The sequence below is a fragment of the Hylaeus anthracinus genome, unplaced genomic scaffold, assembly GCF_026225885.1.
Source record: "Hylaeus anthracinus isolate JK02 unplaced genomic scaffold, UHH_iyHylAnth1.0_haploid 3, whole genome shotgun sequence".
In the NCBI taxonomy this organism is placed as follows: domain Eukaryota; kingdom Metazoa; phylum Arthropoda; class Insecta; order Hymenoptera; family Colletidae; genus Hylaeus; species Hylaeus anthracinus.
In genome coordinates, this window is record NW_026535284.1 from 4,941,556 (window position 1) to 5,013,644 (window position 72,089).

A 72,089-nucleotide genomic window follows, 5' to 3' on the forward strand; every position below is an offset into this window, starting at 1 on the left:
AAAAAAGGAATGCAATAGAAGATAATATTATTGTAAGGTAGTACACTAACCTCTGGATGAACCTGGATGTTCCACGCTGTCCTGAAGTCCCACATTGTCCTGGCATCCAATGGTGGGCACGGGTTGATCTATATTAACCAAATTATATAACATTGTATATACATTAAATGTTGGAGGTCTTCTCATTTACATGTAGTGTATAAATGTTATGTTTATATATTATTTGATCATATGTATATGTATAGAGATCAAAAACTTAGGTTCTTCTTCTTCTTCAATTTCCATCCTGTGGCTTTACAAATGCAACAGGTGCTAATTAATATTAATAGAATTTATTAAATATTTTCATTAAAAATTTGTTAAATATACTTTAAAATTATTTACCGTCTTTATCGTCCATGTCTTTAGTAAAATCGTTGAATTCCATCCAATCGTTCCAATCGTTGAATTATCGATCGCGTTCGATCGTGCGGTTAGCTTCGAAACAATTGAAAACGTTCGTATGTTTCAGTGACCAAATATGGATATATGGAGTGAGGTAGAGTTCAAATTTTGCCGGGTGCATACACCATAGAATAAACTTACACAGAATATGAACTTAATAGTACGTAAAAGAGTGACACTGGCGCCGTCAAACCCCGGGGGCCCGAATTAAATCGGGCTTCATGGTCACAAGAGTAGAGCTTGGGGGCCCTGCTCTGTAGCCTATTGAATTTGGTGTGTAGTCAGATGTAACATCTACAGATTTTATTGCTAATTCGACGTGATTCGAGCAAAACTCCGAGTTGACTTCAGTGACAGTTGCGGAAAAAGTAGGAAGCTCTGGGACAAGAACAGATAGATCCTTGTCTCTCCAATGATGCTGTGACAGAGAGGGAGATACAACAAATGGAGGAGAGACAAAGACAGAATGATGTCAAACATTTGTAATTTTCCAAACAGTTATTTACATTTTATGAAGCGAGAAAACGACCTTTCCGGCTGATTTTTTGTTTAAACTATTTTTTGTAAAATTCCACTGTGGGCGATACTGCCAGATTTTGCAATGTCGCTATTGAAACATGCTGAAAATACGTTTAAATGCAAGAAATTTCTTTTTTTTTTTTCAATTTTTTCCAAAAAACGTTTAATGAGACGATAGATTTACTTCCCCTGATTACGAAATGCATAATTATTATATGTTTTTTTCATTATTGTGCCTGTGAAACGGGAAAAACTATCTAGCAATTCACCTACTCTCCGTTGGTGGCGTCAGTTTATCTCCTGCACGCCCTTAAGGCAATTAATATTATTTTGGTCGTCCATTAATTCTGCTAAATATGACACGCATTGAGATAATTGGTACGAACCAGTAAATAAAATTTCAAGATCGGGCTCTGTAATTTCAGAAAAATCAAACACTCCGGAAGCTGATAGTTGTTTAAAAAGAATCTTTCGCATATTCTAAATACATTCAGTGTATTAAGTATTCGTTTTCGTTATTAAGGAAGTGTCCACCATTAAGCTCTATCCTAACTGGAGTGTGAACTGCGAGAGAGATGCAAGATGAGTGGTTCCGGTGGTATTATCCTATAGCAAATTTATGTGTGGAGGGAGAACAAACTCCTCTTTGTTTGAATTTCGCGGCACTCTAGAAATTATTTACAGATTAATTATGTACAGATTTGAACTTTATTTTCTTTTTATTTATATATAAAACGATAGAAACATTAATAATAATGACATAATAATGAAATAGTATACATAATTTACATACCATAATTTAGATCATACAATTTGGTACAGAGCTAAATTTTATTATTTGTCACAATTCAATTTATATTGTATTTATCCAATTTTATGCGAAAAAGAATCTGAAAGTAACTCATTCGACAATACTCAGCGATGCTCGAGTAGGTCATGTTACGGCGTACGTTTGTTCCCCCTCTACAAATAAATTTGCTATAGGATAATACCGGAACCACCTATTTTGCATTTCTCTCGGACCTCCGTCGCCTCTATTTCTTCCTGCAAGAGTTCACACTTCAGTTAGGATAGAGCTCAATGGTGTCCAGATATTTTTGAACGGAGGTGTACATAGGAGGACATTTTCTCCATAAGGTAAAATGATGGCTTATTAACAATAGCAATAAACAAAAATGTAAGGCTATCAATCTTCCCTATCTTTCTTTTGTATAACTAAATAAGCTTGAAATGTTTAAATAAAAACAAAAAGTTTCCTTAACGAAGCCTCGGACAACATTTTCGCTAAGGAAAAAGTTGTTTTAAACCACCTTCTGAACCACCCCTTTCAAGGACCTCCAACATTTTTCGGACACACTGTATTTATAATGAAAAACTTACATTTAGAATCATCGAGTCTATCATTTAGACAAATTTCTTCAGTAGACATAAAGGGTACGAATACTTATAGGACTGACTATCTAATTTAAATGTGAGCTTAACAGAGAACCTTGTCGTCATAACACGCAATATTTTATTTTTCAATAAAAATTTAGAAACTTCACAGAAGAACATACTCATATACCAAACGACACAAACATTCAACATTATAAGTCATAATCACCGGGTATAATTTTTTAATTTTCTGTAACTGTAGTTACCAAATCTATAGATTCTGTTAGAGGTAATCCTATTGTTATCAATTTCTTTATGGCCTCGGGTAACATTTGGAAATGGCTCTGAATAAATGTTAAATTTTACTGATTAACTTGGAAAATGGAGATTAACTGCGGCGTGACTCTGTCTGTTTACACATCATATCATCGACTTTGTTTTGTCTCTCACTGTATGTTAATACAGTACTTACCAAATCGAAATTAGAACACGGTGTCGATCGTACCTAATCAATCTTTTAGGCACATCTATCTTATTTATTCTAGCGGACCATTAAATAATCGGATATGCATTTATGCAAAAAATATGCACAATATGCAAAAAATATGCAACATATGCTATATGGAAAATAAAAAATATATTTTTGGAATCATCTAATCATGACATAACTTTCTGTCCAGTTCCCATTCGTCTACCTATTTTCTATAAAAATATGCATTTGTATAAAGATCCGCAGTCTAATTATAACGTTACAACATTCAATAAATCTATCAAGATCTAAAAGAAAAACTACCTCAATAATGATTAAGTCGTAGGGTGGATCCTTGGACGGGTTGCGTACAAACTTCTGTATCCCTGGATCGCCTAAATATTCGCAGGCTGAGTTTCCTAACTCAGAAACAATGGAACTTCCCTGCTGTTGCACTATCGTACTTATCAAGTCGAAAGACATGTTGTTCGTCAAGTTGCTTTGCGGCTTTATCGTGACCAAGTCCGTGTAATTCGGGAAAGGTTTCTTCAATGGCCACTGGCTTATCACGTCCACCTGATGACCCCTTTTGCCGAGATTCTTCATCAGATGTTCGAACATTATGAAGTGGCTCTTCCCATTGAATGCAAATACGCCCAATATTCGATATCCATGGCACGTTGATAATATTGTACAGAGGAAAATGATCGCTAGCAGCTTCATTCTTGATTCTTCCTTAATTTCACTTCACTTTACAGTACGAGTAGATCGATTATTCACGAGTGTACTCGATTGTTATTGTGACACTTAATCTTTGGCAATCGAAGTTCTTCTATTCGATAGAAAAATCGTACAATTTTTAAAATTTCACGATGTTCGTTTTATGCAATTTGATAAAGTCCAGGAGGAGTATAAATTGAAACGTGGCTCTCTGCAGTGAATTCGGAAAGCAGGAAGTTCTCTCTGTTTGTAAGAGCAAATGTCCCACAGTACTGTGGCACTCTATACAAGGTGTCCCAAAAATGTTGGAGGTCCTTGAAAGAGGTGGTTCCGGGGGGGGGGGGGGGGGGATTTGAAACAATTTTTTCCTTAGCGAAAATGTTGTCCGAAGCTTCGTTAAGGAGATATTAAGGGGTCTCCCGAGTTTGTCGCTTGGAAAATGAAGCAAGTTTCGGGATTTTTTTCAAAGTACTTCATCTTACGATTCCAAGTTTTAAGCGTTTATTAAATACCATTCAAACACTTTGTGTCTCCAATGCCAGGCCCGTACAGCACACGTTCCTCTTCCTCGTAGAATTTGTTTAAAGCCATGTTTGCAGTCGTCCGAGCAGTTCGAGCTTCTTTTGACGCTTCGCGATGCCTTTTCTCTCCAAGTAAGATTCTCTTATCGTCTTGAGCATCAGCAAAACTTTTGATTTCTGAGCCAATTATTATTCCCATTGTATTAAAGGTTTTCAAAATTGACTGGTAGCCATCATTAAATATTCCGCTTGCTAGATAAGTTGCTATTTTCACCGTTTTTGCTCCTGAATAGACATGCTTTGGGGCGAAGTGCCAAAGCAAACCGTTAAAACTTTCATTATTGTTCTGTGTATTTCCGCCTAAACATCGCTCTAATAACTCATTTCGTGATAAATCTGTATAAATAGGTTTTATAACCTGCTGTACAAGATCAGTAAGTGGTGGATGGTGAGTATAATTTTTCAGCGTTCCTTCTGCTTCGGCACAGCGCCACGAACACTAGCTGTCGGCTTCGATTGGACAATAATCGTGTTGGGGCGCTGTATCTGTAGAGCATATATGAAAATATGTTGCCCAAATTGCATTCTGCATTTCTTCGACAGAATTTGTATTTCGCGTAATCGCGACTTTTTCCTCCTATTCCTTTATGTTTTTTCTTTTCAGATTTCAAGCGGGATCCCATCCTTTTTTTTTAAGTGTAAGACACATTCTTTAAATGTTAAATGTTTAAATGTTTTGCTGTCACCATCGCCGATGTAACGGGTATACAGGGCTCCATAACGTTCCATCGATCGATCAAACATTTCTTTTATCCCATCTACCTCCATCTTCCCGGCAGATCCTTCATCATTCACCGTACATTGGTCTTGATGCTTCGTTTTCCATTTTTCATACTCGTCCTCGTCGTCAATTTTCTTCTTCCACGTTTCACACATCTTACAATAAGTGTTTTTTACGACTAAATCTATAATTTTATTACTGTATTTCCTAATAAGCGTTGCAACGCCGATTAGGAAAGAAAATCCTCTTTTAGTAGCTCAGAGCGTTGCCAAATTTCCGAATTCAACTATAATACTTTAGGAATATGTTCTTAAGATGTTGAACTCTTAAGAAATGCAATAAAAAAAGAAATCGATTTTTCGAACCCGACAAACTAGGGAGACCCCTTAACGGAAAACCCCGACCAATCAGAGCGCGAGTATCCCGGTGGAGCGGCCGCGGTAGCGTATGAGCGCGGCCGCCTAGCGCGTAGCCTCCACCCCAACGGCATCCTCGCGCTCTGATTAATCAGTGTTTTCCGTTAATATCTCCTCAACGAAGCCTCGGACAACATTTTCGCTACGGAAAAAGTTGTTTCAAATCACCTCCCGAACCACCCCTTTCAAGGACCTCCAATATTTTTGGGACACCCTGTATATCTGATACCTCTGTCTCTGTGCTTTTAGTAATGCATCTTTAAAATACATTAACACAAAAATGATGTAAGGATGCCTTGATAGATAGAGCAGGGTAGGGTAATTCTTTCTCTTTTTAGTTAGGTCTGATTCTCCTATTCTATCTATAATATCTCTATGTTCTTGCTTCTTTAGTCACACTTCACCTTCGTGTTCAAGTTGTTGACTATTCACTAGTCAACGAATTCACTAGTGATTTCTGATTTCATTCGGATAAAAGTTACGTTAACATTATAACCAGCGACGTAAAAAGAAGCTATCGAAGTTACGTAATAATTGAATAAATGTATCGCCGTTAAATGGTTTTATCTAGTATCGTTCAAATAATTTCCGTCATTAGAATGATGTTAATATTCCTCGTCGTTGTTTGTTAAGTATCTTCAATTTATGCAAAGCGGTTTCCTTTCATCGCCAAATGGAACTTATCGAGTTACAATAAAGATAGTGGCGGGTACGTCCATATCTGGTATAACCGTGAGCCGGCGTATCAGCGTATAATATTAATAAGCAAAGGCGTAAGAGGCAAACATAGTAAACGATACATCAAAAGATTCAGGAAAAAATGTACGTTCTTCTTTATATAAACTGCGATTACTTTTAAAATCACGTTATAAACAAATTATTTTTTACAAAATTTGGGGCCAGATTTTATATGCATATAGAAAACCATTAAACTTTTTAAGAAAAAGTTTTCTTTTATTTACGATAGTTTCGGAGATAACCTATTGCAGCTGAAACTCTAGGGGGTCGTTTCACCTCCTAAATACGGAAACGGGCCAAAATAAAAAAAATACGTGTGTCTTATTTTTCGGCCCTTTAAAACATATCCAAGAAACAAAACAATCGGAGTCGGACACCTAAAAACCATTCCTTGTGAGAGTCGAGGTGATCGTGAAAAATTTAAATGCCTACTAATCTGTGAGACAATAATGCGACAACCTAACTTTTTTATTGTTAATTTTTTTTTTTAAACCAGCCAAAATAGCATCCTTCCTAGAAGAGATCAACCAATGAAAAATGGACGACTCCCATTAACCAACACAAAACAAACACATCCTAAAATGGTAAAACATGGGGCGCGCAAGAAGAGGAGGACCCGAACACCGCATCGGCCCAAAGAGGAGCCACGGAGGACGCCTCAACAGGGTGATCTGAGGTGACAACTTGCCGAACACGGGTATTAGTATTAGACTAATACTATTAGAGTAATACTCTTTGGTTAACACCTCAAGATCAGCGGCGGGAGGGGAAAGAGGAAAGGGGGGGGGGAGTTAAGGAACAGAGTCAGGGAAGGGGGTAGGGGGTGGCAAGTGTTCTATTCTTCAGGGATGATCCCGTTTGTAAGTATCTCGTTGAAAATATCTAGTAGAGTTAATTTACATCTGAATGGAAGGTGTTTGATCATGTTATAGTCAATTCCGTCAATTTGTGTTTGGTTCCTATCGAAGTTGAGGATGTCGATGTGATGTCTGTCTAACCTACGATGTTCGTACTCCTGTGAAACTGATGTTATTTTGTGGATTCGGGCGATCTGCATCCCCTCCATGGTTGGAAATACTCGAAAGCAAACGACCGTTTACGACCACCCGCCGGCAGATACTCCAAAGGAATAATATGCGTGACTGTAGTTAATATTAGTTCCTTAATATTCATCCAAGTTTTTATGCTTTTTTCGTTGTATCTTGATAAAAATATATGCATTATATTGGCGGGATTTTTCTGATAAAAATGATATCAAACACGACGCAATTCAGACAATTTTGAATTTCGCTTATGATAAGTAATAGGTATTTTGTTTATAATATTAACACTTGTTCATACTACCCATTGATGAAGGTACAAACAAAACTATTGATGGTACAATCAAGTACAAACGAAATGCTATTATTTTCTATAAAAAAAATGAATTTTTGAAAAGTCGGGTATCAGGTTCACATAGCTACAAAAGTTACCTAGTTTTTTCATAGGTCCTAATTATCTCCTGGCAAGAATTTTACAATCTGTTTCCTATTTTCGAACAGACTTTCTAATCGATTACTGGCTCACAAAATCAAGTATTAATATTATAAAAATATTGCATATTGTAAACGAAACTTAAAGTTGTCTGAATTGCATCGCGTTTGTTGCCATTTTTATCAGGAAAATCTCGCCAATATATTGCATATACTTTCATCAATATACAACAAAAAATATACAAACTTGGATGAGTAATAAGAAAATAATGTTAACTTCGGTCACGCATATTATCCCTTTGAAGTATGTACCTTACCTGCGGGTGGTCATAAAGACTAGCCCCACAGTTGGAAAGAATAGCAATGCCCAAGCTCCGAGAGTTTGAAAAGGGATAATAACGAAGAAAAAAGCGATGTTATTCCCGAACGTGTTCGCCGGATCCACCACCTCGTGAATCGCTGAATTTGGTTCCCGAACACAGTTTTCGCTTAACCCAGCGGGGCTATTTCTCGTCCACACTACGGCGAAAACCGGTGACTAACAGGGTTAGCTACCATGTTCACGAACGATGTACGCGAACCAGCGTTCGCCGCAGTGTGGATCCGGGGTTATAATCTATTCCGTCAAGTCCTGGCGCTGATTTGTGTTTGGTTCATATCGAAGTTGAGAATGTTGATGTGATGTCTGTCTAATATGTCCAAAAGGATCTCTCCATTGTAGTCAGAGTAGTTGCAGTTCCAGGCTAGGTGGTGGGTGTTATAGTATGACGACAAGGCCGCCACCGCGATGGGCCTTAAAGAGGCTCGATCAGGACGCCCTGATGGCGGCAGCCCTAGTCGTGGCCGAACGTCCGGCCGGGCTTGTCAACGGGCAGGTGGAAGCCCAATGGCTCTGGGTCGCTATGACGTCCATTTGTGACACCGCTATGCCCCGGGCCAGGGTCCACCCGAGGAAGGCGGTGTACTGGTGGTCGCGCGACATTGCGGATTTACGCATTGAATGCATACGCGCGCGACGCCAGTACGCCCGCGCCCGTCGGCGACGACGCGTAGATTTGGAAAGGCGTGCCCAGCTGTATAGGGCCTACCGCGAGAAGGTCGTGGCCCTGCAGCTGGCCCTGCAGCTGCCTAGGCGTGGAAGAATCTTCTCGGCTCTCTGAGCAGGGATCCATGGGGGCGCCACTACAAGATGGTGATGGGACGGCTTTGCCCTTGGGCGCCCCCGCTCACGGAGAGCCTAGACTCCCATTTTCTCGGGCGTGTCATGGTCACGCTTTTTCCCCCTGGTGAGGAGGCGAAGTTGAGCGGCCGCCCGATATGGAGGTCACGGATGGGGAGATGACCGCGGTTGTCCGGTGACTCCGAGGCAAGAATACCACCCCGGGGCCGGATGAGATACCCGGTAAAGTCTGGACCTTGGCCCTGGGCGTCCTGTGCGGGAAGGTACAGAAGCTCTTTTCTTCCTGCTTGGAGTCGTGGGTGTTCCCCGGCTATGGAAGAGTGGGCGGATGGTTCTCCTGAAGAAGGAAGGGAAACCTGCGGATTCACCCTCCGCGTACCGGCCGATATGTCTCCTGGACGAGGAGGGGAAGATGCTAGAACGCATCATAGCTTTCCGCCTCTGCAGGCACAGGTCTGGCGACTGGCGCTCGCGAATTGGTGTCTGGAACTGAGCTCCCACGGCGGCGAGCGCGTCGCCATGGCTCTCCTGCCACACCTCAAAAGGTGGCGGGAGAGGCGGCACGAAAGGCTCACCTACCGGGCGACGCAGGTATTCACCGGGCATGGCTGCTTCGGTGTCTACCTGTGTCGCATAGGCAAGGAAGCGGCGGGAGCCTGCCACCACTGTGGCGAGGAGGAGGACTCGGCGCAGCACTCGCTGGAGGAATGTCTCGCTTTTTCAGCGCAGTGTCAAGTCCTACAGGCCCAAATCGGGCATGACCTCTCGCTCCCAGCAGTAGTTGGGGCTATGCTGGAGAGCGGTGGTCTCCTTCTGCAAAGAGGTTATCTCGCAGAAGGAGACCGCAGAGCGGGATCGGCCCCCGGACTAATGATGTCAGCTGGCGGCGGGGACGGTTGTAGACAACCTCTGCCACCGGCTGATCACCGAAATGAATGGTGACGGGAGAGGGGGGACGGCAACTTGAATGCCGATCCCACCTGGTGGACAGAATCTTTCCCCCTCGGGACGTGGCCGGCCATAAGCTACCAGATATCCGGCCTAGGCAAGGGGGAGTCGCGGCAGCGTTCTATAAGAGTTCACGCGGCTCCGCTTGAATCGCCAGTGTTGGTAGAGTGTCCGAAGGTCGCCGTGGAGGTTTTAGTGGGTATAACCCCACACTACCTTCCACCCGCTCCCCCGGGCGGGTGGCAGGTGTCTGTTATCAGATTTCCTTCACGTAAAAAAAAGAAAAAGTGGGTGTTGTAGTCGCCAAGCATAACAAATAGTTCCAGCTGTTTGATTTGGTCTATTTAATGTTTCGAGCTGGTTTGGTTCAAACTGTTCCCTGATGATCTGTAGCAGGGAATGAGGTATATTTTGTCGTCGTGGTTGCAGATTTAGATGCAGCATGTTTCAACATTTGCTTTTTACGATAAGTATTTGGCAATGAATACTATAATTCCACCGCCTCTCCTATTGCTTCTGTCTTTCCTTACTGGAACTGTACTGTACTGTATTGAACTGTAATAACAACTACAATTAACACCTTCCAAAGAAAAATACGTATGCATTTTTAGTATTTCGTGGCCATGCTTGTTTCTTTACTCGTAAATCATAAACGGCTACCCATGTTAAGCTCTTACCATTTTCCATTCTCGTGTAATGACCATCGGAAATAGTTTCCGCGTTTTAAGCCGGGGTAGAGCACCGGTGCACTCCCCGGTGTTCTCCCGGGCTCGTGGCACTCTGGCCGTGTCCACAGTCACACCTGGCCTAAGCAAGGAACTTTGGGCCAGGCGGGAACTCATTACCTCGGCTTCCTGTTTCGACCCCGCGTTTCGGGCGATCCTCGTTTTCTTTTGGACCCGGGCCTATCCTTTCGAGGATGCGCGATACTCTGCTGGGGGTGGTCCATCATTAAGCGGGGCCATTCTACCTATATTTCGGTAATGCCGAAGCGGAGTTAGACGTCGGCCAATCCACATTCCTCAGGACTGCAGTACCAGCCTGCATTGTTCTCCCCTTTACACCATGTATCAAAGTTGAGAGTCCTATCCATCCCCGGTCATTCTAAGCCTGAGGTCGTTATTCGATCCTCGTTCTCAGTCAAAGTATCCGTATCTCTGCCTGGATTGGTTCCCTTTTAGTGTTACCACCCCCCTCCCCCCTTCTCTTTTAGTGTCTAGCACTCTCCCCGTCCCTCTTGCCTCTACCCACTTTCTTTGGAGGTTCTAGCTAAATAGTCGTGGTTTGCAAGGTTCCCCCTCCCCCCTTTCTTGTGTAACTATATCTCTCGGGCCCTGATCCGAATGAAGGCTTGCCACCGTTCATCCGTGCCAGGGTTACCGGCTTATATACGCTTACCTATCTTGTTTTTGTCGTTTCTAGTCCTATTTCTAAATTTCTTTTGTTTAAAAGCGACAGGGAGGAGTGTTCGGGCGAGGGGTCCCCACAGCGTGTCTGATGATCAGACACGACTTCCGTGGATGGGCCCCAGCCATCAGGCTTACCAACCCGTCCTCGCTGCCACTCTTTCCTACTCGGCGAGCCTACTACTGGTGTTAGTCAGGATTATTCTTATGTTTCCCGTGACTCTTAACCCCAAAAACGTGGCGAATTTCTTGCGTTGCTCGCGGTCCCCACCCGCTCCAAGGGGACCATCTTGGATTCCCCCCTTTTCCTGGCGGAAGGTTGTTTCAACTGTTTAGAAGGTTCACCACCCTTTCCACAGGTCCTTAGATCCAACTGTGTGGTTTCGTGACCCCTTTTCCTACGATGGTGTAATTTGGTTGGACGGTCACCACCCGTCCTAGATCCGAACTCCTCCCATCTTGTGGGGAGGGGCGCGGATTCTTTTCTAAGAGATGGTTATTGTGTTTTGTAACGGTGGACGCGCTGAGGCGCAGTCAGCGCGTCCCTCTGCCTTACGTACTTTCTGTTACTTTTGCTCTTCGTTTTCTGCTCTGAGGAGTCTGATCGGGACGCCAGTGGGGGGACTCAGACGTCGTCAGCCGTAGGTGTGGTGGCCTACGGTGAGTAAAGTACTAGATATTCCCGCTCTCAGCTCTTGGTGTGGTACCTTGGCCTGTCCCGTGCTCTACTCTTTCTCTCTTACTATTTACTTCAGTTCTACACCATGCGGAGTAGGGGATCTGTGCAGTGTCGTTTGTGTACGATTTTTCTGCGAGATGCCCCTCGATCCGTCTGGTGCCCGCCTTGTTCTGTGGCAAGGGACACCACCCCTTCCATGGAGTCGGTGGATCCATCTGTGTGGTTCCGTGACCCCTTTTCCTACGATGGTGGAATCATCCTTAACTGTGCCTACGTCAGCATTTCTGCCAGCGTGCCATAAACTTTTACTGTAGCCACGTCAGCAGAAATGCTGACGTGCCATAACTCTTACTCAGCATCCCTATTCTAGTGAGTTGGCAGAGTCTGACGGGGACGCTGTTTCAGGGAGCCCATGCGATTGTTGCTGTCTAGCCCTGTGGCCTGTCCGCGGTCGCATTTTGGGCTCTCCCCTCTGTCAGATTGTCTGTCAGTGCGCGTCCCTTGCCCCTTTCGTTTGCATGCTGTCCTACTCTGTTCGGTACTATTTGTTCTGAGTTGAAACGATGGGACGGCTTCTTCGGTCCACCTGTTGGTTTTAGCGCCAATCGGTGGTCCTTCCTGGGTCCGTCCCATTGTTCCTCCTCTTACTCGACGTGGTTCGATGGTCTGCTATTGCATTTTGGTTAGTGTGTGAGGGGAGAGGGGAGCCCCAGTCTCGCCCCCCTCTGTGATCCTCTACCTCGGCGAGACTCTGTCAATTTCCCGTTTCTGGGTTTTTTCTGCAGAGTCCAGAGTTCTCTTTCGTTATTCTCGTTTAATCTTCATGGGTTTACGTCGTCTAGGTAAGCTGCTATCTTTCTTGGATCTAGTGATTTCACTGCGTTGGGGTCTATGATGAATTGTTCTAGGTATCTGCTTCTTTTCATCATTAGTCTTGGGCATTCGCATAGGATATGCGCAGTTGTCTCGGGAGCTTCTCCGCATTGATTGCATAGGTTATCTGGGCATTTGCCCATTCTGTTTAGGTGTGTGTAGCGGACTGCGCGGCATAGTTCTAGGAACTGCGACATACAATGTATAAACGAAGTCGATGGCGCGGCGGCGTCTGGCAATGATATCATGGCCAAAGTATGTAATGTTTTGGTAGTGGCATTACAGGGAGCATGAGGCTGGACGCACGCTTTCCTGGCACTGGGGCAGTTGGTCGAGGTCACCATGCCTCTTCCACAAACCTCTAGGTCGGGTCAAAAACCACGACCTAGTTGATATTCCCTTACACCAGGGTGGCGCTTCGGCGTCCTCCTGGGCGGGGAATTTCGGCGAAGTCGGCGGGCTGCGTCCGGTCAAATCCTCTACCGCACCTCCTCGTGGTGCTCCTGGGTCTCCGCTTCAGGAGTCGGCGCTCGCTTGCGAGAACCGACTTGCTGGATGCGGAGGGCGAACGCGGTGAGCTGGCGTCTGGCAGATCTTCTGTTGACGACATGGCAAGTTTGGAGGCATGGGTACGGCGCCCACCCGCAATGGGGTGCTTTGAAAATGACCATGGACAACCGAGGATTAAGCGTTTACGGTGCAGAGGACGTCGGATCCCTCAGTACCGGCGCGGTGAGGAGTAGTCGACCAGGCTTCCCCGCGTCGTTATCTTACGACTGGGAGAACCCCGGGGTGGACCACCAGACCCCCGGGTTCAGCAATGCGCCTGGTGAAGAGACGTCTGTAGCGGGGACCTCCTCCGCTGCGGCGTCTTCCGACGTCAGGGTGCGCGAGGACGTGCTTCTCGTGCAGCCCGTCGTCCGGTTGGAGAGGGTGGAGGGGCGGGATCTCCGCTCCGGCCGCCTCCTGGCGGCTGCAGACGCGTCCGGAACCGGCGCTGACTCCGACGGGTCAGTCAGCTCAGTGTGGTCGGCGCGCTCCCTGCAGTCGCCGCTAAGGAGGAAGCGAGGTCGACACCCTACTGCTGGGGATTGCGAGAATACCCCTGTTATAGAACTTGGGGTACGACTCGGAGTTGCGCGGGCTCCTCCCACCCGGTGTCTTTGTGGTCTGCTACTCAGACGACACATTGATCATCGCGGCGGGTCGGGATGGGATCAGGGTCCACAGGCTGGCGGAACTAGCGGCCGCGATCGTGGTCGCGAGGATCCAGGCTCTGGGGCTTCGGATCTCGCCGCAAAAGACGGAGGTAGTCATGTTTCATGGGCTACCTCTGACGCGGCGGGTCCCCCAGACCTGGATCCGCGTGGGTGATGCGGCTGTCCGGGTCAAAGGCCGGATGAAGTATCTGGGCCTCGACCTGGACGGCCGGTGGCGCTGGGAGGGGCATTTCGACCGCCTGGTCCCCCGAATTGAGGCGGTGACGACCCTGTTGGGTCGTCTCCTGCCTAATCTCGGGGGGCCGAAAGAGAGGGTCCGTCGCGTCTACCTGGGGGTTGTGCGATCGATGGCCCTATACGGGTCACCCGTATGGGCTCGCGACCTGGTGGCCTGCCGTCGTGGACGGCACCTGCTACGCCGCGTGCAGCGACATATGGCCATCAGGATCGCGCGCGGGTATCGCACGATCTCCCACGAGGCGACGGCCGTCCTGGCGAGGGTCGTCCCCTTTGATTTCCAGGCGGAGGCACACGCCGACGTGTATCGGCCTGTGCAAGATCTCCGCCGGAACGGGGGCGATCCGCAGGACGAGGCGGTCGAAGCCTACCGGCGCCAAAGGTGGCAGCTGGCCCGCAAAAAGTGGCGGTGCCAGCTCCTGGAGTGCGGCGCCGCCCGAAAGAGGACAGTAGCGGCGGTCCTGCCGAGCTTCGATGCTTGGCTGGACCGCCGACACGGGCGACTCAGCTACCGGCTCACGCAGGTGCTCACCGGACATGGTTGTTTCGGTGAGTACCTGCACAAGGTGGGGGCGGTGGGGTCGCCCGCGTGCCACCAGTGCGGCGCGGAGCTGGACTTCGCGCAGCACTTGCTGGAGGAGTGTCCGGCCTTCTCCGCCTAGCTATTGGAGGGGACCTCTCGCTCCCGGCCGTCGTTTCGGCCATGGTCGAGAGCGAGAGGTCCTGGAACGCGGTGTCCTCCTTCGGCGAGACTACTATCTCGCAGAAGGAGGATGACGAGCGGGATAGGGAGCGCACCGATCCCGCTCGCATAGAGAGGAGGAGGTTGAGGCGGGCCAGGCGACGGCGGCTAGCTGCCGCCCCTGCCGCAGGGGGGACTGGCCCCCCCCCCCGTAAACCCTCACCTCCTCCTGGCAGTCTGCCGCGTAGGGCGGCCTTGCACACGTAGCCGGTGAGCTCAAGCTTTGGGCTCGCCGACTGCCAGCAGGGCCGCCGGGCATGGGGGGGGGGTGGTTCGTCACCCTACGCCCCCCCCCCCCCCCCCCTTGGACATGCCCGGCGCTTGCGCAGCAGGGGGCCGTCGGCCCCATAGCGGCATATTTCCCTGTGGGTCGGGGAACAGAATACGCCCACAGTAATCCCTGCTTGTCGTAAGAGGCGACTAAAAGGGACAGGCGAGACCGCCGGCTGTGGCACCCGCGGTCAGGTGGGGAGGTATTCACTCCTGGCGCTCCTCCCTTTGGTAGCGTTCGCAAGAGATCCCGGTGCCCCTCCCCAATGCGCCGTGGCCGGCCACCGTGAGGTTTTAGTGGGTATTCCCCTTGATATCAATTCGAGGGGTGAGTGCCACACTACTCCCTCCTTATGAGGGGGCGTGCGTAAACGCATTTCCTCACCTAAAAAAACAAAAAAGAAAAAAAAAATTGGTAGCGGCATTACAAAGCCGCTGATCGCTAATGAGGAGAATCTTTTCCTCCCCTTCCTGGTTGCTCCTTGAGGAGTAACGGGTCGGGAGTTCGACACGGCAGTCTATGACCAGAGGTCGATAACGGAACATCGTGTCACTAAATAATAAAGTTTACCCTTGTTATTGTTATATACATTTCGTCCATACGATTTATTCACCCCCGTAACATCCTAAATGTGCTTTTAAGGGAGCATGTCCTGTTAGGATGCTCACTACGTTTCTTGCGTCCTCTTTTTTTAGGCTAAGGATTTGCTTGATTCTCTTCTTATTGTTAGTATCGGTGCCGAGCATCATTTTAGCTTTCTCGCACCCTTGTGTTTCTTCCTATTTTCTTTTTTTCATGGAGTTTCTTAGAGTCTCGATTTCCGTAGTGTATACCGTCTCTGGTCCTATTGGGGGTTCGTCTGACCCCCTGTTGGCCAATCTGTCTGCTTTTTCATTACCTATTACACCGTTGTGTCCCGGTACCCATTGTATTTTTATTCTATTATTTTTGGCAAGTGTATTGAGTCTTATCTTGCATTCTTTGGTTACTCTTGATTTCATTTCGGCTTTTAACCGACTTCGAAAAGAAGGAGGTTAGTCAGTTCGACATGTTTTTTTTTTTATGTCTGTTCACCGATTACGCCGAGATGGCTTGACTAATCGGAATGAATCAATCCTGTTACACCGTGTTCCCCCGGTGAATCCTGCTGTCAAGACTTTTTGCGATTTGTCATTTTTTACCCGTTTTTTTTTTTAAATAGAAAAATTTTGTCGTGCTTCTTACTCCGAGACGGATGGACCAATCAGATTGAAACTTCTTGCATCTGGAAGAGCATTTCCCATTTGGTCCCATAGCAAAACATTTGTCCTTGTCTTATTTTTTACCACTTTATATCACTTTTTATCGCAAAAAGCGTACTATTTCACGTATGTTTGGCCTGAAACCGATGAAATCGATAAAACCCCTTACATTTTGCTGCCGGAGAGGTTTTCACAATGATCACAGGACCCAATGTCCCTAACAAACCCGGCGTTCACCCAACCGCAGAAGGTGATCTTCAAGTTGGTCATGGTTTGGAAGGCCTGAGGGAAGGAAATTCCTTCTCCCAGATCTACGTCGACCACCTCCATCTCCAGGAAGTCACCCACCTCCGGTTCTCCCATCTCGTGGTCCTCGTCCGACTTCTCGTTGCTCGGCAGGACGTCGAAACACGCATGGATCCGCACCGTATGTAGTGTTGTGTGGAGTGATGTGTTCTTCATCGCTGCTGACAGCGCCTCGGACACCACGGTGGCCGAGCAGTGGCTCATCTCAAGAAATTCGAGATGAGCCTGCTTTGATATCGCCTCTGAAACATAGTTTGGTTTTAAATACGCGCAATTTACAACGGATACATTTTTTAATATATTAGTGAGCATTAACAAGGTCTTCCCTGTGATCTTGCTGTCCACAACGTCGAAATCGTTGAGTCCCTTGTTCTTCCTGAGCACCTCAGCCAGACCTGGGTCCACTGAGCCATCACACCTCCCGATCCTGAGGGTCATCAGGGTGGATATCCCTTCGGCCAATTCCCTGTGCGCTGAGGGTCTTACTGCCACCCCGGTGATATCCAGGTGCTGGAGTCGGTGGTAGGACTTGGCCGTGATGGCGATCACCGATGGCCTTAATTCAGTGGCGGCATTCTCATCCCTCAGCGTCAGGCTCTGTAGATAAGGCCCTGCCCTCAGGATCACCCACTGGAACGCCTCGCTGGTGATCTTCGGGCCCCATCTCCAGTCGCTGGTCCCAAGACGCCTTAAGTCTCGGCACAAGGCAATGCTGGCCAGGCGCCAGCGTCGCGAAACTGTCTCTAATTTTGCCCTTTCTTTGAAAGGGAGGCTGCGGAGGATCCGGGCTAGACACTCCTCCGGGAGCCGCTCCACCGGAGAACCCCAGGGCTAAAGTCCCGGAAATGGGTCTGGCTGAGGTGCCGAGGAGGCCGAGCTCGACGGAGTTGTGGCGGCTGCCTCATTCCAGGAGTCGGCTGGCAACACACACAGCTTCCGGTTCTTCAGCACGAAGGGAGCTTCCTCGGCCAGTTTTAGTGTCCGTGCAGCCGACTCCGCGCTGTCGAACGTCACGCATGCCTGGTTTCCCGTCGGCTTGCGCAGGACCACTGCATGTTCCCCGCCATATGGTCGGAACAAGGTCATCAGATGTTCTTTCTTGGCATACGGGGAGAGCCGGGTGACAAATGAGTTATTAGATTCTGTAAATAGGAATTGTATGTTTGTAATTCATCTTCAGAAGGAAGTGAGGTAGGACAACGAGCCAATCTTCTGAATACCAATCCAAACGGCGTGAAGTTTGTTGCTTCATGAACGGCTGTATTATATGAGAATATTGCAAAAGGTACTAGCTGATCCCAATCATCGAATTCATTTAATGAATTCATTAATGACTAATGTATTCGGTCAAAACTATATGACTGCGTTCTAACGAACCGTTTGTCTGTGGTCTATAACCAGAGGTAGTTATATGATCTATTTTAAGAAGTTTGGACAAATTTTTAAATTGGTTGTTTATAAAGCTAGGTCCTTTATCGGTTAATATTACTTGAGGTAATCCATATTGTAAAATCAAATTAGTTAATAAAGCATGAGCGATGGTTACGGATTTTATGTCAGGCACGGGTACAGCAATACAATACTTTGTTAAATTATCTTGCATCGTTAAAACATGTCTATTGCCGCTAGGTGTGGTAGGTAAAGGTCCAACTGTGTCAAGTGATATTTTATAAAAAGGTTCCAAAGGAGTGTCGGTGATGATCATGGGTTCGCGAGTTTTAGCACGCATTAGTTTCTGATTTTGACAACTATTACAGGTTCTGATAAAATTTTGTACGTCATTTCTCATCCCTGGCCAATAATATCTTTCACGAATTCGACGGTATGTCTTGGTCACCCCTTTATGTCCTCCGACAAGACTGTCGTGAAATTCTGAGAGGATCTCTGAACGTAGCTCTACAGGTGGTATTTGTATTTTACCGTAACAAATTGTTATTTTAATGTGGCTATTTTTAAAAATATTAGTTAATAAGTCAGATAATGTACTTTCTGATAGTGCATCTGAAAGATCTCCATATTGAGATATTCTAAAAGATTTAATTTCTAAATTTTCCGTTATTTTTAATAGGTTTTTTTAATGCTAATTCAAATTCATTTAAATGGATTTTATCAAAATGATTTCTCTTAATTACGACACTGAAAATTTTATGTTTCCCCCATTTAGTAACTAGTACCTGCCCGACTTTTGGCTTCACTTCCTTCAGATTGTCAACATTTAATACGCCTAAATCTGAAAGAAGTCTAGCGATCGGTGTTACCAATTCACAATCTGAGGAAGGGAAATGAACATAATTTGATCGATAATACGTCAGATTTTCTCAGCAGAAGTTAATGGGTTTATTATACTGGGTAATTCGTGGAAAGTTCAAAGGTGAGGTTGGCTCAATGTTCGGAAGAATGTCTTCTGTTATTTGAATAAATGACGGTTGTGAATTATGAATAGATCCTGGGATAAGTCGTCTGGGTGTGCATGATGGTTTCGGGTTAAACGTGGAAGTTTCAGTTTTTCTTTTGGTGTTTGGTGCGGATTGTACTTCTGGAAATGGTGTTGATAGTGCTAAAGGTTTCGATAACGGTAGCGGAGTAGGCAGTAGAAAACTATGTGTTGGTTTGTAAATTACTGTATTGTCGGACTCTATTGAAATATTTAATTGTGTATCTTCTGGAATATCTTTCAGTGAAAATTGTTTTGAAATTGGATCTTTATGTGCTTGTTCTTGAATTTTACTATTTTTAGATTTGACTAGCTTCGATAATTCCTCAATACGACGTTGTAATTCATCGTCACTAGATTCATCACTATAAGGATCCAAATTATCTAGTATTTGACGAGTAGAATCATCTACTTCCTCTCCCTCTGATATTGCTTCGGGTAACTCTATTGCTTCAAGTTCTTGAACATTTTGAGAAATTTCGTGCGATGATCTTTCGGAAAGTGATTTCTCGAATTGGTTGAATGATTCATGTAATTTTTGTAAATCTATCGGACTGGGATTTTTATTTCCTGATTCGAACGCGTCGTCGTCACTTGTGTGTACCTCGGGCAACTCGACAGCAACATCCTCAACATCCTCGGAATTTTCAGGTTGAAGTTGTGATTCTATGGGTGGTTCCACAGTCGCGTGTGTATCCGCCGAACATGGGACTTTAGGTTCAACCGGTATCCGTTTTCTTGGATAAAATTCCATGTCGGGAATCGCACATTTATGTCTGCGGAACACAGCAGGATCGGAATGATCCGAATCATTACCTGATGTTGTGGTGCCCGAAGTAACGGGCTGAATTTGAGACGACGGTGGCATTTGTTTAGAAGTACTCGGAACGGGTGTTGTTTTTAAATGCGTTCGAGTGGCTATTGCACTAGTATCTATTGCTATTGGTTGTTTAGATTTTGTTCTAGATCCTACTGGTTGACCGTTCATCGGGATGACCGTTAATCTTTTGACTGAGTACTGCGCCTATTGCAAAATCTGAAACATCGGTTGTTAATATGAAGGGTTTATTGAAATTTGGATATTGCAATATTGGTCTCTTACATAGTGCCTTTCTTAGTTCCATGAAGCTTTGTTTTTGTTCCTTATTCCATTTGAACTTGGTATTTTTCTTTAATAAATCGGAAAGCGGTTTGGCTTTTTCTACAAAGTTTTTGATAAAACGTCTATAACAGCCTGCTAAACCTAAAAATTGACGGATATTTTTCTGTGTTTTTGGTCGCGGAAAATTTTTAACGGCTTCTATTTTTTCCGGATCTGGTTGTACTCCATTTTTACTAATAATGTGACCTAAATACGCTACCTCTGTTTTAAAAAATTCGCATTTATCTGGTTGTATAGTTAATTTGGCATCTATTAATCTATTGAATAATCTACGGATTTTCTTGTTATGTTCGGCTAAATTTTTCGCGTAAACTACTATATCGACTTCTGTACCTTGTAATCCACGTAAAACTTGATTCATTAATCGTTGGAACGTAGCGGGTGCATTTTTAAGACCTTCCAGCATACGAATATACTCGTAATGACCATTGGGTGTAGAGAAAGCGGTTTTCCGCCTATCTTTCGGATCCATTTCAATTTGTTGGAATCCGCTAGCAAGATCAAAAATTGAGAAATACCTTGCTTCTCCCAAACGACCAAGTATGTCGGAAATATTTGGTAATGGATGGCGTCTCCGGTAGTTTTTTCGTTAAGTTTACGGAAATCTATTAACATTCGCCACCTTGGATTTCCTTTAGAATCAGGTTTCTTCGGTACTATCCAAAGCGGTGAATTGTATGGCGAATTTGATGGTGTAATTACTCTATTGTTTAATTTGTTGGAAATTTGATGCTCAATTTCAGTTTTGTGAATCGGAGGAAATCTGTATTGTCGCGTATTGATCGGTAAATCATCGGTAGTTGTAATAGTATGTTTAATATATGGAGTAGATTCTAATTTATTTCCCGGTAAATGAAATACATTTGGAAATTCTTCTATAAGATCTATTACATGAGCCCTTTTTTCGTCATTTACATGGCTTAATCGTAAATATTCGCAAATTTCAGTTTTTCGGTCTACTTTTGTATTTGGAATAAAATATTGAGAGTCTGAATCTGAATCGAAATATTCTTGCTCTTCGGGAAAGTTATGATATTCGAACGGTATGATTTCCTGTGGAGGCACGCTAATTTCAATATCTTTATCGTAAGTATTTATGGCAAGGACATGACACACGCCCCTGTCATTGACTGAAACGGCTGCTTCACCTACATATAAACCGTCCATTGTTTCGATCCTTGGCAAATATCCCTCTTTTAATTCGTTATTTATGACGTCGATGGCAATTGACTGCTTCGTTCTGGCGCTTATGCGAAATGTTCGTGATGGCAAATTCATTCTATCCTTTTGAGAATCGGAATCTAGATTTTTGTCGTCATTAATGAAATGATAGAGTTTTATCGGAGCACTTTGAGTTACTAAGGTGTTATGGAAAAAGGAAATTTCAGCCTTTTCTTTTTCTAAGAAATCACGACCTAATAATCCATCCGATTTTATTGGAAATTTATGCGACTCCAAGACGTGAAATTTAGCTGGTTGACCTGAAATTATTATTTCAGTGGTTCCTAATGTAACAACTCCTTCGGGAGTAATTCCATAAATTCTGGCTGATTCTTGTTATTCAATGATAGCTTGTTCATCTAACGTATGTAGTTTTATCAGACTGACATCGGCACCGGTATCTATGATTAATTTGGCTGATCCGTACTGAAAATCATCTCAATACATTTTTATTACAGGCGATTCTGATATCGGATTCAACGTAAGGACGGATTTTCCTGTTTTATTATAAATTTCGTGCTCAGATGACGCTTCGGAGTCCTGCCCGTCGTCGCGTCGATACGACGAGCTTCGCGGTAGTTTTCCAGAATTCTAACATCTGTTTCTTTATTATAGGTGAATGGAGAATTTACAAAATTTGCTGGTGAATAAGAGCGTCTATCAAGAGTGTTTACCGGTGGAGTTCATGATCTACTCTGGCAATTATTTTCGCGAGTGTTCTGAGTAATATCGCGTGATCGAGAATAATTTCGTGAATCAAAATTCTCCTGACGATACGGAACATTTGGATATTGATACGGTGGCATATACGGCGGAAAATTTTGGTGAGGGTATGCTATTGGTGGATAATACGGATATTGTGGAAATGGCGGATATGGTGGATGTTGGTGTGATGGATGTTCTGAATATTGAGGTGAATGATTTCCGGAATTCGGATTTTTCAAAATTCCTGTCGGTACTTCGGGAACATCTGATTTGTACGGTGTCGGACTAGGAGTACGTGATCTATCGGTTAAGGCAAAATTCCGAAAATTATCTGATTTATCATAAAAACTTGAATTTCGATTACTGGAATAACGTTGCGGAGATTCTGATCTTTGACTATGGAAACTTGAGTTAAACGATGGCGGTTCAGAAAATGAAATTCTCCGTTGTTCTCCCGTCGGTAAAATTCCAGAGTTCATTCGCGTTTCAACGCGAACGGCTGTTTTTAAAGCTTCTTCTAAATCTCTTGGATCTCGTGCATCGACTGCTTTCGCGATTTCATCAGGCAATCCGCGAAGAAAAGCTTCTAATGCACACTCTTTTACAGGATTTAACATTTGATTTGCGTTTATACCATATTTATCCTCTAATGCTTCACGCGCTCCATTAATTAAAATATTCAATCTGTCGTAGAAATCATTTACTGATTCATTCCTTTTCATACTAATGTTCTCGATTTCGTGATGATAATACGGATATGGTTTTCCCGGCGCAAATCGCGATTTTAAATGTTTTATCAAATCATTTAACGTGTTAAATGTTTTACCGTAAGTACTATCTCGCGCTGAACCTTGTAACTTGCCTAATACTGCTTTTATGTATGCGCTTTCAGAAGAAGGTGGAATATACACTGAACCGTTTTGAACATCTTGTAGAAAACTCTTTAGTGGAATATTTTTGCCATCAAAATATGGAACATTCATTGTGCCATTCTGTAACGCGAAACATTCTACCATGGAAACCATCATCGAATTTGTAATTTGCAAATCGGAGTTAGAAATATTTGCACTTGCGTTATCATTATCAGTTGCCATCTTGTATAATATTTTATATTATTTGTGAATATAAGAACAATATAATATATGCAATAAATATAGAAGAAATTTGTGCAGTAACGAATCAACGATTATCAAAAATATTTCAGAGTTCAGTAAACGTATTTTACAATTAAATTAAATAAAGAAATCTTATACTCTGTTTAATATGGGAAAATTCGGTTAACGAAACATCAGTGGCCCAATCAAACAATTAAATCAATCAATTATTTCTATACTAGAAATTGATTGATAATATATCACATTTATAAACAGACATAAAAATATTTAACATAATAGAAATAATAAATATAAGAACATAACATATATTAAACCAAATATTCAAGAAGGAAAGAGCGTACTTAATTAACTTCATTAAAAAAATTTCTTTTAATTAATTTTACCTTATTATATTTTTGAAAAGCAATTATAAAACTTAATTTCAATAAAAGCGAGAAATTCACAATGAGCTTTAGCAACAAATATCCCACTTCTGACACCAATTCAGCTGTGACGTGGAACACAGATTCCTGCGTCACAGCTTAAATAATTTTTAAATATTATTATTATTATTATTATATATATATATTTTACTTGCCTATCAGCAAGGTCAAGTCTTTGTCACAGCAGTCCCGTACGGGCCCTGGCTCGTATGTGAATTTCTCTTTCGTATTTAATAGGGTGGATTACATTAAATATTGAAAGCTATTTTACTATTGAAATATCATTGTCTGATGTGTATTTTAATAACCAATGATTAGACCTTGAAATTTACATATTTATAATAGATCACACTCTTTCATTCTTTCAGTTAATTCATATAAAATTGAACATAAACTGTATAGAAGAATACAATGAAAATATATATATTTATTCGTTTCTGGGATACTACTAAGTTCACGGTAATACAACTATGCTCAATTTAGCTCGCTCGGACTAATATCGCGCTTCGTGCGACTGTACGATGAGAAGTAAGAAGGTTCGTGCCTTGCTCGACCACGTAAACTCGGTGGAACGTTCTAGAAGCTTTGGAGACAAAGGATCTTAGAACCACGTGATCGTCGCCAGTTTATAGAAAAAGTCTTCGACATTTCGCGACTCGGTACACGCGAGAATTTGGTGTTTACGAGTTGTACCTCGTCTCGCGCTCGATTCGTCCTAGCGACAACGTGCACGCGGACGAACCACGCTCCTATTCGAGTTACGGCTTCGGTATTCAGAGCGTACATGAAGAAGAAATAGCAAAATAAAGGTTTAACCTAAATGCGCGATATTTACATGTTCTTCCAATGATATCTGTAACCGTGATATTTGAACGCGATGGTAATATTCGATGTGCTTACCTTTCCAACAATTGTACATGTATACGCCGCTGTTACATTACATGATTTAACGCCTTTCATTCGTAACAAGCAACGCATTTAACATATTTACAATACTAAACCTATTAAAATATTAATAAATTGAACATATTTACAAAACTTTATACAAGGTGCGGCGCTACCAGCAGGGTGAAAATGGCGTGACGACGTTAATTTCAAGGAAGGAATGTGTATCTTTGTTCAAAAATGAATTTAATAAACTACCGTCAAAGGCTAGGTTTGTGTTCGATTAGAACGAATTCGGGATGGTAAACCATCTCGAACACATTCCTGCCGACGAAATCAAGAAAAATAAAAATGAAAATATCGGCACGTAACACATGAAACCTATTGGTTATAAATTGCCACTAAAAAGAGTGAAATAAAATAATTTTTTGGAAAGAAAATTTAAATGACTTCAAAAAAGGTACAGTGAAAAGCATGAAATAATTTCTAGTTAATGTATATGAATACGCACTAGCTCTAGATATAATTGCTTAAAAGTATGGGAAAATGCAGTGAAAAGCATGAAATAATTTCTAGTTAACGTATATGAATACGCACTAGCTCTAGATATAATTGCTTAAAAGTATGGGAAAACGCAATGAAAAGTGTGAAATAATTTCTACTTAAACTGCATTGTTATTTACCATCGTTAGATGAATTTGATTAAATTATTAAATACATCATATTAAATGCAATGCACCTTTTCCGGAGGCGGCGCAGATGTAAAAATTTGTTAATTCCGGTTTGGGTTAGCTTTTGGTAGAGGCGGCAATATTGAATGCTGTCAATGTATACATGTTTATTGTCTATGAGGAATTAATAGTTAATGTATATAGTATGTACACGGAAATATAGTGTGAGTAGATTTGGGGCTTTTTTTGGAGGGGAGTGGCGGTCATGTTGATCACTGCTAATGTATAAACTCTCCACATGGAAATACTGTATAAATAGGTTTGGGATAGTATTTGGTGAGGGCGGCGATATTGAATAGTGTTAATGAATATGACGTCTAAAGCGGATATAGTAATAGCAATAATTAATGTCATATTTTTTGTTCCTCGAACAGAAAGTTAAACCAAGTTTAGCAATTTCTAATATACTTAATTCTAAATTTTGCGCCGCCTCCGAAAAAGGTGCATTGCATTTAATATGATGTATTTAATAATTTAACCAAATTCATCAAACGATGGTGAATAACAATGCAGTTTAAGTTGAAATAATTTCACACTTTTCACTGCATTTTCCCATAATTTTAAGCAATTATATCTAGAGCTAGTGCGTATTCATATACATTAACTAGAAATTATTTCATGCTTTTCATTGCATTTTCCCATACTTTTAAGCAATTATATCTAGAGCTAGTGCGTAGTCATATAAATTAACTAGAAATTATTTCATACTTCTCACTGTAGCTTTTTTGAAGTCGGTTAAATTTTTTTTCCAAAAAATTATTTTATATCTAATGCTTTGATTGCCGCTTGGCTGTCAGTGCATATTGTGATTCTTTTGCTGTTTATATTGAGGTTGAGCATTTCTTGCGTACATTCGGATATGGCTATGACTTCAGCTTGGTATACTGTTGCATATTTCCCTAGCTGTTTAAAGCCTTCGTTTGATAAGCCTTTTCCGCAGTACCAGTCTGCGCCGAAAAGGTTCTCTTTTCTAGATCCGTCTGTGTACCATACTATGTCGTTATCTTGGTGTAGCGTGGTGGTGTTCCATGCTTCTCTGGAATCTATTTTGGTTTCATATCTTTTTTCGAATATGTACTCGGTGATTAATCTGTCTTTTGACATTAGGTACATTTCTTTTAATGTTTCGTTGCCGTTTTGTTGGATTATCTGGCTGTGGCCTTTACTGGTATCTCCCAGTGGTCCCAACCGTGTAATCTCATGGCTGTCTTCATTGCCAGTTCTTTAATCTTGGTATCTAGGGGGAGGAGGGTTAATGCCTCTAATTCCCTTGTTGGTGTGGTTTTGAACGTGTCAAAGGTGCGTCTTAGGGCTGTGCCCTGTATGCTATCTAGTTTTGTAGTCGCCGTTATCGTGTTGGATGTTTGTCACCATACGATATTCCCGAATGTGATTCTAGGTACTATGATCGCCTCATAGATCCATTTAGTTGTCGGGGGAGTCATGCCCCATGTCGGGCCTAATATTCTGCATAGTAGATTAAGGTTCTTTTTTGCTGCTGCTACTTTTGAGAAGACATGTTCTCTCCATGTCAGTTTCTCATTTATTATCACTCCCAGATATTTCACTTTTCTTGTAGTTTTTAGTTTCTTGTTGGCGAATTCTAGTGTGGCCAAGTTGGGTGTCTTAATTTTTCTGGTGACCATCATGGTCTCCATTTTGTCAGGATTGACTGATAGTCCTAACCATCGGAAATACTTGTACCTTGGTATAGAATCGCTGCCTTAAGTTTATAATAGTGATATCCTATTTGTATTTTAGTAGTAGGTATTGCTTTGATGCAGGCATTTTCCACTTTCGTTATTCCACTATTATTATGACCGAACAAAAGTAAATTTGCAATAAGAATTTGTTTGGAAACAGTTATACTGACTTTCCTCATTATATGTTTGAATTTGAACTATCACAATTGCTGCAAGTACTTTTCAGCTTGATCCATCCTGTGAAATTGTGTTTTATTATATCTTTAAATTCAAATGATTTTGTCAACATCTTGGGCAGTGCAAGGTGTACCACACAATTCCTATAAGCTCTACCTAAATAGTCAAAACTATTATTTTTTTAATTGAATAGAGAAAAAGAAAGGGAGGTGGGGTAACAAAAGCGAATATATATGTATATTTCATATGATACCATTTATTAATAATAAACATTTAATCGTTCAATTTATGAATTAATATAAATACCAGCAAATCATTTTTTTTTTTTGTTGAAAGAAATTTAAATGATAGTGATGAAGTGAGAAAATGAACGAAGAGATCCACTATTATTTGTGCACTAAATTGAAATGCGAAAGGATATGATTCTTCATCTACAACTTTCTCCAGACAACCTCCAAGCCTGTGACTCCCGTCCGTTTCCACAAGCTCTGCATAAAAAGTCTAAATTAAAATCACTTTGTTGATATGGATCTACAGTGAGTAACTTTAATATTCGGACACTATGAGATCTTTACTTCGTTACATCATAACATCGTTTCTAGTAAAACAAAGAAAAAACATAATCAAGTATTATATTAACGTATATGTGTAGTAAACAATAGTATAAGTTTTACTTACATTACTTACAATAGTTTTTAAATAACACGATTTAAATAAAACATTGTCTGATTTTCGCGTTACTTTAATATTCGGATATTTGGTAGTGTAGCACCTTTTCTGAGTGTTTACCCAAAGTTACTTCGAGTTAGAAGGACTATTTGTTTACAAACACAGTCGACTGTTCGGATGATACTAACAAGCCTTATTTCATCAGTTATTCTTCGATAATCGTTACGTTCACGTGTATAACGCCACGTAAAAGCAATACCACGTATAATATATGACAACTTGTGATTTTTCACAATCCAAAGGGGAAATCATGTAGACAAATTGCTGGCATACTCAACATGAGAAAGAGTACAGTGGCAGATATCAAACGGTTCAAATACGAGGATCGTATAGACTTTATACCTTGAAAGGGCCAACCAAAGAAGTTGGATGGACGTGATAAGAGGAAACTAATAAGAATAATGAAGAAGGATCCTTCACTCAGTGCACCGAAATTAGCAACAGAGCTCTTAAATGAGACTAGGAAGAAGATACATCCCCAAACAATCCGCAGAGTCTTAAAAGATAGTGGTTACAATGGAAGAGTAGCTAGGAAGAAACCATATGTGAATGAACAGAATCGAAAGAAGAGATTAAATTTTGCTAAAGAATTTGTTTTGAAGGAAGAAACACGGTGGAACGATGTCACTTTTTCCCGCGAAAGTAAATTTAACATTTTTTTATCAGATGGATAAAAAATGGTGTGGCGTAAGAAAAATGAAGAATTTAAATTTAAAAATTTAAGGCTGTCTGTAAAGCATGGAGGAGGCAGTGTGCTTGTCTGGGGCTGTATATCCATATTTGTGCTGGGCAAATTAGTTCTAATTGACAATATTATGGACAAAAATGTGTATTTGAATATATTAAAAAATAATTTACGCAAAAGTGCTACACAAATGAGAATTTTAAACACATTTAAGTTTTACCAGAACAATGACCCGAAACATAAAGCATGCATCGTGCAAGAATATTTACTGTACAATTGTCCAAAAGTTTTATAACCACTGCCTCAATCAGCTGACCTCAATCCTATCGAAAATGTGTGGAATGAACTAGAGCGACGTATCAGGACAACAACAATATCTTCAAAAGAAATATTGAAACATTGGTTAAAAGAAGAATGGCATAGAATAACTATTGAATATTTAAAAAAAATCATTAGGAATATGCCACAACGTTTAAAAGAAGTGATACAACAGAATGACTACCCAACAATATATTAAAACACATTATTATAAAAAATTAGCCTCAAAATAAATAGTTTCTAAAAGTGTCCAAATATTAAAGTAACGCGAAAATCAGACAATGTTTTATTTAAATCGTGTTGTTTAACAACTATTGTAAGTTATATAAGTAAAACTTATACTATTGTTTACTACACATATACGTTAATATAATACTTGATTATGTTTTTTCTTTGTTTTATTAGATACGATGTTATGAAGTAAAAATCTCATAGTGTCCGAATATTAAAGCTAGTCACTGTATATTAAAAACAGTTTTCTGTATGAATAAAGGTATCTGACAATTCAGATTTTGACAACTTACCTTGTAATCAAGATTGATCAACACTTTACAACACTAGCTACAATTTGTTATTAAACCCTACATAACAAGTCTAAATTGAAAACGTTTTGCTGATATAAATATAATTAATAATGCAATAGTGTAAAAACTTTTAACACTTGGCAGGTTATGAACCAGTGATGGACATTCGTGGGATTTTTCCTGATCATGCGCATTGGAGCGAGCGTTGTAGTCCTCACTGCTGTATACACTTACTTAGAATTTAGGGTACCATTGGATCCCAGTAAGGAACAAAATACAGGGTGTCCCAAAAATGTTGTAACACCTTAAAAGAAGTGATTCGGGAGGTGATTTGAAACAACTTTTTCCTTAGTAAAAATGTTGTCCGAGGCTTCGTTGAAGAGGTATTAACGGAAAACACTGACCAATCAACGGGCGCTCCATTGGCGTACTCGCGCTCTGATTGGTCAGTGTTTCCCGTTATCTTCTCAACGAAGTCTCGGACAACATTTTCGCTAAGCAAAAAGTTGTTTCAAATTACCTCCTGAACCACCTTTTTCAAGATGTTACAACATTTTGGGACACCCTGTATAATGTCCTCTTCTTTTCCTCGATGATTCCTGACGTGGACGGCTGTGGTTTATTATCCATTTTCTTTTTAATTTTCCCTAATATTACACTCACGAACACTAACACTCTTGTACTTAATTTGTCCGTTAAAAACGCGGGGAAAATTGCACAGGCCCCTTAAATGCACCTCAGTTCGGATACATGTATGGTAGCAGACGACATGCAGCTGTGACGTCGTCTACGCAAGCGCAGAAAGGAATTCTTCGAAGGAAAAATCCCACGAATGTCCATCACTGTTATGAATGATGACATCTGTTTCGACTATCGACTCTCGATGGCCGACAACCGACGAACTACGCCGAACTGAATGATTCCGAGAGTGTAACCTAAAAACAACTCAAACTAACCTTACCTGATACAAAATAGTGAAGTTTGACAACTTTAAATTGTCACACATGGTCAAAACATAATTAAAGAATGCAAGTGCGTTCTATTTGATTTGTATAATATTTATTTAATAATAGACGAGAAAAATGAGATACGCACAACTTGTAATGGGACCAGCTGGCAGTGGGAAGGTATATTCTTTTTATCTGAACATATAATTACAGAGTGTATACAAGTTAAACCTAAGTTAGAACTTTAGACTAAAATCAAACCGAGAAGTTAAAAATGAATTGTTGATTATAATTTAACAATAATAAGTAAATAAAGTGTTGCTAAAAAAGATTATTCGTTTTATAAATTAATATGCTGTTAATTTTTATAATAGTCTACATATTGTTCTGCTATGCAACAACATGCAGCCAATGAGGGAAAAATTATAGAAGTAGTGAATTTAGATCCTGCAGCAGAGTATTTTGATTACGAACCTCTAGTCGATATAAGGGAATTAATTCAGTTAGATGATGCTATGGAAGATGCTGAATTGCAATTTGGGCCCAATGGCGGACTTGTGTTTTGCATGGAGTAAGTTTATCAATTAATTTTGATATATTTCTAGAACAATATATAGATTATCCTGGAGCTTGTATTCTTTCCCATAATTTTGTTCGTAGGTACTTATTAGAGAATTCTACATGGTTGGAGGAAAAATTAGGCGACGTGGATGATGATTACATTATTTTTGATTGTCCAGGTCAAATAGAATTATATACACACATGACAGTCATTCGTCAGTTAACAGCAATGTTGCAAAATCTCAATTTCCGTATATGTGGAATTTTTTTAGTAGACAGTCAATTTATGATCGATGGATCAAAATTTTTATCGGGCACAATGGCTGCACTTAGCGTAATGATTAATTTAGAATTACCACATATTAATATTCTTAGTAAAATGGATCTATTGTCAAAAAGTGCAAGAAAGCAATTAGATAAGTATTTAGAACCTGACCCACACAGTCTATTGGCAGATATGGAAAAAGATTCTTGGAATGAAAAATATAGAAATCTTACAGAGGCTATAGGAAGACTTATAGAAGATTATAGTCTAGTACGTTTTTACCCATTACATATAAAAGATGAAGAGAGCATTGCAGATATTAAATTAACGATCGACAACATTATTCAATATGGGGAAGATACTGATGTTAAAATCAGAGATTTTGATGAGCCTGATGAAGATGATGATAGAGATGGATTATAATGTTAAAGTGTAAAATTATTTCATTTAATAAAATATTTTTATAAAGTATTCTTTAGCAATTCATTTCTTACTCTGGATAGGGTGGAAAATAAAATTAAATTAAAAAATTAGTTTCATTAATTTAATTATTGTTAGCTTATGAAAATATCTGTACATGAAAATGAAGGAATATTTACAATGCAATGTTTCACCGCTCCAAATGTGCATTTATCGTATTGAATACAAATAATAGACATCCAAAAGCCAATGTTGACCCGTGAGCAATAATAGCACTCCCTTCCCAGCCCTCTTCTAAGTGATCTGTATTTCTTGTTTCGTATTTTGTTAAGTTACATTTACATAATACTCTCTTTCTTTCTGTTTGTTCTTGAGAAAGCAAAACTTTTTCTTTAATAATAGCTTTTACGGCTTCCGTCGTCTCTTGTTCTTTACTTATCAATTGTATTTTCTCATCAGTTTCTTCTTTTACTTGTTCTCTTACTACTTCGGTATAGTTACAAGAATAAAGCACATTATCAACCACTGTTCCATATTCGCTGTAGTTTAATAGTTCATAACGTTTTGTACTCTGCAAATAAAATAATACACATAATCAACATGATATTATATTCTCGAACATATGCCAAGAACGTATAATGCGATAGTATAAAATACGACTGAATTAATAGTATTTACACATCATTACCTCATCAAAGAAAATGATAGCATGCTTTGAAGATGTAAAGCTGCAGTTACCATAATTGGACAAAACTAAATCGCAGTTTGGGCCACTTCCAATAGTTAGTGTTTTATGAAACATAAAAGCTGGTGGTTTAGGTTTGTGGTTCAAAGAAAATAATGCAGCTCTAGCCATCATGTGACAATTAATTGTGTGATAATTTTCTCCATCTGAATCTAATATTTGTTCTAACCGTTGCAATGCTAATGCTTCCAATACTGGTCTTTCAAGTAACTGTACACCTTCTTTTACATCGTAACCAAAACGTTCTGCATAGTATTCAGCGGTATTATCGTCTATACACCTATTTTCATTTACATTTTCTTGTGTTACTTTCTCTTTACATTTAGTTTCATTACTTGTCTCTTCTCGATTATTTTCTTCTTTTATTTCATTGCTCTTCTCAACTTCTTTTTCTACTTCCATCAATTCTTCTGTTTTCTTTATATCTGTGCATTCTACTTTAGGCGGTTTACTATCATTACTTTCCACAACTTGTTCTATAGTGTTCTTGACTACTGGTCGTATCACAGCATCATGATAGAATTGTACAGGATCTAATTCTGGTGGATGTTCATAATGAAATTTAACAGAACAAGGAACCTTTACCCTTGTTCGACCTTCCAATTTGACCTTTGTCCGGAAGAGTGGGTTCGTTGCACGTGCTTTACGCAAAAAAGCTAACTTTACTGCGTGTTGATCTATACGTTGATTGGCATACTTGTCCCAGAGTTTTATACGTTCTGTTACCCTACACGATGTTAACAGATTCTGATCTATGAAATGATTTGGATGATTAGGACACATCCATCTACCAATAGGAAAAGCAGTTAGTGGAGGATCTAAGCAGTCTTGATGAAAATACAATGGACAGTAATCGCATGCAATTAATGGTGCTTTTCTGCAACTACGTCCACATTCAAAACACAAACGTGCTGGCAAAGGTACCATTAAGTTGCTGTCCAAACAATGACTTTTCCCTACTAATATAAAATAAGAGGATTATTATAGTTGAAATTAGCAAATATAATAAATTTTTATAATAAATAACAAATATATATTACGCACCATTATTATTTCCACATTGTTTGTTTCCTCTTCTACCAGAAACATAGTCTACTTTATTACTACCAGGAAACATTATTGGTAATTGTAACTCTTTAGGTAATTCAAACTCTCTGGGATTAACTAGGGATGCTGCTAATGCTAGTACCTCAAGAGCAGATTTCTTCTTGTTTTTTTCATTTCCTTTGCTATCCAGAAGATTTCTTTTTGATGCACAACGACAAGCATGACATAACCATTCTCCATTAGGTATATCTGCTGGATCCACTGCTGGATAACTAAATAATTACATTTCAGGATTATATTTAATGTGCTTTTGTCTTTACAAAGGTTCAATAAAAATCTAATATAAGCAGATATTAATGTATACTTTCTAAACACAGAAATAAAAGATCTACTATATTATTTTTCAGTATAAAATGTTTTATTATTACAATATTAAATAAATTAGATATTGTTCAATAACACAACATCAAACAAAATTTATCTGTAGTACCACGTAAAGTTGTATAGTAATTTTTTTGTATATGGTATTCCAAAACTATAAAACAAGCTGAAACATGTAGATTTCTCATATTAAAAGAAATTACGATATCTTTTGCAATCTTTCTATTGCAGGCTTCATTTTCAAAATGAATTTCATTTTCATAGTTCGACTTTCGATGTGCACTTTATAATGTTAAGTAGTCTATTAATTGTAAGCACATACACATTTCTTTTCACGTGAAATTATATAAAATAAAAATTGTTCTATGGTGGTTGAATAAAACAGTGCTTTACCTGATTTTGTAACAAATGTGTTAAAATAATAAAAGTCTGAAAAGTTTCTATTATTTTAGTGCATCAAGAATTGTTAATATCAGTGACAACATGATTTACAAAATATAAAAATATGAGATGTATTACAATTAATTTGTGACGATACAACATATATAAATATTTATCTTTTTGAATTTTGCTCATTTGCTAGAACATGTATGTGCTTGTTCTCATTCTGTTACTTAAGATGTAAACAGCTTGAATTGAAAACCAAATCCTAAAACTTCAATTTCTTATATTTCAAAAATTAAATCTTAGATCCAGATTGATGACGAATTTTTTATTTCTTTGGTATATGGAATATATATACCATTCAGATTTGTTCTTACAATTTTGGAATAAACGTGTAGACAACTGTTTGTATGAAAAAGATTAAACATGGATGATGTTTAACTTCCTTTTCTAAAGAAACTTGAACTCACTGGCATTGCAAATGATATGACGCAGGACATTTGTCACAGCATATAAGTTCTCCCCCATCTCTACAGGCATCGCAAATATCACGATTATGACCTCGTCCTCGTCTTTTAAAGTATGGATGCTTCTTCTCTTCCTTGTCCTTTTTACTTTTGGCTGTTTTTGAATCTTCTGATACAGGTGGTGCTATTAGAGCTTGAATTTGCTGAAAATATGAAAATCACTTGAAAAAGTGGAAATTCTTATAATTAAAATTTGATGTACACGATATAATCTTATTTAGGTAAATTATTCGTATTTCTGTTTTACTCACTGGCATCAATCCTCCGATCATCGGAAAACCATATTCTACAGTACCCATTTTGACACAAGCTTTTAATTTTTGAAACCCTAAAATTACTTTCTCAATCAATTTTTTTCTAATTATCATACAACATTTATTTGTTAAGCAATAACAGACCTACCCCCACTTTCTATTTTTCATATCCAAATTGGTTATGTTTAAAACTTAGAAAAAGAAGATACTAGATATATAGCCTCTATCTGTATGGAACACTACAGATCACACTGTGCCCTGTCAAGGCACGCCTTAAACAATTTTCTAATGATCACTTGATTAATTACTTATTTTACAAGTTTAAATTGATATAAATAAAATAAAGTAAATAAAATAAATAAAATATCAATTATAAAAAAATTAAATTTCGTGAAATGTTGGAATAAGTTACATGACATTTGATTGTTATTTTTATTATATGTAAGAGGAATACCGTTCTACAGGAAAAGAAATGTACTCAGATGTTTAATATTTTCTATTAGATGCATTTAATAATATTTATTTGATACTGTTGCCAGGGCCGGTTTTAGCAATATTGGCGCCCCAGGCAAGATTATCGTGGCGCCCCGTCAGGGGTATATACAGGGTGTCCCCAAAATATTGTAACACCTTGGACGAGATGGTTCGGAAGGTGATTTGAAACAACTTTTTTCTTAGCAAAAATGTTGTCCGAGGCTTCGTTGAGGAGATATTAACGGAAAACTCCGACCAATCAGAACGCGAGTATAGCGGCGGAGAGCGGTTGCCTAGCGCGTAGCCCACGCCCACCGCGGGGGGTCCTCCGACATACTCGCGTTCTGATTGGTCGGGGTTTTCCGTTAATATTTCCTCAACGAAGCCTCGGACAACATTTTGGCTATGGAAATAGTCGTTTCAAATCACCTCCCGAACCACCCCTCTCAAGGTGTTACGACATTTTTGGGACACCCTGTATATCGGTATATTCGTATACTAGAGACACCGGACTGGGACGCCACCAATCTGGCGCCCCGGGCGGTTGCCCGATCGCGCCCTCCCCTAACGCCGGCCCTGACTGTTGCGACAGTGATGGACAAAACGCTAGGTTTTGAATAAATCTGAAGTTTGCAGATATGTTTGTCTCGTTTCCGCTTTTGAACACTTTCCAGAGAAAGAAACGAGACAAACATATCGGCACACTTCAGATTTATTCAAAGCCTAGAGTTTTGCCCATCACTGAACAAAATAAATAAAATTAGTGTGGCGAAAAGGTCCCTAGACCGGTCCGCATTATTATAGGTTAGTTAGCTAGTAAGTTTTTGTTACTTAGTTGGTAAGCTTAGTTTCTAAGTTACCCTCTCCTCTGTCCTGTAACAGATACCGTGAACAAAGGAAGATTTTCCTATTCATTCTATAGGCACGTTCCGATTGAAAAATATGTAAAATAAAGTGCAACCATACGCGGAAAAGAACACGTGGCTCCCAGTTCATTCGATAATAGTATTAGCTCTCCCACAAATTTATAATACTTGAGACTATAATAAATTTATGTTCAGAATATAAGTGGTTTTATTTTCAAGTTTTAATGATCACACGTATTGAACAATCAGAAAGCAATTTATTAATTAGCAAAATCAAACAACAATTCAAAAAGATAAATGGAACAAAAGACGGTAAAAGAGATCCTCTTCTGAATTGATAAAAAAGTTTCCGCCAAAGTTCAGGTGATAACCCACTGCGGAGTCGATAAGGAAGTAACCATTTACCAGGTATCAGTCACAGTATTTTTATTTATGTAAGAGGTGGATGAGAGTGTCTCAGTTGAAAGCAACGACGTTGGAAGTGTTTACAGGCCGAACAAAAATTTGGTCAGGTTGATCAATAAGCATGATGTTCACTCAGAGGACGACATCGAGAAACTAATTAAATGTGTTGTTTTATAACGTGTTTCCCAGCCACGTGGTAGGAGATCGTGGTTCTTAAATAAGGTTACACACACTTGTGATAAGATAGTTTAATATGTATATAGAGTAATGAAAAGAATATCGTAAAAGGTAATTTTTTGAAATACAGAATATTAGTCTCCTTGACTTGTCTTATGCGCTATATAATATTTCGCTCTTACACGCTATATCTTTCTATCTTACGCGCCATTCGCTAACCAACTGCCCTCTACCAACCGTCTTCCACTTGTGTGGAATTATCAGTGCTACCAACAAAATGGATTCAAGACCTAGACCTAGTAGATATCATCATGAACAGGCTAGATCCAAGACCGAGAGAAAGGAGAGGGAGGGTAAGCAGACAGGAACATGTCTAGTACCAACCGTCGCAAACTGACGTTCTTATTCTTTTACCGTTCTCTGATAATTACCTCTTCTTTTTACCGACTATTGATAATTACCGACCGTTGGTACCAATTATCGACCGTTAGTTTCTCCCCTCTTCCACTGGTGTTAATTACCGGCTGTTGGTATCAGAAATGGGCAAAGCCCTAGACTTCGAATAAATTTGAAGTTTGCCTGTGTGTTTGTTTTGTTCACCTCTTTGGAAAATGTTCAAAAAAGGAAACGGGATAAGCATATGAGCAAACTTCAGATTTATTCGAGGCCTAGGGTTTTGCCCATCACTGGTTGGTAATAATTACCGATCCCACTTACTGACCGTTGGTAATAATTACCGACACCCACCACCATCCTCCCACGGAGCCCCCTGGCTTACAATTCTCCTAGTATACTTACTTATGGGTAACAGAGCTTTTTACTAAGGAATTTCGACAATTAATTTTGAAAGCCAAGTGTCGATGAAAACAAATCTAGAGAGAATTCGCAATTTTTGATGAGAGTAGATAAATAAATATTAGATTCTACAGTTTCTAATTGTTACGAGACAACAATTTTAGGCCTGCATACTTTCCCATGCGAATAAGTCCGGGCAGTTGACGTGTTATCCCTTTGCACTCGAGAGGTGACTCTCAGCGACCATTAGGTTTCACGCAGCAAATCTATCAGCAATAATATTTCTTTAGGTTTAATTTCTTTGGAACTCGAAGTGTCAATAAAACGATTGTCGTTGAGGCGAAGGTGACCTGACTCTGAAGTCTCAATATTTAGAGGTTCAATTTTAAAATTATTCAATGTTTAGAGCTTTAATTTTTAGAGTATTCAAACTTTGGGGGTTAAATTATTAGGGCATTCAATTTTTAGAGGGTTAATTTTTGGATATTCAATATTTAGTGGTTCAATTTTTAGATTATGCAATTTTTAGGGTATTCAATTTTTAGAGGATTAATTTTTGGATACTCAATATTTAGAGGTTCAATTTTTAGATTATTCAATTTTTAGATGCTCAATTTTCGTGAGATTAATTTTTATTTTAATTTTAACCCTTTGCACTCGAGGTCACCACTAGGTTTTCTTTAGGTTTAATTTATTTGGAACTCCAAGTGTCAATAAAATGATTGTCAGTGAGGTAAAGGTGGCCTCATTCTCAAATCTATTAGGTGAACCGGAAAATAATGTCGTTTTTGCAATTTTAAATACTTGTTTATCAATCATCAGCTCATTGATTTTTATCGATCTGGCATTGACAATTTGCACACTAGATAGCAAAAGGCTATTGATAACGGGAGCGATTATACAATTAATAATTAAAAATAGAAATTTATAAAAAATTTGTTTGAATTTAATGTAAAAGAAACGACATTACTTTCCAGTCCACTTAATAGATAGCTTAGAATTCATGGCAATAGAATGCTAAGAAAGCATCTCGAGTCGTTGGTAGATACCAGAAAAAAAGGCCACGAGTGCAAAGGATTAATAACGGTGAAGCATTTAAATTACCATGTCACCGATTCATTTATCCCGCGAAACATTCTACAAGACTTCTGTTCTTTCTCGATTTGTTTTCTGCTTTTCTCAATTTCGATAGTTGAATTATTTGGTGTATTTTTCTGTCAAAGGTAGCAATTGGCATGGAATATTCCCTCGAAGCGGAGCAGTTTGTATGATAAATTGCGAGCCAACCGTACCCAAGTACTTACCGTGCTGCACGGGAGAATTGCCCTAGGCAAGGACGCGCATTATTGGGTAGAATTACATTAAACAAACATCCCATATGTCGGCCTATCCCTCTATTCCAATGTTTTTTTTTTTTTTTTTTCTAACAAAGGGCACGTAACGATATGTACAGGTACTCGCTTTAATATTCAGTCGTATGCCATGGTACATTTGTATGCTTCGAAAAACGAGAAACTATTTACAATGGATGAAGAAAGTATTCGTACACCGATCAATTTCCAAAAACACTATGTAAAATTATAATTTATTAACTTACTTTTTATAAACAATGACATTCTACATATTCTTGGAAATCTCTAGAATAGATAGATTACAAAAAAAATATAGCTATTTATGTAAGTTGCGAAATTAACAAGAAAAAACATTTAATCGATAGAAATGTTGAAGCAATAAGTATTTGCACAACTGTTTAATTCTTAAAACTTCATTAAAAGAAAAAGAAATTTACATTAGTTTACGAGTATATGATACTTCCTTCGTGGGATTTCCTTTTGATTTTATAATTATTGCAACTCTTCTAAGCGTTAAATTAACTAAATTATTTGTTATTCGAAGTAGGATCTTCTTCAATTCCTCTATTAGAGCCTTTTTTAAAAATACTTTACTGGAAATTTGATGTTTTCTAATTCGAACGAAGCAATAAACTAACGTGTTTACGTTAGAAACTTCACTGTTAATGGTTCGTCATAAGAATCGTACAAATACTTATTACTTCTATACTTTTACACACTAATAACTGTTATTTTTAATCAAAAAGTTAAAAAAATTGATATTTTTTAATCAATTTATTCTTCGATTTTTTCCCTTATATTCTGTGTTGATTATCTTGAATTTCAATAATAATCAATTTTTTATTTATTTTTATCTCTGATTTCATCGTTAGATTGTAGTTAAGTGATGCGTTATAATTATTGCGTACCTATTATGGCGTATTTTTCATCGCAATCAACATATTAATTATAAGTAACAAATTGACGATCAAGGAGGAAAAACTCATTAGTGTTGTAATCAAGTGTTGTTGATTATTTACTTAGAATTTTCAATTTTTGAAAACAAAGGCTTTTTCAGTATGCATATAGCTAGAAACTATATAGAAAAATTAATGTGAAGATTAACATGCTAATGCATAAAATTCTTTCATAAATTGCAGACTGTTTCTAAACACACTCCAGAGCATAACCACAGCACTGTCTATAATTGAATGTATCAGGAGCATCGATGTGGAATTTATTTCGTTTAAATATATGTAGAAACCAATAAGAAGGATGGTCAAACTACTTGAAGTTCCAAAAAATGCTTCAGTGTCTAAAATTAACTATATTGTATGAATAATGAAATATTATATAAATATTAATCAGAAAACGTCTTTAATAGACAAACAACATATTGAATAATACTAACATCATCAAAATAAGAAATATTATTGAATTTAATTACACGTCCAATCGCTATGAATTGGTAAAGTGTTAAGATTTACTACGTTTAGATCTTCGCTAAAATTGCAATTTAAACAACTTCTTTTCACGCATGACAAATATTCTCGTCATAACTCAAACCATTGCCATTTCATCGAGACATCTATACTTCTGAAAACCAGCTGAGTACATATTCTGTATTAGAATTTCGATATGTTACACTTTGTAACGCAGCTACAGTGGGTGTAGAAAGTATTCGTACACCGATCAATTTCCAAAAAAACTGTGTAAAATTGTAATTTGTTAACCTATTTTTTATAAACAATGAAATTCTACATATTCTTGGAAATCTCTAGAATAGATAGAGTACAAAAAAAAATAGCTATTTATGTAAGTTGCGAAATTAACAAGAAAAAAACAATGAATCGATAGAAATGTTGAAGCAATAAGTATTCGCATAAGTGTTTAAAAGTACTTTCCCGGAAATTTGATGTTTTCTAATTCGCACGGAGCAATAAACTAATGTGTTTACGTTGCAAACTCTGCTGTAAATAGTTCTGCATAAGAATCGTACAAATACTTATTGCCTCTATACTTTTACCCACTTTTCGCATTTTGTTTTTGTTAATTTCACAAATTATATTAACTAGTACATGTTGTTTGGACTATATCTATCTTAGAGACTTCGGAGAATATGTAAAATATCATTGATTATAAAAAAGGAAGTTAGGAAACTACAATTTCACACAAAAGTTTTTTGCGAAATTGATCGGTGTACGAATACATTTTACACCCACTGTAACTATAGCACCACTGATATTATTAAGATTTTTTAAACTGAAAACAAAAATTCAAAAAAACTAGTTGGATAATATGAAAAAGCGATGTAAATAATTAATTTCAGAAGAAATATATTGAACTAGTCTAAGCATATATCGAGATAAATTCGAAAAACATTACAGAATCGGTGCAAAACTATAGCACCACCTTCATTTTCATCGCACTTCAAGCGTGTTTGTCACAACATTTTCATCTAATTCAGAGTTTTATTTACTAATTAATACAATGCCACGCGGTAAGTATCTTACTGAGAAAGAGCAAGGTAAAATTTTAACTTATAACAAGCTAGAACTGAGAATTAGAGAAATTGCACGTAAACTTGGGCGATCCCGTAAAGTAACATCAAATTTTTTACGTAATCCGTCGAAATATGGCCAAAATAAGAAAGGAGGACCTAAGAAGAAACTGTCCCCACGTGCTGAGAGGCAGATTATTAAAATTGGGAGTAATAGTTTGAAAAGCTGTCGGGAAATTGCAGCGGAATGTAGACTCCAAGTGTCACGTTGGACCATTCAACGTGTCTTTAGAAGGAATCCAAACATTTCCAAACAAAAACTAATTTCAGCACCCGTTCTTTCTAAACGCCACAAAATAGCAAGAATGGAATACGCCCGCGCAAAACATGAATAAAAACTGGGATCATATAAGTTTAATGTTAATCGACAAATTAAGAGGTGACATTATTTTCTTCCATTTAACGTTCTTTGTTAGGTAACATTTTCCGATGAGAAAAAGTTTAATCTCGATGGCCCAGATGGGTTCAATTGTTACTGAAGAGACCTACGAAAAGACTCAAAATATTTCTCTAAACGGAATTTTGGAGGGGGAACGTTAATGATATGAGCTGCGTTTTGCTCGAGTGGCAAGCTGGAATTAGCGTTTCCTTTATCCAGAATTAATAGTTTACGAGTACATTGAAATATTGGAGAACAATTTGTTGCCGTTTATTCATTCGAAGAACCACATTACTTGGACGCATCAACAAGATAATGCCCGAATACTCAAAAGTCGAGCAACACTAAGGTGGTTTCAAACAGTTAATATAAATTTATTAAAGTGGCCAGCATGGTCCTCGGATCAAAATCCGATGGAAAATTTATGGGGTATGATGGTACGGTGTATTTATGCACTTAACCAACAATTTTCGAGCATTTCGTAGTTAAAAGAAGCTGTACTAAAATCCTGGAATGAAATTAACGATGAAATTTTGAAAAAAACTAGTTGGGAGTATGCCAAGTCGCATTTTTGAATTAATCGAGAAGAAAGGAGGTCCTACACATTATTAAATCATTCCCTTTTATACATTGAAATTATAATTTAATCATTACAAGACTGCGGAAGTTTATGCACGATAAATATGTAACGTGCATATGCAAAATATGCATGAAAAATATGCAAAATATGCACGAAAAATTTGAAAAAAATGTAGTATAATAAGTAATATATTAGTATGTTACAGAATAATCGTTATGTACACATGTATAAAATACTTTTCACAATTATTCTTGTATATCATAATTCGCGTGACAATAAATTATGAGCATTTTTACCAAGTTTAATGGTGTTAGTTGGTGGCGTTTGTCTGTCAAAATTAATTTATACGCGGAGAACGATCGCACTACGTCACACGAAGTAATCGGTGCGTATTTAAATTTAGACAACATTGTTCCGGCACACTTACTGGTCCTTGAATGCCCTCGTTATTTAAAATATTAGAAATTTTCGATAATGTAGAAAATCCTACTCTAGAAAATCCTTCTTTTACATTTTTTTCTAATCTTTTCACCGCAATCACCAGGAATACTTTTTAGATGTATTATACTATTCATATGTTCCTTTGTTTCACATAAATTACCAGTTTCTTCGATTTTCCTCTTATGTATGGCGGTATTTATGTGTTGGTTTAAATACGATTTCCTTTCAAACTTCACATTAACTTCATATTATTAATAACAAAATTGGAATTGTTTTTTTATCCAATTTAGCATTAATGCTTTTTTACTTTTTTTAACTTTTGGCATTTTTAGAGAATTAAAAGACACTTGAACATATTCACTTCTTCACAGAGATCATATTAACTGCGATAATTGAACTGAAGTATTCAAATTCGAAATACAAACTGTCTGTCACACCTAACGGTCGATTAGCAACACAAGGTTACAGAAATATGGTATCATATGGCCAGTATTTGTGTAACACAACACAATTATGATACGAAAGTATGGTGATACACGAAACTAATTTGTCGAGATAGATATTTCACATAAGCACGATAAATAACATATGCAATATATTATTGCATATGTCTATAAACATAAATATGCAAAATATGCAACATGAAAAATATATTTTTATAGCACTCTAATTTCAAATCAAATTTCTGTCTACGTCGCATTCTTTTAACTATTTCCTATAAAGATATGCATTTGCATAATCTTCCGCAGTTTAATCATTACATTACAATTTAATATTGTTATTATGTTATAATTCCATTGGTGCTATGGTTGTGTACCCATGAAATATCTATAGTATTATTAATTAGTTGTCTTAAACAAATGTTATGTTCGCCGTTTCATCATCGCTATAATATATTTTTAGCCTCTTTCACATGATACTATTAAAAATTAGAAATTATTAATTAAATCTAGAAAACGCGCGAAAATTGTAGCCGTGCTATAGTTATGCACCTTATTATATATCTCTAAACAACTACCTCGAGAGAGAAGGAAGAAGCATAGGAAAGAAAATCGCAGGTAGGAAAGTAGCGTCTAACCGCAAAGTAACAGCTTCTGGTCGTGGTCGGTGGTAGATGTCGTTGATTTAGAGGCGCGGTGAGGGCGCTGGGGGCTGTGATGGGAAGTTGGGATAAGGATGGCTTGTTGCGTAAGCCGATTAGAGCATCATGGCAGTCACTCCTGCCTCGTGCGTCAGGGCTGATGTTCCTCCGGCGCTATTGGTGCACGGGACGCGGATATGCCGGGCAGAGACATTAAAATCGCATCAAATATGTAGAGAGTCGCCCTCTCGCTTCCTCCATGCCAGCGGATGCGGGCCACTCGTCGACATCCGTGCAGGCAAAAAGCTTCGCCTGTCCTGGAAGTCGCATCTCTTTCTAGCTGATCTTCCTTTAGACCCATCGACAGGAGACTGCGTGTGCCGCGAATTTTTAAGGAATTATTGGGAAACTGGCGAGCAACGTCGAAGCTGCCGCGGGAATTAACTATCCAACGTTAATGCGCGTTCCCTTGTGTTCGTTTGGAACGTAAACTCCTCTTTAGACAATCCTGGGACAAATTTAAACCAACCTCTCTGCTTTTAAACTGGCGACATTACTTTAGGCGAATTTAAATATTCCTGGCGGAGAAATTTATATTCTGTCTTACGATGTGGCTCTTCTGGGATTAGCGAACCTTTGGTTGGGCTGATTTTTTTTTTATCATAGGTAGCTCTTGAAAAAGTGAGTTTTTGTTGCACCGATTCCGGTGAACACATACTTTGCAACTTTTTTTTAACGTGGAGGAGCGTCATGGCACCAGGCTCGGAATATACTGTCTTACTAGGTTTGGGCTAGTTTTTGGTGGAGATGGCACTATTGAATACCGTTAATGTAAATACTGTCTGAGAAGATTTGAAGTAGTTTTTGGTGGGAGCGGCAATATCAAATACCGTTGATGTACATACTGTCTTAATAGGTTTGTGCTAGCTTTTGGATGAGGCGACAATATTGAATTCCGTTAATGTACATACTGTCTCAGTAGATTTAGGGTAGTTTTTGATGGAGACGGCAATATTGAATACCGTTAATGTGCATACTGTCTGAGAAGATTTGGAGTAGTTTTTGATGGGAGCGGTAATATCGAGTACCGTTAATGTAGATACTGTCTGAGTAGGTTTAGGTTAGTGTTTGTATTGTTAGTATTGAACACTGTTAATGTAATCATCTGTTGTTCCTCCACGAGAAAAAAAAAGTTTGAAATGATGTACTCGCATAGGCAAATAAAACTTCATATATTTACTTTATTTATAAGTTTTAGAGATCAACCAACATTCCTACACTTTTTGGAGTGAAATTTGGGTAAATTAAAGTTTATTATTTTTAACGTTAACCACTTATTTCTTTTCTTATTAATTTTATTTTAAATTACATCATACACTGAATACATCTTTCTCTGACTGTAGTTACTCTACGTTACAAAGGCACAGGCAAAGGCGTCCAAGTTTCCCCTATTGATCAATTCTGCGATCGCGTAGCAATCTCCTCGTCTTCCTACTCGATAATCAGCTGTCCGATTAATCGTCATAAATAATTTCCCGCCACTGATGAATTCGCCGTCGACGCGAACGGAGCGAAACGTGTGAAAACGTGTAGAGACTTCAGCCGATTTCCTCGGTTAATCTCCACCCTTAGGAACCGTTCGAGACCGGACAATCGCGCGCTGTAATTGGACGAGGGCCCTTTGCGGTCTCCTCAAGATGTTCCCTCGTTCCACTCGACCGACGACAATCAACGATCAACGAAGTCGGTTGGTCAGTTGTACTTACTTTTTCAACTATTTTCCACCTATCCGTTGATAAGGCCAGACAACCCTCAATTTTAACGCTTTATATCTATCGATGCAGAGCGTAACTATAATTGATATACAGGGTGGTTATTTTCTCTGATGACATTGAAATATCTCGAAAACTGTGCATCAGATCGAAACAGATGAATAAATGATCGAAAAAAATACATACAGGGGCTGTATAATATATTCGTACACCGATCAATTTCCTAAAAAACATTTGTGTGAAATTGTAGTTTCTTAACTTCCTTTTTTATAATCAATGATATTTTACATATTCTCCGAAGTCTCTAAGATAGATATAGTCCAAACAACATGTACTAGTTAATATAATTTGTGAAATTAACAAAAACGAAATGCGAAAAGTGGGTAAAAGTATAGAGGCAATAAGTATTTGTACGATTCTTGTCTTGTGACGAACCATTTACAGTAGAGTTTCTAACGTAAACAAAATTAGTTTATTGCACCGTACGAATTAAAAAACATTAAATTTCCAGTAAAGTACTTTTAGAAATGGCTCGAATAGAGGAATTGAAGAAGATCCTACTTCGAATAACAAATAATTTAGTTAATTTAACGCTTAGAAGAGTTGCAATAATTATAAAATCAAAAGGAAATCCCACAAAGGAAGTATATACTTGTAAATTAATGTAAATTTATTTTTTTTTTAATGAAGTTTTAAATATTAAACAGTTGTGCGAATACTTATTGCTTCAACATTTCTATCGATTAAATGTTTTTTCTTGTTAATTTCGCAACTTACATAAATAGCTATATTTTTTTTGTAATCTATCTATTCTAGAGATTTCCAAGAATATGTAGAATGTCATTGTTTATAAAAAGTAAGTTAATAAATTATAATTTTACATAGTGTTTTTGGAAATTGATCGGTGTACGAATACTTTCTACACCCACTGTAAATTTGACCTAGGAGTTTTTGCATTTTCGACAAAAATAAAAATGAGCAAAAAATCGTTGAAAATTGGGGACATCTCGAGAAAAACACATCAGATAAAAAAAAAAACAAATGTAGACTCAGTTGACATTTTCAAAAATGCCATTCAACACCGAATTGACTCCGTCCCCCCACAGTGGAGCGTCGAACAGTACCCTCTTCGATTTGTCAGTGAAATACGATGTCGATTTGGGGTTTTCCATTGAAGAATTGCAAATAATTTCCTCTCGTACCTTCAGGAGGTGAGGGTGGCGAGTCAATTGGGGGTCGAGTTTGGTATCACTGGATGTCCCCCTTCGTAACGAACAACTTTCATTACTCGCTTGTTTTGATCTGATGCATACTTCTCGAGATATACAGGGTGTCCCAAAAGTCGGGGAGGAGCGGGAAATGGGGGGTAGCTGAGACGATTCTGAACAACAATTTCTTTTGCAAAAATGTTGGATGGGGCTTCGTTAAGGAGATATTAAGGGAAAACCCCGACCAATCAGAGCGCGCGTAGACCGTTCGAGCGGCCGCAGTAGCGAAGGCTACGCGCTGGCGGCCGCGCTTGTACGCGAACAAGTGACTCGACGCGCATCGAAGGACATTGACGCGGCCGCCAGCGCGTAGCCTTCGCTACCGCGGCCGCTCGAACGGTCTACGCGCGCTCTGATTGGTCGGGGTTTTCCCTTAATATCTCCTTAACGAAGCCCCATCCGACATTTTTGCAAAGGAAATTGTTGTTCAGAATCGTCTCAGCTACCCCCCATTCCCCGCTCCTCCCCGACTTTTGGGACATCCTGTATATACTCACAACGCAAGTCTCAAATTAATCGTCATTACAATGTATCTGTAAACAAACTTCGATAGCCAAAAAATGTTACTGATTGTTGTTATATCAATCTTCTAATTTCTCAAATTGATCTCCATTATAATGAATCTATACACACAACGCTAGTCTCAATTTGCTGACTATTACAGCATGTCTATATAAACTTCAATAAAAAAAAAGATACAACAAATTTCACTTACTGTTGTTCTTCTAACAGATTACAACTGTGTTTTCCAATTATTGTCATAACTTTCTGCCATAACTGCATGCAGACTACTACAGGACAATGATCGAGAATATGATTTTGCAGTAATATTAACCATTTGTACTCGAGAGGTGATTCTCGGTCACCACTAGGTTTTACGCAGTAAATCAACCAACAATAATGTTTGTTTACGTTTCATTTCTTTGGAACTTAAAGTGTCAATAGAATAATTGTCAGTGCAGTAAAGGTCAGTAAAAGGTGCAGTAAAATCTCAAATTAGTTTGCGATCACGAATCCGGCTACATCTTCCAAGTCAATCTTAGCTTAGCATTCGAGTTACTGGTAGATACCAGAAAAAAAGGCCTCGAGTGTAAAAGGGTTAATATGCCACGTAGGCATTTTTCTCGATGGATAAAACGAAGAAAGGTTCTTCGTTTCAGAGTCTGTTCGATCCAAGAATAACAGAATTGACGAAACGTTAATATTACAGCAAAGTCACATTTTCGATCATTCCTTGAACAAATATTGCAAATACTTAATGTAACTATTATCAGAAATGAATTTTTAGTTATTCCAGCTAACAGATATAAAGATACATACAAATTTCTCACGATTACTGTGTTCGATGAATACTTTTTCTGAACCGTGATTCTTATTAATGTAGTATCCGAGCCTCCCATACACAACAATAAGGAGTCAAAACGAGAACAGGAAATGTAGGGTACGGGATTGGTCGCGCAGGTAAAACGGTCGACAGTGGATCCCAGGATCGTGGGTTTCGAATCCCCGTGCCTTAGTTTTCCTTTAGGCTCCTACATTAATATTTAATCGAAGACTGAATCTTACCACATGCATTATAAATATTCAATTAATTCGGAGATGTACATATTTAACGCATTTCAATGCTTCAGATTATTATACCAATGTTATTCGAGAAAGTAACTCATTTCCAAAAATGAAAAGTGAACGAAGAAAATGAAAAGCATTTACGTTATTTAACGCATTTTAATGTTTCACATTAATCGTACCAATGTTATTCAAGAAAGTAATTCATTTTCGAAAATGAAAAGTGAACGAAGAAAATGAAAAGAACACGGGAATAACTTAAATAAGCATTATACTTTCGTAAGCCGAGGGCTGAGATATTATTGTTGCAATGGCAGCCTCGAAGTCGGAGATAGTTGAGCTGTTAGTCTTTGTTAATACCGACGGACCCATAGCAGAACTATGGGGAGCCGTTGGAAGGTTTGCGTGGAGCTATGGGGAGTGAATAAGAAATTGGATGTCATGGACGAACCCGTGACAGAACTATGGGGAGCTGGGAATGTTAGCTTTTGCCTTGTAACATATTAATGCGGTACAGTTGGAATAGTTAATATCCTTTTACCGTGGATCACCTCACACTGAATAATTCAAATTGTTAGATAATTTCGAACAACCACGAGTGTTCACTAATGCATGTTCTGTATGTCTATCCCATGATCTATCGGGATATTACACTCAGAATTACATGACTTATGAATTTAACCATACTTTTGAACCATCGCTAGTTAACCCTTTGACTGCGAGACGATCTTTGCTGGAAATTCTAAGAGGCTTGTTACAGATGCAAATTTAAAAAAAATATCAGCCTATGGGGGATGATGAGACGGAACTTTTTTATATGTACAGTTTATTCATAGGACGTTTAGTTTCAGAAGTAAAGATTGAAATCTTAAAAGACATTTGACCTGAAATTAAATTTTTCCAACGAACTTCTATCTTTTCAATTTTTATTTTCGAAACTAAGCATCCTATAAATAAACTGTTAATATAAAAAAGTTTCAGCTCATCATTTCCTATAAGCTGATATTTTTTAAAAATTCGATCGTTCAACTGTTGTCTTATTTTCTTTAAGAAAACAGCAACAGAATCAGACCACCACGAAATCCAGGAAAGAGGTCCATTAAGTTTCTAATTTTTATTATTAGAACTAAACGTCTTACGAATAAACTGTAAATATAAAAAAATGTTTCGTTTTGTCATATTCTATAAGGTGATATTATTTTAAAATTCATATTTCTATGCCTCTTAGAATTTTTAGCAAAAATACTATTTGCCTATTTGAATGAAAGTGGTAGCATGCTTTCTATTTAGCCACATGTAAATTTGTTATACATAGAGAAACTTTGATATGTTTTGAACGGTTTAATAAAACGACTCCAAATTTTGTTAAGGACCTTAAAAATTTGTTAATTCTAGATTATTTTAATATATTGCAATATTTCAATATGTTGCAATATTCTTCATTTTAAATTCCAATATTTCAATATATTGCAGTTTTCTTCTTTTTAAATTGCAATATTTAAAGACATTACAATGTGCTTCTTTTTAAATTCAAGTATTCCAAATAGTGACTATTTTAATATATAATATATCTCCCAAACATCCTTAAAACAAACAAAAAGAGTTCCGAAATCAACAACATAGTGAAACGCTGGTCCAGCACGGTCGAAGTATTTTTCCATCGATGTCATCCGACGGCAAAATAAACAAAAAGCCCGTGCAGTATCGTGTTCGACATCGGAAACACGGTTTCGCAGGCGCGGTTGAGAATTTCATGCTTAACGTAATCATTCTATCCGTCGAAGGAACAAAAACAAACGGCGAACGATCCATTATTACTGGCAAACATGGCGCGGAATAACACCGTTTGCGGTAAACGTAAAATATAGATATTAACGTGGGATAAGTCGGTCGATACGGATTTGCCATGATTATTTGATACTCTGCGAAACATTTTACCACGCGTTGCACTCTCCGCTTCTGGCTACGCATGTATGAGCGCCTGGGAACACCGTTGTGCGTTCGATGCTCGAATTACAGACCTCTCCAAACCACGCATATACGTGACCTGCGCGCCAGAGGTGCGCGATTCCCGTCGATATCGATTAATATCGATACTTTTCGCGTGATTATAAACTAGAGATGGCTGGAACTGCTACTTGTGAATGTCACTCGTGACTCGATCACGTTCGTTGCCAATCACGGTGATATTTCACAGTGATTCGCGATTTTTCGTGATCGTTTCTGATTGGTAAAGAATATTCTTTTCACTTTTCACGAATTATGTTCTTCTTAGATTATATATGTATTATAATATGGTCTAAAAGCAATGTTAATATAATTTTAATACAATTTAAATTTGACTCATTTGTAGTTTTTTGAATTTTCGCTAAGGGGAGACAGCGAGACACTAACGATAACAATTAACATGAACTGCTTCTGAAACGCCATCTTCCGGGTCACGGTCGTGATCGAAGTTTAATCACGACTGCGACCGTGATTGTGTGATCACCGTGTAAAATCACTGTTAGTGATTGATTTTCTGCATTTTAAATTCAAATATTTCAGTATATTGCAATTTTCTGCATTTTAAATTCAAATATTCCAGTATATTGCAATTTTCTTCCTCTTAGATTGCAATATTCCAAGATATTACAATATGCTTCTCTTTAAATTCCAGTATTTCAATATATTGCAGTTTTCTTCTTTTAAATTGCAATAGTTCAATATATTGCAATCTTCTGGATTTTAAATTCCAATATTCCAATATATTGTAAATTTCTTCCTCTTAGCTCGCAATATTCCAAGATATTAGGATGTTCTTCTTTTGAAATTGCAATATTAAGATATACTGCAATATTCTTCATTTTAAATTCCAGTATTCCAATATATTGCAGTTTTCTTCTTTTAAATTGCAATATTTAAAGACATTACGATATTCTCCTTTTTAAAGCGTATCGTGATCGTGATTTTGCGATCACTGTGATAAATAACGGTTTTGCACGCCATCTCTAATATAAACGGTCTGGCTTAAATTGAAATTCCATGGTTTCTATCATAAAGAGAATTCTTTTTTGATAGATCTCTAGTTTCGGGGTCGAGGAATGAATAATATTTTATGAGAAATTATTATTAAATTGTTGATCATTCTTTGCTTTCCTTTAGGGGTTTCTCTGGTTGAACGTCTTTCAAATTAGATGATATTTGGTAATATTTTAATGAAGACTACACTGCGTATCGAAAGTATACAGGCATTTGGATTTTGGATGTTTCGGTACCTTAAGACAATTCTTCGATTAAACCGACGATATTGTAATATTCAATGTGCAAAAAGACCTCTGAACACCCAGCTGTGTTTTAATTTGTGAAGAATTATCGTTACTGGAGCAAAGAGTTCATTTTTATACCGTGTTAAAAGTACACGAACATTTGTAAGAAACTTATGATTAGGCTGCGGTTCTTTATGCAAAATACAATCTTCGTGAACGAGCTTACAAAAATTGAACCTAAATAGGAATTTATTTTATTCTGCAAATATTATAACATGAACTTTACTTTCAATCTTTTTTATATTCTTGCATATTGTTTGCATCTCGTAGGTTTTTGGACATTCAAATTTTCTATAAATGCATACAGATCCGAAGTCTACTTATGATACACTAAAGTAATACAATTTAGAAGAGGAAAACAGTAATGTATTGGAAAACTGCAATTTGAAAATAAGAATATCGTATTGTCTTGTAATATTGCAATCTGAGGGGAAGAAAATTGCGTTATACTGGAATATTGAAATTTAAAATATAATATTTCAATATATTCCAATTAAAAAAGTAGAATATTATAATGTCTTTAAATATTGCGATCTAAGAGGAATAAAATTGCAACATATTAAAATATTGTTCTGTAAAAAGAAAATTATCGTAATGTTTTCAATCAGGTGTCATAAAACCGTCACGAAAACTGTCATAAAAGTGTCAAGTTCATAAAAATATTGAAATGTGTAAAGTATTAAGGGGGGAGGGTCAAGTAAATAACCGCTTTTTCGTGAATTATTTTTGAAGAGTGCATAATATATATTTATTTACAACTAATTCTTGTTATTTTGTCACATCTAGATAATCTATACAATTTTTTTTAAGTAAAAATATTCATAAATGAATGAACAGCAGGTGTTTGAAGTTGGCTTCTCGAAAATGCGCCGTGCAACGCACAGATCACTCTAATTATTTGAAATAAAAAATTCAAATTTTCGTTAAAATATAGTAACACGCTTTGCATCATCCTCGATTTAAAAAAAACATTTAAAATTTAAAATTTCACGCCACGTTAAAAAAATCTTGTTATAAAAAATATGATTTAAAACATTGTTTATTTCACTTTTTATAAAAACCTTTAGGTTGATGCAAAGGAGGATAGTTTAAGGAATATTTTGTGCCAAGTTTCATAGCAATCGGCTGAGAAATCTCTAAGCTACATTGCACGGCACGCGAAATTTTGTGTTTTGAGAAAAATGCGTTTAAAGTTTCTGAATCTAAAAATAGTCCTTCGTGTACCGTTCGGAGTGCATTACTTTAATGACTCTGTAGGTACACTTAGACTTCGAAGTTTTAGCTGAAATGGTCGGAGCACATTTCCCAAATGTTAAACTAATTTTCTAAACAAAAAAAAAGGTCAAAATTTTGAATTTTACTTGACCCTCGCCTCTTAATTAAATATTTCCATTGTACAGATATTGCTCGTTTACGTATTGTTCTATCGTTCTATTTACTTATTATTTATTGTTCTATTATATTGTTCTATTTACTATGCATGTATTCAAATGACCCACTTTGATTTCATATCTATTTCTATAAACAATAAACGTTCGGACTAAATAAGACGTCAACCAAAATATAAGAACGACGTATGTATTACTTTCAGTATAAATAGAATAATAACACAGCAAATCATGAATGCCTCCAATCAATTGTTCCCAACTCCTCAAATCTCATTCCCGCGCCAAGCCTATCGAGAACTTTCCTCGCAAGCTGCCTAGCAGCGTCTGCATCCACGAACCACATTCATTCCTACCCATCTACCTAAATATACAGTCAACCGTTCGACGCGTCGAGACGGGGCGTCGAGAGTTTATCAACGAGCACGCGCCAAACTTCCCCAAGAGAGGGGGAAGCCGTGCGGCAGTGGTGGGGCGCGGAGGCCGGGCGACGCTCGACCAATGACACGCGAGCTCGACGACAGCTCCCGGGCGGAGCGTCCTCGTCGCAGCGCTCGCGAGACACTTGAGCCGCGCCGCAGGCCTCTTCTGTCAAACGGCGCTCAGCCGTCGAGGAAGGAGGTAGTGCGCAGCCTCTCCTAACGAGCCTCGAATGCCGTCCAAGGTGACTCGGTGACAGCACTCGTTCGAATCGCTGTAACAACGGAAACGAATACACGTCAGGTTATCAATTGTGCGTGTGACATTCAACAAGATTCTGTTTTTCTACAAGGATAGTTCTGGAAATCAAACGGGAAACCATGAATATTCAGAACGCATGGTCTGTTTGAAGAAACTTCCAGTGAGAGAAGCAGTAAGAAGGTGATCATGTTGCACAGTTCCCTGCCACGAGCGTTCCTAGCTCCTGGACTGAACTACCTGGGCTACTATGGCGACGAGGTTCTCCAGTACCCCTACGGGAGCCCTAGCTGGCACATCCCCATGGAGAGTACCTCGACCTATCCCAGGGTGTCCGACCATCATGTCCTGCAGACGTGGGACGTGTCCAAGTCGTCGACTCCGTGCCCTCTGGATCTATCTCTGAAGCCTCCTCCGACGCCGACCACGCCGAAGGTCGAGGAGCATCCTCGACCGGAGCCCAAGAAGAGTCACAGGAACCTAGAAGAGATAAATAAAGACTCCGAGAACCTTACTTACGTCAGAAATACCGAGGAAACTGGGTCTCTGGTGGTGGACGAGTTTGACTCCATCCCTCGAAGCTCATCAGTGCACAGTCACTCTAGTTACGAACAATTGCTCGCAAAAAATGACGCTCTTCAGCTTCAGGACTCCCCGGAGAAGCTCTGTGTCCTGGACGAGGGCACTCGTCTGGCCCCGTTCGCCTCCACCGGGTACACTCACAGCCAGAAACTGGCACTGGCTAGTCCTGAAAACTACCATCATCAGCTCCTCCTGACTCCTCAGCATCACCTTCAGAGCATGCACGCTCCCATGACACCGCCCAGCACTCCCTCGCCTCCTCAGTGCCCCAGAAGGAAGATCCGAGAGGAAGACGCGAGTCCAGTGACCTCCAGCAACGCCACCCACGCCAATGGACTCAGAGCTGGCTCCAGTGACAAACTCCTCCAAAGACCAAAGAAGAAGCACGCCAGAAGGCTAAAGTTTGACGAGGACACCAGCAGCCCCGTCTCGGGAACCGTGATTCTAGGCCCCGACGAGGCTGTGGTCACCGGAGACATCGATCCGGCTTTCAACATCGTTGAAGTCACCGAGGAGGCGCGCGCAGAGCTCGCTAAAATCGAGAACAGGCTCGGACCTTATCAGTGCAAGCTCTGCAGGCAGCTCCACGAGGACGCGTTCCAGCTGGCCCAGCACAGGTGCAGCCGGATAGCCCACGTCGAGTACAGGTGTCCCGAGTGCGACAAGAGGTTCTCCTGCCCCGCGAACCTCGCCTCCCATCGTCGCTGGCACAAGCCCAGGCTGACCAACGGCGAGCACTCGTCTTCAGCGAACGCCATCGAGATACCCTGCACCAGGTGCGAAGCGAAGTTCACCAGACAGGCGGCGCTCAGGAAGCATCTGGCTAGTCAGCACCCGGAGACCAACAACAACGTTCTCATGGATGGACAGGGAGGTATGATTAAGCACGATGTCGCGCGGATGGGCTCGGAGGGAGCTTTGAACACCGAGGTGCCCTGACACGAGTTCCCTGCGAGACCACTGCCGCGCAGACCGGGACTCTATTGGAGGTTCGGACTGGATTTGTAGATCGGGAGGAATTTGAGACTTTTAGGGAGAGATGGGCAAATCCGTAGGCTTCGAATAAATCTGAAGTTTGCCGATGTGTTTGTCTCGTTTCTTTCTCTGGAAAATGTTCAAAAGAGGAAACAAGACAAACATATCAGCAAACTTCAGATTTATTCGAAACCTAGGGTTTTGCCCATCACTGCTTTTAGCGAGTCTTTGCGGGAATTTGACGGAATTTGCGGGGGGGGGGGGGGGGGCCAGCGATAGGGAGCTGGGGCAAATTAAAGATAGAGTTGTCGGGGGTGGTTTGGTACGTTTGGTTTGGAGCTAATCTGGTTTTTGGTAACAATTTACTATTGGGTTGTCTGGAAAGTTCGTTTTCGAAGGGAAATTGGAACGCAGAATATTGAAATTTTAGTATAAATTTATTAAGTTATATAGGTGCCATTTTGATCTACAACCTTTTTCCATCTTTCAGGCAATTTGAATATTCCGTCCGTTCTGATATCGTTCTGATATATTCAGACCTGTCCCTAACGTCACCCACCAAAAAACGGCACGAACTTTCCGGACAATATTTATTTTTTGGAGCTAATCTGCTTCTGGCCGCGGGTTTCAGTTAGAATTGGGTTTGTTAACTCTTTGGTCGACAATCGCGAGTGAGACTCGCGGTAAGGAATTTGGTCCATGAATAATAAACACGAGTCTGACTCGTGGTACTTCGTTCGGATTTCCTACCTTCCTGTTTACTGTGGTCAGAGCAATCGGGAGATGGCGTGTAGGTCAAGGGGTTAATTAAGCGGTTTCACCACTTTGGTCGTCTCAAAAAATTCAACTGTTTTGGTGTTGTTGATTGAAGTAAAATGATATGTCGTTAATTAGAAATCAATATCGGAAGATTAAGGGCAGCTTTGAGCTGTAAAAGTGGAGGCACGCGTGAAAGTAACGGATATTTTGAACCCTTTATCTAGGTTTCCTTTAGGTTTAATTTCTTTGGCACTCGAAGTGTCAATAAAATGATTGTCGTTGAGGTAAAGGTGATTTTATTCTCAAATCTAGATGGCTTAGCATTCGTGGCAATAGAATGCTAAGAAAGTATCTCGAGTTGCTGGTAGATACCAGAAAAAAAGGCCTCGAGTGCAAAGGGTTAATTTCTTCATTGTATCCAAAGTAATATTATTTCATGTATTTTGCAATATTTCGCCACTAATAATCTGATGAATAATCTATAAAATAGTTGATGGTGTAAGGAATTCACATTTGAATTAATATATCACTTCATACTTAACCCAGCCTGTGTCAGTTTTTAATTAAAGAAAATATTGATATGTCAATTTAGATTTCAACTAGGATCAGATCTGGGTTAATTCTGAGTTCATTAACAATCTAATGAATAACCCATAAAATGATTAATGGTGTAAGGAATTCACATTTGAATTGATATATCAGTTCAGACTTAATCCAGCCTATATCAGTTTTTAATTAAAGAACACATTGATGTGTTAATTTAGATCTAAACTAAGCCTAAGTCTGGGTTAGTTCTGAGTTCATTAACACTGAACCTACAACAACGGTCGAATGATTATCCACAAACCTTTGTATACTGTTTTCATATGCAATGTACGAGTTATATACAATCGTTTGGTTCGCATCGTTTGATTTGGTGTCACGTGAAATATTTTTGCATTCAATTGAAAAAAGTGTCTCCAAGAATAATAATTTATCTGATCACGGTAGAAGTAAGTACATATGAAACGTCAATAGATTTACTGTTAACAATTATCATGGGTACCCTGCGTTATGGTCTATAGTACATGGAGGTAACACTTGAATTGATGTATCAGCTCAGACCTAACTTAGACTCAGGCCTGAATTCGATCTAGTTAACCCTTTGCACTCGACGGTTTTCTTTCTGGTATCTATTAGCAATTCGAGATGTTTCTTAGCATTCTATTGCTATGAATGTTAATCAGGCCACCTTTATCTCGTCGACAACCATTTTAGCGACACTTCGAGTTCCAAAGAAAGTAAACCTAAACAAATATTATTCTTGGTCGATTTAAGGTTTGATTTAGGTCTGCATTTATTAACCCTTTGCACTCGAGGCCTTTTTTTCTGGTATCTACTAGCAACTCGAGATGCTTTCTTAGTATTCTATTGCCATGAATTCTAAGCTATCTAGATTTGAGAATCAAGTCACCTTTACCTCACCGACAATCATTTCATTAACACTTCGAACTCCAAAGAAATTAAACCTAAAGAAACATTAGGTATTGTAGATTTGCTGCGTGAAACCTAATGGTAACTGAGAGTCATCTTTCGAGTGCAAAGGGTTAAGAATGTGATCAATAGACTATGAGATGCTCCACAGTGCATGGAATTAACATTTGAATCGACATATCATTCAGACCTAACCCAGGTCCAGATTTGGGTTAGGTCTGACTAAATCCTGGTTTAGTTTGTAGTCATTTAAGTTTGGATTAGGTCTTTGGTTACGTATGAATGGGTTAGGTCATTACGTGACTCAATGGAAGTTTGCTATGAACGGGCTTGAGAGGTCGAAATATCTGGGCCGCAGTTTCGATTCACTTTTTGCGACAATAATCGCGCCTGCAGAAGAGCATTTACGCGTTGAGAACGAAATAACAAAACGAGTTCAACGATTGAAACAATTGCCGCGAAATTTGAATTTTCGAAGGAATAATGTTTAGGTCAATCGCACACGGGCGTAACCGATCAGTTTCAAACCACTCTGAAACTAAGTACTAACTTTAGTTGCATGCGATCGTGGATCTAGGTAAAACAAAGATAGTGGAGTAAAACAAAGTGGAGGTAAAACAAAGAGCGCAAACGGTTTGCGACACTAATTTCAAATTGGTTGCGCCGTGTGCGATCGGCCTTACGGAAATGTAATGACTAGACTATGGATATTTATGCAAAATAGAATACTTGCGTACGACCCCGCGAAAATTGAATCAAAATGGGAGTTTGTTTTACTCTGCAAATATCGTAATAAGAATTTTAATATTAATGGTTGTGGATGTTATTGTATACTGTATGCATTTTGTATAATACTTTCTCACACGTTCAAATTTCCTATGAATGCATAAAAATCTCCAGTCTACTAATCACGGTGCTTCTTTCCATCTTAGGTAAAAAAGGGGACCCCTTGGAAAAGTATTTTAAACGAATGTTGTGCGTCTCGATGAGGTCTGTCTGAAATCTGAAATTGTTGTTGAATATACAGTCAGTGTAATAATGCAAAATAAAATCTTGGCAAATGTACCTAAAGAAATTGAACCTAAATAGATAGGAATTTATTTTACTCTAAAAATATTATAATATGAACTTTACTCTCAATATTTTTTATATTCTTGCATACTGTGTGCATTTTGTAGTTTCTTGGACAATTAAATTTCCTATAAATGCATAAAGATCCGCAGTCTGGTAATAAGTATTCGTACAGGAACCATCTATTTCAAGTTGGTCGCTGTACGAATACTTCTGACACTCACTGTATATTTTCTGGATAAACGAATAACTTTCGAGAATCACTTTTATAAAATCAATTTTCTTCTTTTTTTTTAGGAACTTTTTTTTCGTATATAATAACAGTTGATCTTATATGTTATTTATCGAAATATCCGTCATTTTGACAGAGAAAGTGAGAAATAATTTCTATAGACAAATACGAAATTTTAGATTTTCACTGAAATCTATGGGGCAATCTTGCGAATGGAGAATTAGGTTTTCACTTTAAAGAAAAACTTTCTGTATGAATATAGTTTTCGTGAGATCTGCAACGAAAGAAAGTTTCAATCCAAAATGTTCATTATTAAGAGAGCTACAAATTTTTGAAGATTAGGCGATTGTTTACATATGTATATTTCTGAAAAAAAAAGACTAAAATATAGAGTTTTGAATTTTTTCTGTTTATTATTATTTTAACAAATTACAAGTGTGCTTGATAATTGCAGTTATAGAAGAATAACAATATGGAACATTTTATGGCTACTAAAGTTCCTATAGATATTACACATTGCAATGACCATCAGGTTAAAACTTAGGTTATGCGTATAGAAACATTGAAATAGAGACCATAATGAGGATTTCAAAGTATTCATATTTTACGATTTATACATTTACATATTTATACGAAAGTGACGATTAAATGTATCTGTTTAAACTAGAGTTATAAACAATTGTATACAGCTTTTACCTATATACCATATAAATATTGAATGGTTTTTTTTTAATACCCTGTACATAGATGTAGAAGTTAATTTTCTACATTTAATAAAATTGTCTACAGAAATTATTTCTCACTTGCTCAGTCAAAATGAAGCACATTTTGTTAATAACATATCCGAGCTTTTTACATTATTCATGGGGAAAGAAATTCCAAAGCAAAAGGAGAAATATGATTCGTATAAAAGTGATTCTCGAATACTATTCATTTCTCGAAAAAATATATTAGACAATAATTTCATATCCCACCGAGATCTGCAACTTTCGTTTAAAATATTTTTCAATATCTCTTATGGTTTCGGAGATATTAGCAAAAATATAAATAACCAGAATTATTTCCAAAGGGTGTTTAATTGTTTCCATTCTTGAAACGGTCTTCAGAGCCAAAATGGAAAAGGTATCTGTAATTAGGTCTCCATAAACTTTAATTCTGCTAAAATTGAAACTTTTCGCCGTGTATGTATCAATCGTCGAACTTCCCTTGTAAGAGTAGGGGTTGTAAATTTGCGTGCAAGGTCGACGCTACGATTATCACGGTGTTGCGTTTCATGTAAATCTGTAAATAGCGAGGAGAGGTCGACTGTAAACCGTGACTGTCGGTGTACATGTCTCTGTTATAATGTTTATTCGTGCTCGCAGCTTAAGGGGCCATGCTCAGTCAGAAATCACGAAATTTTCAGTTTTTCTTGTTTACGTTTACTTGACAATTTCGTAACCTATTAATAGGCTTTCAGCTAAGGCAACTAATAGTTTGTTATTTATTATTGAGATAACATTTAATTCTTACCTCAATTATATGAATTATGAAATATTGTATATGGCACATTCCACGTCAAATCGGACGGTTTGAAACTTTTTTTTTTAATTTTCTTAATTTTTTGGTATTGAAATATTGCAATTCAAAACGAAGAATATTACAATGTTTTGGAATATTTAAATCTAAGAGCAAGAAAATTGCAATATACTGGAATAGTTTGTTATTTATTATTGAGATAACATTTAATTCTTATTTCATATGAATTATGGAATAATGTATATGAGGCATTCTACGCCAAATCGGATGGTTTCAAAAATTTTTGTTTTTAATTTTCCTAATTTTTTGGTATTGTTTAGTACCCCTCAAAAGAGGTCTCTTGGTAAATTTTGAGATTTTTTTTATCACTGGTTCAGAAGATATCGAATTTACAAAAAAACCGTTCTTTTTTTGTTTCTTTTTGCTCATAACTTTCTTAATAATGGTCGAAATTCAATTGTTTTTGTTTCAAAATTTTTGTTTTTAGATGGCCTTTACAGAAAAGAATACAAAAAAAATATTTAAAGTGTTTTTAATCGAGATTATTGAATTTTAAGATTTCAATCGTGTTTTTAAAACTGTGTGTATCTTTCGATTTTCTTGACGATTTTCTATTTTAAACTTCTATTCCTCCTGCAATTTTTAAGCCCGATCCGGTAGTGGACCTTCTATAATTACTATTTTTTTTCGATTATTAAGAATTAAAAAAATTTTTTCTTCGCTATGAATTATTATCAGTACCGATTTTTGATACTGTATAGTTTTTTTTTATTTATTATAAATTGATTTCGATCATTTTTTGTTCTGAGTGGGAATTTAAAAGCAGTAAATAAAAGTTAATTATATTTATAAGCAATTGCAATAAACGTTCTTATTTATTTTCGCGTTCATCTCTTGATATAATTATTAAATAATGAGCAATATCCATTTATTACTCAATTATTCTTTTCAAAAAAATTGAGCAATGTCTTACTAAGTATTATACATTTCATTATATAAATATAAATGCATTTGTAACCCTCCAAAAAGGATGTCAAATCTTCCCAAAAATTCGTCCTGACTGAGCATCCGTAAACGAATATAGGTGTACCTTAGAACTTATTGATAGATCTCGTTTATCGATCGCTAGGATCGTAATCATACAGCTAAACATCAAAGATAGATTAAGTCGATAGAATTACGCGTTATTAACGATAATTGAAAACAGTGATCGACGTGGTTACTCGAAACGTTACAATTATAGCCACTTAATCGTCCAAGTTATACTTATTGTTAGCCATTTCGGGTTAAACGAATTAAATTATTCCATCGAAGATCTCTCGTAATACGTACTTACAGTGTAGTTAATCGTAATCACTGTTAGATATTGTACTGTGTTACAAAAACGTATACATGTGTGTGTGCGCGTGTGTGTGTGTGTGCGCGCGCGCGCGCGCGTGTGTGTACATATTGAAAATGTTGAGGACTAAGGCCTAAAAAAGATACGAACAGAAAACAACAAATTAATTCCATACGAGTATGATCAATTTCTATGAAACGTTGTTCAGAATTAAACATTAGGGTGGTTTTTATAAGGGTGACTTGAATTTTAATGCTTCCAAAGTCTTGAATGCTCTGGAAATAAGTAAAAAAAAATTCCTTAACAATTTTCTGGACTCTACCTCAATTCTTAGTATCTCAGAAGGGCCGAATTCAAGGGTTTGAGAAATGCAAACAGTTTTCTTTCCTATAGAGGGTGTCCCAGAATTAGTGTAAGAACCGGAAATGGGTAGCTGAGACGATTCTCAACAATAAGTTCCTTTGCAAAAATGTCGGTGTAGGCTTCGTTTTTGAATTATTAACGAAAAACCGTCGACCAATCACAGCGCCCGAGTAGCGCGCGCTCAGCCGCGAGAGCATAGGCTCGAGCCAGGATTGGCGTAGCCAGCTGAGCGCTTCTTAATGCTGGAACACCTTGTATATTGTAAGTGGGAGAATTCGAAATAATTAAAAAGAAATTCTCTAGAAATATCAGCACTCAATTCTTAATACCTTTTAAAAACAACCCTAAATAGTAAATGTAAAAAGTATAAAAAAGTAATGGGTTACTTTGGCCAGTATTCTTCTTTTTTTCTAGTGTTCCCCATTCAGGTATGAATGCTTATTTATAATAATAATTAAAAGGAAAGTGAAACTTAGTGTATCTTACAATTAATTGTGTAACAGTGAAAATAAGCAAATTATTCAATTTATTTTTCACCTTGAAAAATAATATTGATTAAGCATATATTAGGTTGGGTTAGGTTTGAAATAAGATCGAAATTTAGAATATCAACAATAATAATAATAATAAACATTCCTATCTTCAGAAAAAAATTCTCCTTACCTAAATTGAATTAGCTTCGGCATATATATACAGGGTGTCCCAAAAATGTTGGAGGTCCTTGAAAATGGTGGTTCAGGGGGTGATTTGAAACAACTTTATCCTTAGCGAAATTGTTGTCCGAGGCTTCGTTGAGGAGATATTAACGGAAAATACTGACCAATCAGAGCGCGCGTATACTGTTGGAGCGGCCGCGATAGCGATGGCTACGCGCTAGGTAGCCGCTCTCGTACGCGAACAAGTGGCCGCTCCAACGGTATCTGCGCGCTCTGATTGATCGAGGTTTTCTATTAATATCTCCGTAACCAAGCCTCGGAGAACATTTTTGCAAAGGAAAAAGTTGTTTCAAATTACCTGCCGAACCAGCCCTTTCAAGGACCTCCAATATTTTTGGGACACCCTGTATATATATAATAAAAATATATATATGTCGAATTGAGTAATCTCCTCCTTTTCGAAGTCGGTTAATAATTAATGAGATTCTCATTTCATTAATAACATCAAAGGAAGGAAAACATTAAAACTTAATTTTCTAATTATGTAATCATTCTTATTAATAGGAATCTTATTGAAACCGTAATAATTGTCGTTAGTATCATTTTTTGTGCCTTGGTCGCGTGTACATAAGTATCATAAGAAGAAATTGCTGTTAGCTTCTAGTCAGAGAACGTAGTTTAACAATGATTGCCAAATTGCGTCTAGTCAGCGAGCGAGAGACTAATCGTCTTTGTAGAGTAATAGGTAACGAATAAAATAAACGTATAGTGATTCATTCGCGAGGTATATTTAATTGTATAGTTCAATTTTGACCTAAGATGACATTTAAATACCTTTGGAAGATAAAGAGTCAGATGTGATTAATTATATTTCATCCATTTTCATTGTGTGGAACAATCTTATTCGAATAATAGACGACGAATGAAATCAAAGTATATCAATTCATTCGCGACCTATATTCGATTCTACGATTAAATTTTTCATTTGTCCGCCGTGTGGAACATTCCATGCGATAGTATAACATTTTATTTATATTCATCGTGTAACAAATAAAAATGTAATCGTCCTCTTATTTCTTATTAAAAATTTGTATTTAAATCAAAATTGTCTCCATTTCTTCTAATTTCAAATTAATCGACACATCGTCGCGTTTGAAGTTGGTAAATTGGTGTAAATAAACAGTTAAATAATGATTATCATTCAAATTTGTAGAATGTACATTCCAATCATCTCAAATGTCGTTTTAGGTCCCAAAGAGTGCAACTTTTTATTTAGTTTATTTTTTCGTTTCGCATTATTATTTATTCTACTCGATTAGAATAAAAGAGTATCATCTAGTCCAAGAGTGTAGAAACGACAGAAGTCTGCGTAAAGGTTGTAAATTTAATTATTTATTGATAAAATAGCTTGTATGTCATCTAGTATTGCTCCGACGCACCAGAGAGCTCCAAAAATAATTGTATCGTTAATTAAGAACAACAATTATTCCAGAATGGGGCTTGGATTCAAACGTGTGTCTATGTAAACCCTAATCTATTCCAATCGGGCAGATTCTAGTCACAACTAGGTGTAAATATAGTCTATAGAAAATGTATGAAACGAATATTAACGGGATAATAAAGAAACAAACTGTAAGAGAATTATTTTATATGAATTTTATATCAATTTATATCTGAGAAGTTTTTATTTAAAGCCTGCTAGTTTAAGTTAACCGAATTTTCCAGGTTTGTTTAGTTGTACGATTTCTTTATTCACGGCGGATGTAAGCACAATTTTATTCGAGATACAGGTAATAAATAAAAGAGGTTTATAGGAATTTATTTGGGACGATCATTCGATTGAATGTTTAAACTTTTAGAAAATAGAATGTGAATTTCTATCTATACTTTAAACTTTCAACTCGAGTAATGAATAAAAGTAAGCTGTAGCAATTTATTCGTGACCTTTATTCGATTGGAGATTTAGAATTTTTTATTCGTTCATTGTAAAATATTTCCAATTTTTGACGGATAAAAAGTTGTTCATTTTGAATAATAAATGAGAGTAACTCACAGCACTTTATTCGTGACCTTTATTCAATTGAATATTTAAATTTAAAAAAAAATAAAACTCAAATTTCGATTTATAATTCAAAGTTAATGAATGAAAAGTTTTTCATTCACGGAATTCGAGTAATAAATAAAAGTAAACCACAACAATTTATTCGTAACCTATATTCACCTAACTAAACCTTCAAGCTTTTTATTCGTTTATTGTGGAATATGTCCATCTATAATTCAACTTTTAACGAATAAAAAGTTCATCATTTATTCTTCATTACTCGAGCAATAAATAAAAAGAACCTTCAACAATTTTTCCCCTCTTAAAATTAAATTTATAATTACAATTTATAATTCTCATATATAATTCAAATTTTCAACATATAAAACATTATTCACTTTTTCATTGTTGCTCGAATATTTTTATCAGATAACAATTGTGCTCATCTATGTCTTGAAGACAATGTCTTTAACAACATTAACACTTCTTAATTTGTTGTTAAACGCGCGTCACATTCGATATCGCTATTATTTCTAATTTCTAATAAAAACGAACAGAAGATTGTAAATATGTATGCGTTAATTAATGCAAAGAATTATTGGATAATATAATAATATAGTATTATAATAAACGTTTATAAATATGTATGATAATGTATGGCGTTTACGAGAGCTTGTAACCATCGCACATTCGCAAACCACGATAGTTATGTAGGTATATAGTTAGACATATATGGTGTAGATTATTATAAGAATGTATTTGGCTGTTCATATCTGTATATAAAAGTTTCACTCCTAGTAAGTAAACGAATCTCAAAATCAAAATGTGTCTTCATTATTGCAGTTTATACTTTTCCTTTTTGCACGATGAAATATAATATTTAGAATGCGGATCTTCATGCATTTATAGGAAATTTGAATGTGCAAGAAACTACGAAATGCAAACAATATGCAAGAATATTAAAAAGATTGAAAGTAAAGTTCATGTTACAATATTTGCTGAATAAAATAAATTCCTATTTGGGTTCAATTTTTGTAAGCACGTTCGCGTAGATTTTATTTTGCATAAAGATCCGCAGTCTAATAATATCATATATAATTTAATATAGTTTGTTCGATTAATATACCGATTCCTACACTTTTTAAAGTATGTTCCCGTCCCCACCACCGATATAAAAAGTAAAAACAAATATTTTGTGTCATAGATTTTGTGGGTAAAGATTGTTTATTCTATCGATTTTAATTTATTTAAAATTGAGTTGTCTTTATATTAATTCTGAAGGATTCAAACTTTTATTCATTAATCGCTTTATTAGAAATCTTTTTCAATAATTGTATAGTAAATTATATTTATTACATATAGTAAGTAATACAGTATAAAACGAAAAATAATAGATTCGTATAATTTATTTGAATTATAATTTAGACACTGGAGGATTTAACAAGAGGTAAGTGGTATATTTAAATTAAAAATAAAGAATATATACTCTCATGGTTGTGAGACTTTAATAATAGATTATTAATGGAGATGTTCAAGTTGTTCATATATAAATCAAATCTTGGTATCTATAAAAAGTCGATAAACAAACCTTCTCCTCCTTTATACCATTCTGCTTTTCACTTGAATTCGAATAATTTTAAAGATTTAATTTTAAAGAATTATTTAAAAAAAAAAAACAATGTAGAGAACACGATTAAACACGCATACACTTTGCAGTAGAAAAAATATTACATTTGTAAAGAGAAAAATTGCGTCCATTGCGACTTCGGAAATAACTTCACCTTTAACATTCCTTATTATTAAAAATGAATTCAACCTCTGTATTTCTACTTTTGTAAATAATAACAAATTCGATATTCTAACTGCCATAAATGACATCAACGTTATTATTCTTAAAATCAGAAGTAACTTCAGCTTTATTATTCCTTATTTTTAGAAAAGAATTCAACATATGTATTTCTATTGTTGTAGATAATATCAGATATGATATTCTTCCCGTTATAAATACCATCAACTTCAACATTATTAACTTCAGAAATAACTTCACCCCTTTCATTCTAACATTATTCATTTCTGTATTGTCATTATTCATTTATTCCATAAATAACATCAACTTTAACCTTCCAATTTCTGAAATTATTTCAGCTTGATGCCATTTTTAAATGTCAGAGTATTAAAATAGTTGTCAGTTTTGAAAATAGAAATGTGGAGATGGAAGTAATTTCTGAAATACGAAATGATAAAAGTTGAAGACACTTCTGATAATATAGAATGATAAATCTGTAATTATTTCTGTTGTTAAGAATGCTGAAATTGAAGTAATTTCAGAAATTAGTCATGTTAAAGTTGATGCCATTTACGAAAGACAGATTATCAAAACTATTGTTTGTAAAAATAGAAGGTCAGAGTATCGAAGTTGTTTTTACTTGTGAAATTGGTAATATAGAGATTGAAGTGATATCTGAAATAAGAAGTGATAAAGTTGAAATTATTCCAGAAATTTGAATGTTAAAGTTGATGTCACTTATGATGGAAAGAATATCGAATCTATTATTATTTACGAAAATAGAAATATAGGGATTGAATTCATTTCTAACAAGAAGGAATGGTAAAGCTGAAGTTATTTTTGATTTTAAGAATGATTAAGTTGATGTCATTAATGTCAGTTAGAATATCGAATTTGTTATTATTTACAAAAGTAGAAATACAGAGGTTGAATTCATTTTTAATAATAAGGAATGATAAAGGTCAAGTTATTTCCGAAGTCAAGAATGTTAAAGTTGATATCATTCTTGCAGGCCAGTGTATCAAAGTTGAATTTACTTCTTAAATTGGAAATTGAACAGAGATTGAAGAAATATCTGTAGTAAAATCAACGTATCGTAAGTAAATTCAACTTTGATAGGCTGGCCTTCAAGAATGATATCAATTTTAACATTCTTAAAAATCGGAAATAACTTCAACTTTATCATTCCTTCTTGTTAGAAATGAATTCAACCTCTATATATCTATTTTCGTAAATAATAATAGATTCGATATTCTTTCCATCATAAGTGACATCAACTTTAACATTCAAATTTCTGGAATAATTTCAACTTTATCATTCCTTATTATTAGAAATGAATTCAACCTCTGTATTTCTATTTTCCTGAATAATAACAAATTTGATATTCTAACTGCCATAAATGACATCAACTTTATCATTCTTATAATCAGAAATAACTTCACCCCATTCATTCTTTATTTTATAAATGACATCAATTTTAACATTCCAATTTCTGAAATAACTTCAACTTTATCATTCCTTACTTTTAGAAACGAATTCGATATCTAAATTTCTATTTTGGTAGATAGTAGCAAATTTGATATTCTTCTCTTCAAAAATGACATCAACTTTAACATTCCAATTTCTGAAATTATTTTAACTTTATCACTTCTTATTTCAGATATTACTTCAATCTCCGTTCAATTTCCAATGTAACAAGTAAATTCAACTTTGATACTCTGGCCTTCAAGAATGATATCAATTTTAACATTCTTGACTTCGGAAATAACTTCACCTTTATCATTCCTTATTATTAGAAATGAATTCAACCTCTGTATTTCTATTTTCCTGAATAATAACAAGTTTGATATTCTAACTGCCATAAATGACATCAACTTTAACATTCAAATTTCTGGAATAATTTCAACATTATCATTTTTTATTTCAGATATTACTTCAATCTCCATGTTACCAATTTCACAAGTAAAAACAACTTCGATTAAAAAGGCTTAAAAAAGAAAAGATTTTTTCACTCGAATCAGCCACGTCTGATCTATCGCCATCGATCCAAGGGAATCGCGCAAAGATCGCGAAAGTAACGCGAAAAGGAGACAAACTGCTTCAAGTCTGTATTGTCCAGGGATGATGGGTGGATGTCCTTCCACGTGCTGGCATAATGCCCCGTGGTAGAATCCATAGCGGAGGGATTGCTGGCTGTGTAATCCGCGCGGTGCCTTTGTGCCGAGCGAATAAAGAGATCTGTCGCGCCCTCACCGTTAAAGAGGGACCATTAAATCCACGAAGCTGATTTTTCGAAATTCCCTACTCCTGGACTGCGATAGGTTCTTTAAACCTGCCTATCATAAATTCTCCGAGTCTTTTATGGCCGCATTAGAGATTAACTGATGCTGCTACGCAAGGTAGTCGTATGTCTTGTATCATTTTGTGGAAATAATTGAGAAATGAAGTTTTAGGAGACGTTGGATATCTTTGATACTATTTCTCACACTTTAAATACGAGAATCATAAGAGTGGCTTTGAGCCAAATTGATCAATGAACATATCAATTAATAGAGTGTTAAAAAAACCATTTGTGGCAAGTTTCAACCCCGAAACCCTTACTGGAAGGGTAGTTGCACGGGAAAATGCAATTTACAGTTTAAGCTATATATCTTTTGTTGTACTGTATAAACAATTTTGAAAATAATTAGGGATATTCTACTTTATGACGTACGTGTTTGTGAATTTTTTCAGAATTTTTCATTGCAAAATGGATTTTTAAAAAATTCGAGAAGTTTAAAAATAATTGTTTTTGATAGAAATTATGAAATGACCACGTTTATATTTTTATATTGTTAGTGTTTTGATATGGTTATTAATCTGTAATTTCCTCAGATTTTTGGAAGTGACGGAACCATGGTGGGAAAAATCAAAAACCGATATTTGTTTATATTATTACCTTAATTTTTCATGTGACCATGTTCATATTCTGGCAGTTTTAATAGCTTATTATTGATATCAATATATATAATTTTTTTCAGATTTTTTGGAGAGGTCTATCACACACAAAAAAATTATAAATCGATATTGTCTAACTTTTCGTACGCACAGGAGTAATATATTCGCGTAGTTGATATTTTTATTGCATCGTATGGTCGTTATATGCATATTAAAAGTAGTTTTACATGTATTGAATAAGTTAAGATTTTAAGAATTACGTTTGGCTATGAGCACCTAGAGCTAATCTTTTCGATTATGAACAAGGTAAGATTGAAGCAATGAAACAAAGTCGATATGAAATTTAATAAAATTTTAGTTTTACCAATTGTTTGTATCTTTTTGATACGGTATAAAAATCGACTTTACGCAAGAGTAATTCTTTTCATGTTGAAATGTAAATAGTTTCTTCAGTAGCTAGTGAAGAGTTCGTCGAGTTTCGCTCGTAACGTAAGGGCACGTTTCAGACTAAACCGTGGAACGTAACTGTAGCATGAAACATTAGGGTGGTGCTTAAAAGGGTGACTTTCGAATTTTAATATTTGAAGGGTCTTAAATGCTTCGAAATAGGTAGAAAGAAATTCCCTGAAAAATTTCATCTCTACGATGTCCATTGCAATATATCTATGCATATGTAATCCAAGTCTCAACCTGATGGCCATTGCAATGTGTCTATAGAAACTTTAGTAGCTTTCGAATTTTACTTATTGTTATTCTTCTACGATTACTGTAATTATTAAAATACACTTGTAATCTGTTATTGAACTGAATACTGAAATACCTTAAAAATTTTATTCCTACGATCTCGGTTACAATGTATCTATTCATCATCATTGCAATGCATCTGTACGAACTTAGTAGCCATTAAATGTTACTTATTGTTATTCCTCTATAATTATTGTAATTTTTAAGTACACTTGTGTAATATGATGTAATATTAATAATGAATAGCAAACATTTATGGCTACCAATCTTTAGTTAAACATCAGGGTGGCTCTTAAAAGTGTGGTTTTCGAATTTGAATGCTTCGAGAGTCTTGACACGTTGATCGCCACGTCACCCATATATGGGTGGCAGTGCTTTTCACTGAAGAAGTAAACAAATTAATTCTGAAAGGTAAGCACGAAAAAAAATGAATTCGAATGAAATTCATGCATTTTGATGAAGTTACAAAAATAAATACCACGATAAACATTTGATTATGTAGTTTCCAATAGTGTAGATAATATTTAATCCTAGCAGAAATTTTCAAGACTATTTGCCTGGCAGTCAACGTATTAAATGCTTCTAAATAATTATAACCAAATTCCCTAAAAATTTCAGCTCTCTATTTCAATCCCAAGTACCTCAAAAGAGTCGAATTCTCTCACTCAAAATATCTAGCAAAGGAGACTGTTTGCATTCTGGTTTGTATATTTTGAGAACGAAATAACTGAAAAATTAAGAGATGTTATATTCTTATAGGAAATTGAATGCGCTTCGAAAAAAGATTCTTGTAAAAATCTCGAGAGTCTAACCAGTATAAAGTTATAAGCAGGTGAAGTTGAAATTGTCATTAACCTCGAATTACCTTCAATTATACAGGTCATTGTATTCGTTTCGAAATGCTTGATCAGAACGTGTGTATGAATCTATATTATTCTTTTTAAAAAAAACAGAGTCTATCTTCATGTCTCCTCTACGCTTCCATCGATAAAAAAGTTATTAGCACCACGTTATGTGCCCCTCGAAATCAAACAACTCTTATTCGACACTTTCTTTTCTACTGCTAAAATTAAGCGACTTACTCAGGTGGCCTGTTTTAAATGCCTCATCCTGTACATAACATCGACTTTAACATTGCTTATTTCAAAAAATCGTCAAATACCATATTTATATTTTTATAAATAACATCACCTTCAATATTTCTGCCCTCACAAGTGACATCAACTTTATCTTTTCTTATTTCAGATATTACTTAAATCTCCATATTTCCAATTTAACAAGTAACAACAACTTTGATATTTTAGCCTTAAAGAATGATATCAACTTTAACATTCTTGACTTCGGAAATAACTTCACTTTTAACATTCCTTATTATTAAAAATGAATTCAACCTCTGTATTTCTACTTTTGTAAATAATAACAAATTCGATATTCTAACTGCCATTAATGACATCAACTTTATTATTCTTAAAATCAGAATATAACTTCAGCTTTATCATTCCTCATTTTTAAATAAGAATTCAACATATGTATTTCTATTTTTGTAGATAATAACAAATTTGATACTTTTTCCTTCATAAATAGCATCAACTTCAACATTGTTAACGTCAGAAATAGCTTCACCTTCATCATTCCTTATTCCATAAAT

At 37.4% G+C, this 72,089-nt stretch overlaps 4 protein-coding genes across 8 annotated transcripts in view; 2 read left to right on the top strand and 2 right to left on the bottom strand.

The window, feature by feature from the left end:
• The window catches only part of LOC128894421 (UDP-glucosyltransferase 2-like), a 26,988-nt gene extending 21,309 nt beyond the window's left edge, over positions 1-5,679 (bottom strand). Inside the window, exons 1-2 of one of the 3 annotated variants that reach the window (XM_054156146.1) lie at positions 5,649-5,679; positions 3,131-3,769 (exon numbers count right to left, since the gene is read on the bottom strand). In XM_054156146.1, coding sequence (XP_054012121.1) covers positions 3,131-3,529 — 399 coding nt within the window. In that variant the 5' untranslated portion in view covers positions 3,530-3,769; positions 5,649-5,679. Of the gene's footprint in view, positions 1-3,130; positions 3,770-5,473 lie in introns of all 3 variants that reach the window. The other 2 variants (XM_054156145.1, XM_054156144.1) reach the window with 2 other exon arrangements.
• Positions 5,680-30,277: 24,598 nt separating this feature from the next.
• Positions 30,278-31,628, top strand: LOC128894428 (GPN-loop GTPase 3). The gene is made up of 3 exons (XM_054156155.1): positions 30,278-30,495; positions 30,690-30,886; positions 30,976-31,628. Exons 1-3 carry the CDS (start codon positions 30,451-30,453, stop codon positions 31,562-31,564), a joined length of 831 nt encoding a protein of 276 aa, XP_054012130.1. The 5' UTR covers positions 30,278-30,450; the 3' UTR covers positions 31,565-31,628.
• A 21-nt stretch (positions 31,629-31,649) lies between these two features.
• LOC128894419 (PHD finger protein 12) lies at positions 31,650-35,129 on the bottom strand. 3 transcript variants are annotated; one of them, XM_054156141.1, is made up of 6 exons: positions 35,048-35,129; positions 34,897-34,973; positions 34,589-34,788; positions 33,351-33,625; positions 32,250-33,265; positions 31,650-32,132 (listed from the first exon to the last, which is right to left on the bottom strand). In XM_054156141.1, the coding sequence occupies exons 2-6, from the start codon at positions 34,942-34,944 to the stop codon at positions 31,752-31,754; spliced, it is 1,920 nt and encodes a 639-aa protein (XP_054012116.1). In that variant the 5' UTR covers positions 34,945-34,973; positions 35,048-35,129; the 3' UTR covers positions 31,650-31,751. The 3 variants fall into 3 exon arrangements, with proteins under 3 accessions (XP_054012116.1, XP_054012115.1, XP_054012114.1); XM_054156140.1 differs by having other exon boundaries at positions 32,250-33,262; positions 34,897-35,086; XM_054156139.1 differs by having other exon boundaries at positions 31,651-32,132; positions 34,897-35,086.
• A 19,025-nt stretch (positions 35,130-54,154) lies between these two features.
• Positions 54,155-55,486, top strand: LOC128894422 (adult enhancer factor 1-like). Its single transcript, XM_054156148.1, has one exon. The coding sequence runs from the start codon at positions 54,155-54,157 to the stop codon at positions 55,484-55,486; it is 1,332 nt and encodes a 443-aa protein (XP_054012123.1).
• Positions 55,487-72,089: the final 16,603 nt, after the last annotated feature.

What these genes read in the sequence shown, in the direction of transcription:
- LOC128894422 (XM_054156148.1), top strand. Translation starts at nt 54,155, where the DNA reads ATGTTGCACAGTTCCCTGCCACGAGCGTTCCTAGCTCCTGGACTGAAC.
- LOC128894428 (XM_054156155.1), top strand. Translation starts at nt 30,451, where the DNA reads ATGAGATACGCACAACTTGTAATGGGACCAGCTGGCAGTGGGAAG. An exon ending in GACCAGCTGGCAGTGGGAAG is followed by an intron (nt 30,496 to 30,689) that starts GTATATTCTTTT and finishes TTTTTATAATAG; the next exon opens with TCTACATATTGTTCTGCTAT. An exon ending in GGACTTGTGTTTTGCATGGA is followed by an intron (nt 30,887 to 30,975) that starts GTAAGTTTATCA and finishes TTTTGTTCGTAG; the next exon opens with GTACTTATTAGAGAATTCTA.
- LOC128894419 (XM_054156139.1), bottom strand. Translation starts at nt 35,013, where the DNA reads ATGATAATTAGAAAAAAATTGATTGAGAAAGTAATTTTAGGGTTTCAA. An exon ending in ACAATGTGGAAATAATAATG is followed by an intron (nt 33,266 to 33,350) that starts GTGCGTAATATA and finishes ATTTTATATTAG; the next exon opens with TAGGGAAAAGTCATTGTTTG. An exon ending in CTATCATTTTCTTTGATGAG is followed by an intron (nt 32,133 to 32,249) that starts GTAATGATGTGT and finishes TTTTATTTGCAG; the next exon opens with AGTACAAAACGTTATGAACT.